At 48.0% G+C, this 71,115-nt stretch overlaps 1 protein-coding gene and 1 pseudogene across 1 annotated transcript; one reads left to right on the top strand and one right to left on the bottom strand.

Moving 5' to 3' along the window:
- Positions 1-62,425: 62,425 nt before the first annotated feature.
- Positions 62,426-63,571, bottom strand: LOC144602922 (uncharacterized). The gene is made up of 2 exons (XM_078416044.1): positions 63,543-63,571; positions 62,426-63,065 (listed from the first exon to the last, which is right to left on the bottom strand). Exons 1-2 carry the CDS (start codon positions 63,569-63,571, stop codon positions 62,426-62,428), a joined length of 669 nt encoding a protein of 222 aa, XP_078272170.1.
- Positions 63,572-64,032: 461 nt separating this feature from the next.
- LOC144602921 (uncharacterized) lies at positions 64,033-68,610 on the top strand (annotated as a pseudogene).
- The last annotated feature ends 2,505 nt before the right edge of the window (positions 68,611-71,115 follow it).

Here is a 71,115-nt window from a genome sequence, read left to right as displayed (position 1 = left end):
TGCAAGGATAAAACAACCCAGATGGGAGTTATTTACAGGCCCCCGAACAGTAGCCAGGATATAATGTACAAAGTACATCAGGGGATACAATTGGCATGTAAGGAAGGCAATGTTGCAGTGATCATGGGGGATTTCAATATGCAAGTAGACTGGGAAAATCAGGTTGGTACCGGACCCCAAGAGAGGAAGTTTGTGGAATGCCTCCAAGGTGGTTTCTTAAAGCAGCTTGTAGTTGAGCCTACCAAGGAAAAGGCAATTCTGGATCTGGTGTTCTGTAATGAACCGGACAATTCTATAAATTAATAACCCCAATACTATTGCAAAACACCCTTAACCCCATTGTGCAACGTACACAGTGATTTTGTGGTGTTCAACAGCTTGATGGTTGTTGGGAAGAAGTTCTTCCTGAACCTGGAGGTCATGGTTTACAGACTTCTTCCTGATGGTAGGAGTGAAATGAGTGCATGACCAGGGTGGTGTGGAACTTTGACCTTGGTAGTGTGGATCTTTGATGATGCTGGCTGCCTCTTTGAGACAGTGCCTCTTATAGATCCCTTCGATCGTGGAGTGGTCAATACCCTTGATGGAATGGCAGGGTCCATCATTTCTTGTAATCATTTTCTTTCCTGGGCATTTGAGCTGCCGAATCAGGCTGTGATGCAACCAATCAATATGCTCTTGAATCTGTAGAAGTTCAAGAAAGTATTTGTTAACATACCAAATCTCCTTAATCTTCTAAGGAAGCAGAGGCTTGATGGGATTAGTTTACCATTACATCAATGGGCTGTGCCCATGACATATCTCCAGAGATATGCATTCTCTCTCCATGACCGATCTAGTGATGAAGACAGGTTCCTGCATCCCCCGCTTCCCTTTTCTAAGCTCCTAGGTCTTACTGATGTTGAGACCAGGTTTGAAGAAACAAGGAACTGCAGATGCTGGTTTACAGAGAAAGACACAAAATGCTGGAGTAACTCAGTGGTTCATGCACCATCTCTTGAGAACATCGAGAGATGGCGATACATCTCTCTCTTATACTCCACCTCATCAATAACCACAATTCATCGAACAAGATGGCATTGGAACTTTGTCAGGCCGCACAGTCATGGGTACAGACTGAGCAGAGAGGGGACTGAGCACACAGCCCTTAGATGCAAAACTGTGGATGGTGTGGCGTCAGGGACGGATGCCGCAGGTCGGCAGTAATCTCACACACTTGCAATGGGGTGAACTCTTATGGTTTATGCTATTTCCACCGCGTGGCGCCTTGGAAGGCAGCCTCACCAACAGTCTGTCTCCTCCTCTTCTTCCTTTGCTGTTTTTTGTATGTTGTTAAATGTATGTTTTAGTGTATCTTTAGCTTTGTATTATGTGGAGGGTGGGGGGTGGTTGGGGGAAACTTTTCTTACCTCTTTTCCTCGATTGAGATGCAATTTTTTTCCGTATCATATCTCCATCCGCACTGCGGCCTGAGCTGGCAGACACAAAATGCTGGAGTAACTCAGTGTCTCGGGAGAGAAGGAATGGGTGATGTTTCCGGTTGAGACCCTTCTTCAGACTGATGACAAGGGGGGGGACAAAGATAGAATGTAGTCAGAGACAGGGAGACTAGTGGGAGAACTGGGAAGGGGGAGGAGATAGAGAGGGAAAGCAGGGACTATCAAGTTTTTCCTATGCATCGAGGAGCTGGCGGTCCCTTTGCTGGGGATCGACCTCGGGAGCTCCAATCATGGGAACCTGCGGACTTAACATCGTGGAGCCCACGGGCCCTTGGTTAGGGACTGACTTCAGGAGCTCCAAGCCGCTGGAGCTTCGATCTCCCAACGTGGGAGCTTCGATCACCGGCTGTGGATGGTTCGATCACCGGCTGTGGATGGTTCGATCACCCTGACTGCGGGTGGTTCGGCTGCCCCGTCTGCGGGAGAATAAGGAGGAAAGAAGATTAGACTTTATTGCCTTACATCACAATGAGGAATGTGGAGGAGCCACTGTGGTGGATGTTTATGTTAACTTTTATGCAGTTGTGTGGCTTGTTGGGGTTTTTTGGTATGACGGTAGGGCAAATCAAATTCCTTGTATGTCTTTACATACGTGGCTAATAAATGAATGACAAATTAATTACAATTGACAGTGGTGATAAAGTCCAGGACGTCCCCTGACGGACATCTCGCTGAGCTGGTAACGCTCCACCACCTCCTCCCTCCCGGCGCCGTCAACGACCGACTGACTGACTGACTGACTGAGCGCGGGCGGCGCGCGCTGCTCCGGCGTAACGGGCGGGGCTCGGGAGGGCGGGAGGGGAGAGGCTGTGATTGGTGGAGCGCGGAGTGCGAGCGGCAGGATGCGGGGGGGGCGGGGCTGCAGCTGCACCGCCGGCCAATCAGCGGCGGCCGGGAGGAGGAGCACGTGAGCGGTTTGAAACAGGCGGCGGGAGAGGGCGAGGCTCTGATTGGAGGAGAGCGGTGGCGCGGGGAGCCGGGCGCTCCAAGCCCAACTGTGGCGGCGCGAGCGGCTGCGGGCGGAGAGAGAGGGGGAGGGGAGAGAGGGGGAGGGGGGGGGAGAGGGGGGGAGGGGCGGGGAGAGAGGGGGAGGGGGGGGAGAGAGGGGGGGAGGGGCGGGGAGAGAGGGGGAGGGGGGGGGAGAGAGAGGGGGGGGAGAGAGGGGAGAGAGGGGGGGAGAGAGGGGGGGAGAGAGGGGGGGAGGAGAGGGAGAGGGGGGGGGAGAGGGGGGGGGAGAGGGAGAGGGGGGGAGGGGGAGAGGGGGAGGGGGGGAGAGAGGGGGGGAGGAGAGGGAGAGGGGGGGGGAGAGGGAGAGGGGGGGGGAGAGGGAGAGGGGGGGAGGGGGAGAGGGGGAGGGGGGGAGAGGGAGAGGGGGGAGAGGGAGGGGGGGTGAGAGAGGGGGGGAGGGGGGGGGTGAGAGAGGGGGGAGAGAGGGGGGGGGAGAGGGAGAGGGGGAGAGGGAGAGGGGGGGGAGAGGGGGAGAGGGGGGGAGAGGGGGAGGGGGGGAGAGGGAGAGGGGGTGAGAGAGGGGGGGAGGGGGGGGGGAGGGAGGGGGGGAGAGAGAGAGAGGAGGGAGAGGGGGGGGAGAGGGGAGAGGGGTGGGAGAGAGAGAGGGGGAGAGAGAGTGGGGGGGAGAGAGGGGGTGGGAGAGAGGGGGAGAGAGAGTAGGTGGGAGAGGGGGGGAGAGAGAGAGAGAGAGGGAGAGAGAGCGGGGGAAGAGAGGAGAGAGAGAGTTTTAATTAAGTTTTAATTAAGTTTAATATCAATATTGGATGTCACATATGGAGTAAACATACAATAATGGAACATGTCCGTTGTTGCCGATTGTCCACAATAACTGCAGAAGGTATTGTCGTCGTATGTAATTGAAACCAGGAACAGCAAAGGTTGGTTAGTGCATAAACGAGACACAAAATGAATGAATGAATGAATAAGTTTATTGGCCAAGTATGCATATACAAGGAATGTGCCTTGGTGCTCCGCTCACAAGTGACAACACAAACATACAGTTAACAATTAAGAATAAAGCATAAACACATCAAAACAATAAGGATACAACATTACGGTCTAAACGTGTGGGTGAAAATAAACCAGAGCAAAAAAGAGACTACAGACTTTGGTTATTGAGCTGAACTATCACACGTGGAAAAAAACTTTTTATGTCTGGCTGTGGCTGCTTTGACAGTCCGGAGTTGCCTCCCAGAGGGAAGTGCTTCAAAGAGTTTGTGGCCAGGGTGAGAGGGGTGAGAGATGATCTTGGCCACTCGCTTCCTGGCCCTTGCAGTGTACAGTTCGTCAATGGGGGGAAGGTTGCAGCCAACAACCTTCTCAGCTGTGCAAACGATCCGTTGCAGCCTCCAGATGTCGTGCCTGGTGGCTGATCCAAACCAGAGTGCTGGAGTAAATCAGCGGGTCATGCAGCATTGCTGGAGAAAATGGATAGGTGATAAATGTAAATGACACCAAGATGGCTGTTGTTGAGGACAGTGAGAAAGGCTGTCAAAATATACCGTTGGATATAGATAAACTATCAGAAATGGGCAGAGAACTGTTAGGTAGAATTTAATCCAAGTATGTGTGAGGTTGAATTTAAGGGGAAGATCTATGCTGAATAGCAAGACCTTTAACAGCATTGTGCAAAGCAGTCTTGGGGTTCAGGTCCATAGCTCCATGAAAGTAACAGCACAGGTAAATAGAGTGGTAAAGAGAGTGTATGGTTTGCCTTCATTTGTTGGGGCATTGAATATAAGAGTCAGGAAGTTATGATGCAGTTCTATAATACTGGTTAGGCCACATTTGGAATATTGAATATAGTTCCAGTCATTCCCATTGCAGGATGTGAAGGCTTTTGAGAGGGCCCAATGTCAGTTTACTCGAATGCTGCGTAAATTAGGTAGTATTAGCTGCAAGGGGGGATTGGACAGACTTGGATTGTTTCTCTGGAGCATCAGAAGCTCAAGTATAGAGGTGTACACAATTATGAGAGGCAAAGATGGGGAACAAGGTTAGGACCCTATTCACAGGGTACAAATACCAAAGACTTGAGGGCACGGCTTTAAGTTAAGAGAAGCAAAGTTTAAAGATGATATGTGGGACCATTTTTTTTCACGGAAGGTGATGGGTGATGGTGGAGGCAGATACGTTAGTGACATTTAAGAGGCTTTTAGAGAGGTACTTAGATCTGTTCAGAATGGAGCATATGAATCGTATGCAACCAGATGAGACTAGTTTGTCGCTCATGAACCAGTGTTCCCTAATTGTGCCAGCTTTGCCCTCATGCTGCCCCTGAAGACTCCCTATCTCACTTTTAAAAAACGCCCTCTTGCCCCATTTTCCATTACAAGCAAACACCCTTTGTATTCCTATCCTAAGTCATAATAGAACAGTAAAGCAGAGGAATAAGCCTTTTAGCCCACAATGTCTGTGCTGATCTTGATGAAAAGTTAATTTCCTCTGCATGAAGTGATCCCTCACCTTCCATTTCCTGCATATCTATGTGCCCATCTCAAAGCCTCTTAGATGTTCCAGGGACCACCACTCTGTTTTTAAAATCAAAATCTGCCCCGCAGATCTCCTTTAAGATCAGAGGGGAAAGTCTAGCGTTCTGCCCTCGTCTTTGACATTGTAACCTTTGGAAAAAGGTTCTGACTACGCTTTCTATGCCTCAATGTTATATACAATGTCAGGTCTCCCCTCTACCTCCCAAAACAATCTGTTTGTCCAACCTTTTCTAGCTAAGATCCTATAATCTGGACACCATTCCAGTAAACCAGGGGGTATGGGGAGAAGGCAGGAACGGGGTACTGATTGAGAATGATCAGCCATGATCACATTGAATGGCGGTGCTGGCTCGAAGGGCCGAATGGTCTCCTCCTGCACATATTGTCTATATTGTCTAAACCTCTTCTGAGCTTTCTCCCAAGCTCTCCAGTAATGGGGCAACAACAATATGCACAGTTCTCCAAATGCAACCTAACCAATGTTGTATGAAGCTGCAAAATGACTTCCTGACTTTGTTAAATCAAATTCTTTACCTTCAGTCTGAATAATCACACGTGATACTGGATTAGCACATCAGATTTATTCCACCATGGGGTTCTTCCCTAGAAGATCTCCAGACACAACACTAGTGTCTGATGAGACCTCAACTCAGGGGAGGGGAAGAACAACTTCCCCACGATTGTTTACTTTTTATACAGAAAAAGAGAGGTGTGACAAAAAAAAGAAATCATGGACCAATTACACATCTAATACAATTCCCATGGTTACAGAGAAGACAAAATCATTGATACAGGTCACATGCTCAGAAACCAAACCATTAATATAAGTCACATGTTTTTAGAGAAACACATCAATTTACCTAGAGTGGATTCAAAACTTTTCCTACTTTCACACGCACCCAAATAAGGAGTTGTTACTAAGAAAGAAACTTTCTTATCTCTATAGACGAGCAATCTCGCAGCTACATGACCTTACTTTACTGTTTCAATACACAGCACTCGCAGTCAGACAGAGTTCAGGGAGTGGACAATAGCCCATCTCTTCTGTACACTATCATTCGTAAAGGGACAAACACATTCTGTTCCCAAGGATAACATTTCTGCCACAAGCATCCATCCATCTTACAGCTTTCCACTAAAATAAGCATTCATTTTATATTAGCTAAAACAACAAAAGAAACCATCTCTACTACAACAAAATATAATATCTCTAATTGACTATATCAGCTAATAGCATAGATTCTCACCTTAACCGACGAAGATAAGCTAACCATATGCCTTCAATGGTGTTCCCTCAAAATTGGTCTAGCCCCAACTTAGGACTTTAACTGTGGACCAGTTCAATCTTTTCCCATAGCTATTTAAAAAGTAATAGAATTGTGGTCACTGGTCCCAAACCAACCCCTCACTGCCACTTCAGTCACCCACCCAGCTTCAGTTCCCAATAGGAGATCCTGTGTTGCCCCCCCCCCCCCCCCTTTGTTGAGCCACGGACACATTGTTAGAGAATATTCTACCACACAGTTAATAAATTCTGCTTCATTCAGACTCTTGGGACTATGGCAGTCCCAGTCAAATATACCAAAGTTAAAATCACTTACTATTATGCATTATTCTTGTGGTTATCTGCAATCTCCGTTTATATTTGCTCACCAAATTCCTGCTGGCTTCAGTGCAATCCCATCAAAGTGATCTCTCTTTGTTATTTCCCAGTTCCACCCCTATAGCATTACTTGATCTTCTCCCAGAAATATTCTCTGTAAATACTGCTGAGATATTCTCCCCCCTCAAAAATGAAACGCCTTCCTCTGTTACTCCAAACTATCCCTCCTGTAGCATCTATACCCTGGAACATTGAGCTCCCAGTTCTGTCCATCCCTCAACTGTGCTTTCTGTAATAGCTATAATATCCCAGTCACATGTACGTATCCATGATCATTTGCCCTACTCGTCAGATTTCTAGCAAAGATGAGGTGGTTAGTGCCAGGGAATTGGAAGTTGTCAAATTGAACTGGGGGTATGGAATCCATCTTGCTTTCTGAAGTCAATAGTCAATAACTGGGTCCTATCTTGCTGGCATAAATGGAGAGGTTGGTGTCTTGACAACATGTTATCAAGGTATGGCTCTTCCTGTACTCCATCTAATCTTTATGATCCTGCCCACTCTACAGGTGGCATCTGCAAACTTGGAAACAGAGTTGAATTTGGAACTGAATTTGGCTACACTGACGTCAGTGTACGGTGAGTATTGTAAGGATCTGAGAATGCATTCTTGTGGGGCACCAGTGTTGAAAACTTTTGTAGAGGATGTTTTGTCTCCAGTTCTTGCTGATTGTGGTCTATGGGTTAAGAAGACAAGGAACCTGTGGCAGAGAGAGGTGCTGAGTCCTAGTCCAGGAATTTGGAGATGATTTTGCATTACAATGTTTTTTAATTGTTTCTTGTACTAATGTCTATATTTGCAATCTAAATGCAGCTGTGACATTCTTCCTAAGCATTCGTGCAATTCCTCTATACGTCCATCTTGTATTTGGAAAGATTAGACTGGAGACCTGTGGAGAAGACTGAAGAAGTCACTTGTATCAACACATTCTTGTTAGCCCAACTCGGAGTGTATGTGGTACAAGTCTGAAATCGCAGGTTAGCAAGACTGGGAAGCAGATGAGTGGAACAGTATCGTTGTTGCAATAATTGGTGGCTCTCATGGTTATTTCTCACTGTTCTGTTGCATTATTGTTACATTTTATCATTATGTTAAAACTGAGGTGAGAAGAAACTTTTTCACCCAGAGTTGTGAATTTGTGGAATTTTCTGCCACAGAAGGCAGTGGAGGCCAATTCACTGGATGAATTTAAAGGGGAGTTGGATAGAGATCTAGGGGGTAGTGGAATCAAGCGACATGGAGAGAAGGCAGGCACAAGTTACTGATTGTGGATGATCAGCCATGATCACAATGAATGCTCGAAGGGCCAAATGGCATCCTCCTGCACCTATTTTCTATGTTTCTATTAAAATGTATATTAAATTAGTGGCTTTCTCCTTGAGCATTGTTATACTGTCGATCATAAACCTGATAATTTCTTCTGTTTCCTAATGCATTTATGTTCCTGCAATTCTGAAAACTAAATCAGGTAAAGGTACTTCTTAGTAAGTGTAAAGAAAATTTGCATTTAAAGATGTACACAGTTAACATCGGGTCAAGGAAGAGCAGTCGCTAATGAATAAACCAATGAACAAGGGACAGAGATAACTGTAGAAGTTGGAATCCGGAGCGAAAGCAAACCACTGGAGGGACTGAAATCGGAAGAAAGGTCCTGACCCAAAACGTTACCAATCTGTTTCTCCAGAGATGCTGCCTAACCTTCTGAGTTACGCCAGCACTTTGTGTATTTTCTTACTGGAGGAACTCGGTGGATTGAGCAGCATCTCTTATGCCGACGATTACTTTCACTTCAAAGATGTTGCTTGACCAGGGAGTTCCTCCAGCAGTTTTTTTTCTCAAGTGAAGAAGAGAGGTTTGAAGATATGTTGAGCTTGGAGGGGAGATGGAATGGATCGCAGAGATGCAATTTCAACCACGGTCATTCACTAAAATCCTAGCTGATCATTTACTTTGATGTCAGTTTCCTGCATTGATCCTTATCTCTTGATCGCCTAAAAATCTATGGATCTACGAATATAATCGGTGACTGAAACAACATAGCCGTTTGGAGAATTCCAAAGATTCACCACCCTCATCCATCTAGAATGTCTGAACTCTTATTTGAGAATATTTTCCCCCATCAGTTTGACTTCAAGCATCGTCAGCAATGTCATCATCATCGTCATCATCATCGTCATCATCGCCAACGGTCTGTCTGTCTTTTCGCCTTTTTTGTTATTTTTTAGTGTGTTTTAAAAGTTTGTGTTAATGTTCTCTGGTTTGTTTTATGTGGGGGGGGGGTCGGGGATCTCTTACCTTGCCGGAGATGCGATTGTTTTACGGATCATATCTCCAGTCGCTCTGCGGCCTAACGTCGTGGAGCTGGCGGCCTTGCTCAAGACTGATTTTGATCCCAACCGTGGGGCCGTGACCTACCATCGGAGCGTGTGATCTCTTGCCTGTGATCGTTGCTCCAAACGTGGCCTGCAGATTTCAACATCGAGGAGCTCGCATTCTCGGTTAGAGACGGATATCAGGAAGCTTCAAAGTTGCAGAAGGTTCGACTAGCACCTACCCCAGGTCAGATTGCCCGGCGCGGGGGAGCTGAGATTCCCCCCCCGATGCAGGAGCTTGATCGCCCTGACATGAAGGCCCCGACCGCTGGCTACGGGAGCCAAGATCGTCCCATCAATGGAAGGCTCGAGGCCCCCAACCGCAGGAGAATAAAGAAGGGAAGAAGCTTGAACTTTGTTTTTTGCCTTTCATTACAGTGAGGAATGTGGAGGAGGCACGGTGGTGGATGTTTATGTTAAAATGTATTTTGTGTGTTCTGTTGTTTTTTATTGGTATGCCTGGCAAAACAAATTCCTTATATGTTGCAAAGCATACTTGGCTAATAATGTATGATTATGATAAGAACGTTTTATGTTTCAAAGCAATCCCCTATCATTGCTGACAATTTCAGACGGTATCCATGATCCAGTCAAAAGTCCACAGCTTCAAATTCTTGAGAGTGCATATCTCTGAGGATCTGTCTTGGGTCTAGCAATGTGATGCAAACGGGGCAGAATTTGAAATGTATATCCAAGAGGCTTCCTGAAACAGTATGTGGATAGTCCCACTCGACGAGTGACCACACTGGACCTTGAACTGTGAAATTTGCCTGGCCTGGTGACTGGTGTATCAGTGGAAGGGTATTTTGGCATCAGTGAATACAACACAAGTTTTAAGATAGTTATGAATAAGAACGTCTGGACCTGGTACTAAATTGAGGTATGGCAGATTTATCAGAAGCTGGGGAGAGTAAGTTGGAAACATTTGTTATTGGGTATAACCACATCTGACATGGGAGTTGTTTGAAAGCCAACTGTTCAGTTCAGGACCAGTATGTTCCAGAAAGGAGGAAAGAAGGATGGCAAGGGAACCTTGGATGCCCAAAGAAGTTCTAATTTTTTTCAAAAAGAAAAAGGTGTAAGTAAGATTTTAAAAGATGAAAAGATAAGGTGTTTGAGGAATAGAACTCAAGCAGGAAATTAGGCAGCTTAAAAGGGACAATGAGTTGACATCACAATAAATCAGATTAATAAAAATATTCCAATAAAATGGAAAATGTGCCCTTTGGATCGCACCCATGCGCACCCATTTCCGACAATAAAACAAGAGGATAACCAGGGAGAAAGACCAACCGTTTTAGTGAAAAGGAGGGAATATATGCTTGAATGTAGGTGTGATACTAAATGAGAACTTTGCATGTATATTCACCACAGAGAAGGTTGTGGAGTACAGCAAGATCAGTATGGAGAATCCTAATATGCTGAGGTGTTTGAAAAATCAAGAAGGGGGTAGTATGGCGGCTCATGGAGAGCATTAAGGTGGATGAAGCCCCATGGCCTGATGAGATCTATCTCAGGTTAATAGAGGTAAGAACTGCAGGACCTTGATGAAAATCTTTATTCTCTCCAGCCACAGGCAAGGTCTAGAAGACTGGAGAGGAACTAATGTTGTTCCTTTGTTTAAGAGAACTAGAGATAATCCTGGAAATTATAGGCTGGTTAGCCCTATGTGGGTGGCGGTGACGTTATTGGAGGTTTCTTAGGAATAGGGTTTACTTTCATTTGGAAGAGAATTGGCTCATTAGAGAAAGTCAGCTAGGCTTTGTCCATGGCAAATCATAACTTACAAACTTAGTTGAGTTTTTTTGAGGAAATAATGAAGGTGATCAATGGTGATCGTTTACATAAGACATTTGCTAAAGTTTCTCATGGTAGCTGATCTAGAAGATTAAGTTGCATGCGATCCTTCGCGACATGATTGTTTGCATTCGGAACTGGCTTTATCATTCAAGTTATGGGATTGTGGCGGAAGGATATTATTCTGCTTGAGGTCTGTGATCATTGTTGATCTGCTGGGATCTATTCTGGGCTGGGTGCGCACGGGTGCGATCCAAAGGGCACATTTTCCATTTTGCCTTAACACTTTCACCCTCTAACTTTAGCGCTCTGTCCTTTACATGATATTTTCATACTCTGAAAAAGGTTTTCATACTCTGAAAACCTATTATGCCTCTCATTACTTTATACATTTCTATCAGGTCTTCTCTCAACCTCTGACACTCCAAAGAAAACAACAACTTTGTCCAACTTCCCTTGTACACCTTAATGCCATGCCCTCTTGTTTTTCACATTTACCACCCCGGAAAAAGGTTCTACCTGTCTATCCTATCTATGCCTCTCATTATTTGGTGTCCTTCTATTAGGTCTCGATCCTCCAGAGAAAACAATCCAACTCATTATAACCAATACCCTTTAATTCAGGCAGCATTCTGGTAAATCGCTTCCGTACCCTCTGCAAAGCCTCCAGATTCCTTACTGTAATGGGGCAAGCAGAACTGCGCACAATATTGAACAATCCCTGTTCCAGACGTACACTGGCCCCATCCCCGAACTCTACCTCCGCTACATCGACGACTGCATTGGTGCTACCTCTTGCACCCATGCAGAACTCACTGACTTCATACACTTCACCTCCAATTTCCATCCTGCCCTTAAATATACCTGGACTATCTCTGACATCTCCCTCCCGTTTCTCGACCTCACCATCTCCATCACAGGAGACAGACTAGTGACGGACATTTACTACAAGCCCACCGACTCTCACAGCTATCTGGACTACACTTCTTCCCACCCGGTCCCCTGCAAAAAGTCTATCCCCTACTCCCAATTCCTCCGTCTACGCCGCATCTGCGCCCGGGATGAGGTGTTTCAGACTAGGGCTTCCGAGATGTCCTTGTTCTTCAGAAAACGGGGCTTCCCCTCCTCCATTATAGATGAGGCTCTCATTAGGGTCTCTTCTACATCCCGCAGCTCCGCTCTTGCTCCCCCTCCCCCCACTCGCAACAAGGACAGGATCCCCCTCGTTCTCACCTTCCACCCCACCAGCCAGCGGATCCAACATATCATCCACCAACATTTACGTCACCTACAACGGGACCCCACCACTGGCCATATCTTCCCATCCCCTCCCCTCTCTGCGTTCCGCAGAGACCGTTCCCTCCGTAACTCCCTGGTCCACTCGTCCCTTCCTACCCAAACCACCCCAACCCCGGGCACTTTCCCTTGCAACTGCACGAGATGCAACACCTGTCCCTTTACCTCCCCCCTCAACTCCATCAAAGGACCCAAACAGTCTTTCCAGGTGAGACAGAGGTTCACCTGCACCTCCTCCAACCTCATCTATTGCATCCGCTGCTCTAGATGTCAACTTATTTATATCGGCGAAACCAAGCGCAGGCTCGGCGATCGCTTCGCTGAACACCTGCGCTCGGTCCGCATTAACGCAACTGATCTCCCGGTGGCCCAGCACTTTAACTCCCCCTCCCATTCACAGTCTGACCTCTCTGTCATGGGCCTCCTCCAGTGCCATAGTGAGGCCCGCCGGAAATTGGAGGAGCAGCACCTCATATTTCGCCTGGGCAGCTTGCAGCCCGGTGGTATGAACGTCGACTTCTCCAACTTCAGATAGCTCCTCTGTCCCTCCCTTCCCATCCTCCTTCCCAGATCTCCCTCTATCTTCCTGTCTCCACCTATATCCTTCCTTTGTCCCACCCCCGACATCAGTCTGAAGAAGGGTCTCGACCCGAAACGTCACCCATTCCTTCTCTCCCGAGATGCTGCCTGACCTGCTGAGTTACTCCAGCATTTTGTGAATAAATCGATTTGTACCAGCATCTGCAGTTATTTTCTTAGACTACAAGATGTCAATGGACTGCTGAATGTCAAGAATGTTTTATTGTCATGTCCCAAAACGGAACAGTAACATTATTTCAGCAGCACAACAGATATTTAAACATAGTACTCTGTAAACACCATAATAAGCAACAAATAATGTTCAGTATATAAAAAACAGACAATAATGGAGCACACATTGCATGGTTAGTGTGAGTATTAGGGTTGGATTTGCACAGGTTGCGGGAGTGGTCAAAGAAATGGTAGATGGAATACAGCAGTCATGCACTTTGGTAGTAGAAATAAAGGCATAGACAATTTTCAAAATGGGAAGATTCAGAAATCGGCGGTGCAAAGGGATTTGGGAGTGCTGGTGTAGGATTTCCAAAAGGTTCATCTGCAGGTTGAATCAGTAGTAAGGAAGGCAAATGTAATGTTAGCATTCATTTTGAGGGGATTAGAATATCAACAGGCATGTGAAGTTTCGGCGGTTTTCCGCATTTTTTAAATCAATTTTCCGTGCTTTTTGCATGGTTTCCGCGTTTTTCACTTTGCCAAATAAACGGAGAAATCAAATCGAAATTAAGAAAGAAAAAAAACCCGACCTATAGACTTGTAATGAACACTAGGTTCCGCTAGGGGTTGCTAGGGGTTCCGCGAGAAATCTCCCCCACGTGCCCTGGAAGTCTTCCCGGAATTGTGGCACCTTGGCTGGGCAAGGCAGTCAATCTCGACCTCATCGGGACTTCCAGGGGCAATTTGTCAATTTGGTCGCTAGAGGTTCCACGAGAAATCCCCCACGCCGTGGAAGTGTCCCCGAAAATGTGGCACCTAGGCTGGGCAAGGCAGCCAATCTATACCTCATCGGGACTTCCATGGCCGATCGGTGGGTTGAATTTGCAACCTGCGGCTGGGGCTCTGGAACTCCAGCCCAGCTGGAGCCAGCAAATCTATCCCCATAGCTGTTTTCCTTGGCTTGCTGGATAAACCACCAAAGCTCTGGAACCCAAGAGTGCCAGAAAATCAGTGGTGGAACAGTAATGAGTAAATATTAAATTTAAGTGCAAGATTATATAACTAAATTAATTAAGACTGGGTTAAAATTATATAACACAGCAAATACCACCTTTTCGGGCTGATTATCAATGAATGTGCAAATTTACTTCAAAATGTTGTTAGTATTCACATTATTTTCTAATGTCTGTTTTTACTTTGAAATGCACTAAAACAGGCTTGAAACTGGTAATTTTATGTGTAAATGTTTGACCCCCGTTACACAAGTGCACAAATCTTTTCCTCCTTTTCTTTTTACCTCCCTCACATGCCTGATCAAAGCAAGGATGCAATGCTGAGGGTTTATCGGGTGTTGGTAAGGCCACATTTGAGATGTAAAGTGAGCAGTTTTGGGCCCCATATCTGAGGAAGGATGATAGTCCAGAGGAGGTTTATGCCAATGTTCCAAGGGATAATTGGCTTTACATTTGAAGAGTATTTGGCAGCTCTGTTCCTGTACCCGCTGGAGTTTCGAAAGATGGGCGGAGGGATCTAGGAGTACAGGTGCATGGTTCCTTGAAGGTCGAATCGCAGGTAGATAAGTTGATCAAAAAGGCTGAGGGTTGATATAGAGATATACAAAGAAAAAAGAGAGGAATAGATCGGGTAGATGCACAGTCTTTTGCCTAGAGTAGGGGAATTGAGGACCAGAGGACATAGGTTCAAGGTGAAGGGGAAAAGATTTAATAGGAATCCGAGGGGTAACGTTTTCACACAAAGGGTGGTGGGTGCATGGAACAAGCTGCCAGAGGAGGTAGTTGAGGCTGGGACTATCCAACGTTCAAGAACCAGTTAGACGGTTACATGGATAGGACAGGATTGGAGGGATATGGACCAAGCACAGGCAAGTGGAACTAGTGTAGCTGGGACATTGTTGGCCAGTGTGGGGGAGGTGGGCCGAAGTGCTTGTTTCCACACTGTATCACTCTATGACTCAATGACTCTATGACAGGCTAGCTGCAGGAAAAATATTGCCGATGATAGGGGAGTCCAGAACCAGGAGTCACAGTTTAAGAATAAGGGTGTAGGACTGAGACGAGGAAAACCTTTATCTCCCAGAGAGTTGTGAATCTGTGGAATTCTCTGCCACAAGGCAGTGGAGGCCAATTCACTGGATGTTTTCAAGAGAGAGATTTAGCTCCTGGGGCTAATGGAATCAAGGGATATGGGGAAAAAGCGGGAAATCCTTGGAAAATTTTGGAAAATCAGCCATGGTCATATTGAATGGTGGTGCTATCTCTAAGGGCCGAAAGGCCTACCTACTCCTGCACCTATTTTCTATGTTCCTATTGTGGAGATGTGACTTAAAGAGGACTGGAGCTGGGAGCTGTATAACCAAGGTTACACATCCTATTGAAAAGACAGGCAGCTGGGCAGAACAGGTGGTGTGGCTCTGCTGGTGAGGAATAAAATGCATTCCTTAGCAAGGGATGAGAGGATCAGAAGATGTAGAAACCTTATGACTAGAGCTAAGAAACTGCAAGGGAACAAAGACCATGATGGGAGTTATTTACAAGCCCCTGAACAGTAGCCAGCATACTGTATAAGGTACAAATTACATCAGGGCATACATGCTGCAATCGGGTTGGAACTGGTCTGCCCGAACTTTGTTGACCTCCCAGCAAAGCAAGATGTCCATCAGGGAATGTTGCCGACTGGCCGGTTCCAGACTGCATTGTGGCTGAGAGCAAATCTACTACCTGTTATTTTGATGCGTTTCCTACAAAGTTTTTAAAGAATGTTTTTAACTGATTATCCTGTTTTGTTCTTACAATCATAAACATCTCCCTTGAGACTGGAACTTTCCCAGATACTTATAAAACCGCTGTCGTAAAGCCTCTTTTATAGAAAGCAAATTTAGACAGTGGGCTACTGAGAAATTATAGACCCATATCAAATCTAGCCTTTATCATCAAGGTACTGGAGAAAGTGGTATTGAACCAAATACAACACTTTCTGAATCAACATGACATTTTAGAGAAATTTCAATCTGGTTTCAGAGCAAATTACAGCACTGAGACTGCCCTGAAAATACTCAGTGACCTTAGAGTTAACACTGACGAGGACAAAGTCTCAGTGCTGATCCTGTTAGACCTCACAGCAGCTTTTGACACCATAGATCACAGTATTCTTATAGATCGCCTAGAAAACTGGGTCCGCCTGTCAGATCAGGTACTAAGTTGGTTCTAATCATATAAGTGGAAGGAAGTACTTTGTTAGCCTTGGGGGCTGTGTGTCACAGCTATACCCTTTGGTGTAGCATAAGGTATCTGCCTTGGCCTGTTACTCTTTTCCTTGTATATGCTGTCGCTAGAAGGAGTTATCAGACAGCATCATGGAAAGTTTCTAAGTTATGCTGATGACACTCAGTTATACCTATAACCATATAACCATATAACAATTACAGCACGGAAACAGGCCCGTTCGGCCCTACCAGTCCACGTCGACCACTCTCTCTGACCTAGTCTCATCTACCTGCTCTCAGACCATAACCCTCTAATCCCCTCTTATCCATATACCTATCCAATTTACTCTTAAATAATAAAATCGAGCCTGCCTCCACCACTTCCACCGGAAGTCCATTCCATACAGCCACCACCCTCTGAGTAAAGAAGTTACCCCTCATGTTACCCCTAAACTTTTGTCCCTCAATTCTGAAGCTATGTCCCCTTGTTGGAATCTTCCCCACTCTCAAAGGGAAAAGCCTACCCACGTCAACTCTGTCCGTTCCTCTTTAAATTTTAAAAACCTCTATCAAGTCCCCCCTCAACCTTCTACGCTCCAAAGAATAAAGACCCAACCTATTCAACCTCTCTCTGTAGCTTAAATGCTGAAACCCAGGCAACATTCTAGTAAATCTCCTCTGTACCCTCTCCATTTTGTCGACATCCTTCCTATAATTTGGCGACCAGAACTGCACACCATACTCCAGATTCGGCCTCACCAACGCCCTGTACAATTTTAACATTACATCCCAACTTCTATATTCGATGCTCTGATTTATAAAGGCAAGCATACCAAACGCCTTCTTCACCACCCTATCCACATGAGATTCCACCTTCAGGGAACAATGCACAGTTATTCCCAGATCCCTCTGTTCCACTGCATTCCTCAATTCCCTACCATTTACCCTGTACGTCCTATTTTGATTTGTCCTACCAAAATGCAGCACCTCACACTTATCAGCATTAAACTCCATCTGCCATCTTTCAGCCCACCCTTCCAAAAGGCCCAAGTCTCTCTGTAGACTTTGAAACTCTACTTCATTATTAACTACACCACCTATCTTAGTATCATCTGCATATTTACTAATCCAATTTGCCACACCATCATCCAGATCATTAATGTAAATGACAAACAACAGTGGACCCAACACAGATCCTTAGGGTACTCCACTAGACACTGGCCTCCAACCTGACATACAATTGTCAACCATTACCCTCTGGTATCTCCCATTCAGCCATTGTTGAATCCATCTTGCAACCTCACTATTAATACCCAATGATTTAACCTTCTTAATCAACCTTCCATGTGGAACCTTGTCAAATGCCTTACTGAAGTCCATATAGACAACATCCACAGCCTTGCCCTTATCAATTTCCCTGGTAACCTCTTCAAAAAATTCAAGAAGATTAGTCAAACATGACCTTCCAGGCACAAATCCATGTTGACTGTTTCTAATCAGGCCTTGTTTATGCAAATAATTACATATATTGTCCCTAAGTATCTTTTCCATTAATTTTCCCACCACAGACGTCAAACTAACAGGTCTATAATTGCTAGGTTTACTTTTAGAACCTTTTTTAAACAAAGGCACAACATGCGCAATGCGCCAATCTTCCGGCACCATCCCCGTTTCTAATGACGTTTGAAATATTTCCGTCATAGCCCCTGCTATTTCTGCACTAACTTCCCTCAATGTCCTAGGGAATATCCTGACCTGGAGACTTATCCACTTTTATATTTTTCAAAAGTGTCCGTACCTCCTCTTCTTTAATCCTCATAATTTCCACCACTACTCTACTTGTTTCGCTTACCTCACATAATTCAATTTCCTTCTCCTCGGTGAATACCGAAGAAAAGAAATTGTTCAATATCTCCCCCATTTCTTCCGGCTCAGCACATAGCTGTCCACTCTGACTCTCTAATGGACCAATTTTATCCCTCGCTATCCTTTTGCTATTGACATATCTGTAGAACCCCTTGGGGTTTACTTTTACATTACTTGCCAAAGCAGCCTCATATCTTTTTTTCGCTTTTCTAATTTCCTTCTTAAGATTCCTTTTACATTCTTTATATTCCTCAAGAACCTCATTTACTCCCTGCCGCTTACATTTATTGTATATCTCCCTCTTTTTCCGAACCAAGTGTCCAATTTCCCTGGAAAACCACGGCTCTTTCAAATTATTATTCTTTCCTTTCCACCGAACAGGGACATAAAGACTCTGTACTCTCAAAATTTCACCTTTAAATATCCTCCATTTCTCTATTATATCCTTTTCATAAAACAAAAAGTTCCATTTCACTCCTTTTAAATCCTTTCTCATCTCCTCAAAATTAGCCTTTCTCCAATCCAAAATCTCAACCCTTGGTCCAGATTTGATCTTCTCCATAATTATATTGAAACTAATGGCATTGTGATCACTAGACCCAAAGTGCTCCTCAACACATACCTCCGTCACCTGACCCGTCTCATTTCCTAACAGGAGGTCCAACACTGCCCCTTCTCCAAACCATCCAGTCCTTTAACAGAATGTGATTCCCAGTCTATGTACGGAAAATTGAAATCACCCACAATCACTACTCTGTGCTTACTACTAATATCTGCTATCTCCTTACATATTTGCTCTTCCAATTCTCGTTCCCTATTTGGCGGTCTATAATACACCCCTATAAGTGTTGCTAAACCTTTCTCATTTCTGAGTTCCACCCAAACAGCCTCCCTAATCGAGCCTTCTAGTCTGTCCTGCCAAAGCACTGCTGTGATATCCTCCCTGACAAGCAATGCAACACCCCCACCTCTTGCCCCTCCGATTCTATCACATCTGAAACAATGAAATCCTGGAATATTTAATTGCCAATCGCAACCCTCCTGCAACCATGTTTCACTGATCACCACAACATCATACTTCCAGATGTCAATCCAGGCTCTAAGCTCATCCACCTTTCTTACAATGCTCCTAGCATTAAAATATACACATTTAAGGGACCCATCATTTCTTATTCTCAGTTTATTTCTTTTCACTTCTTTCTCTCCTACATATTGGGTCTGAGTGTTTCCCTTTTCTGCCTCCTGCCTCACACACTGCCTATTAGCTATCTGTGTTTGAGACCCTCCCCCCAACCGTACTAGTTTAAAGTCTCCGCAATTACCTTAGCAAATCTCCCCGCCACGATATTGGTTCCTCTCAGGTTCAGATGCAACCCGTCCTTTTTGTACAGGTCATACTTCCCCCAGAAGAGGTCCCAATGATCCAGAAACTTGAATCCCTGCTCCCTGCACCAGTTCCTCAGCCACGTATTTACCCTCCACCTCACTCCATTCCTATTCTCACTATCGCGTGGCACAGGCAGTAAGCCTGAGATTATTGCTTTGGAAGTCCTTTTTTTTAACTCTCTTCCTAGCCCCCTAAATTCTCCTTTCAGGACCTCTTCCCTTATCCTACCTATATTGTTGGTACCTATATGTACCACGACCTCTGGCTCCTCTCCCTCCCCTTTCAGGATATCCTGGACACGCTCAGACACATCCCGGACACCGGCACCAGGGAGGCAAACCACCATCCGGGTCTCCCGACTGCGTCCACAGAAACGCCTATCTGACCCCCTCACTATAGAATCCCCTATTACTATCGCTCTCCTCTTCCTTTCCCTACCCTTCTGAGCAACAGGGCCGGACTCCTTGCCAGAGGCCCGGGCACCGTCACTGCCCCCAGGTAGGCTGTTCCCCCCAACAGTACTTAAACAGGAGTACTTATTTCCAAGGGGTACAGCCACCGGGGTACTCTCTAGTCCCTGCCTCTGCTCCTTGTCCCACCTAACCGTGACCCACTTGTCTACCACCCGTGGTCTTGGAGTGACCACCTCTCTGTAACTCCTCTCTATAACCTTCTCACTCTCCCTGACCAGACGGAGGTCATCAATCTGCCGCTCCAGGTTCCTAATACGGTCCCTTAGGAGCCCCATCTCGTCGCACCTGGCGCAGATGTGGATGTCTGGAAGACTATCAGACTCCCAGATTCCCCACATCCGACACCCAGAACAATAAACTGCCCTGGCACTCATACTCCCCAAACAAAGCCCCGTGCTCGGTTTCTAAACCTACCGCCTGGCCGCTGCTCCAACCGCTCCAACCGCCCACCCAAAAGAACTGAGTGATCTCCTGGGAGAGGCGAAAAACCGGATAAAAAACCTAGGCCAATTTGGGGAAAAAAATCCGGGAAATTCCTCTCCGACCCCAAGCTAGGCGATCAAAACTTGTCCGGGAGATCACACAGGTCTTACACCTTACTATCTCCACACAATACTTCCCAAGCAACACAGCTTGGTGATGCTGATGCTGATTGCTGCTGGCTGCTGATGCTGATTGCTGCTGGCTGATACTGATTGCTGCTGGCTGCTGCTGATTGCCTCTGCTGCTGCTGCTGATTGCTGCTGCGATTGCTGCTGCTGCTGCTGATTGCTGCTGCTGATTGCTGCTGCTGATTGCTGCTGCTGATTGCTGCTGCTGCTGCTGATTGCTGCTGCTGCTGCTGCTGATTGCTGCTGCTGATTGCTGCTGCTGCTGCTGATTGCTGCTGCTGCTGCTGCTGATTGCTGCTGCTGCTGCTGATTGCTGCTGCTGCTGATTGCTGCTGCTGCTGCTGCTGCTGATTGCTGCTGCTGCTGCTGATTGCTGCTGCTGCTGCTGATTGCTGCTGCTGCTGCTGCTGATTGCTGCTGCTGCTGCTGATTGCTGCTGCTGCTGCTGATTGCTGTTGCTGCTGCTGATTGCTGCTGCTGCTGCTGATTGCTGCTGCTGCTGCTGATTGCTGCTGCTGCTGCTGATTGCTGCTGCTGCTGCTGATTGCTGCTGCTGCTGCTGATTGCTGCTGCTGCTGCTGATTGCTGCTGCTGTTGCTGATTGCTTATAGTTATAAAGTGGAGGTTTAAAACAGACCAAGATCTGGAATGAGGATGTTGGGACATCATAACTACACACTAGATTATGGGAGGCCATTGAGTCGTCTCATAGCAAAGAAGAAGAAGCTGTTCTTGAATCTGGCTTTCAAGCTTTTGTGTCTTCTGCCCAGCAGGAGAAGGGATAAAGGGAATGACCAGGGTGAAAATAGTTCTGAATTAAATTGGCAACTCTCCAATGGCGAGTGAAACATCCCGGTGAACATCCAGGCAACATCCTGGTGAATCGCCTCTGCACCCTCTCCAGTGCAATAACATCCTTCCGATAGTGTGGTGACTACAGCTGTGACCAAAACAATGTTGGAGAAATTTGTAGCATAGCTTCCCTTCTCCTGTGTGCTGTGTCCACATGATAAACACAAGTACCTCATGTCTAAATTACTACCATATCTACCCGTGCTTCCACCTTCAGGGATCCTTGCACTTGCCCACCAAACATCGTGTTCCACTCCTCATTCAGGTCTGACCATTCAGTGTATCGTACTCCCAAAGTACACCTCACTATAATGAAGATTAAATTCTATGTCACATTGGCTGAGACCATCCTTCTCACAGTCAACATACCAATTTTCCTGCATTCTGCAAACTTAGTAACCACACCTCCTTCACTGGTTAGACAACATTTGGTGTATTGTGTGCAATTCTAGTTGCCCATTGCAAAAAGGACAAGGAAGCTTTGGAGAGGGTGTGGAAGAGTTTTACCAGAATGCTGCTGGATTAGAGACAAACATGGTTTCAAGTACACCCTCCCCAATATGTTGCTAGCAAATGTACAGCTATTGAGAATAATTAGGATGAACTTGAAGCTAGACTTACCAACCTTAGAGAACTGAGGGACTCCTGTGTGCTCTGTTTTACAGAGACATGGCTTACCCCTTCCTCATCAGACCTGAGAGCCTCTTGCTACACTGAATGCACATCATCCTCAGGCAAAGTAAAGGGTAGAGGGGCTGCTTTCTAATTAACTCCACATGGTTCTTGAACGTGACAGTCCCCATAACTGGAATATCTTACGGTGAAGTGTCGACCCTACTATTGGTTGAATACTGATTTGCTGACACCCTCGGTGTAGGAGGGAATTTTGTGCTATTTTGTGCTGTACCCATACCCTATATGTGACTTTACTCAGATAGGCACAGACACAAAATAAAACAGCTCACAGATCAGTGGTAAGTCTATCGAACAAGTCGGTTTACTGAAGGCCTTATCAGTGCACAGCCAATGACCAAGGGGGGCCTAAACTAAAAACTGAACTATCAGTGCACACCGGGAACACTCTGAGGAAACCCAAAGTAAACCGCATCCGCACTGTCTATCCTGCTATTTACTTCCTCAAAGAGTTCCAACAGGTTCATCAGGCGAGAACTCCCTTTCACAAAACCTATGAGCTCTAAGTCATGAGCTTTAAGTACTCAGAAACTGCATCCTTTATAATGGACTCTAAAACGTACCTGCCACTGAAGTCAGATTAACCGGCCAATAGTTTACACTATTCTGCTTTGTTCCCTTCTTGAATGACAGAGTAATATTTGCAATTTTCCAATCATCTGGAACCCCTGACTCTGATGATTCTTGAAAGATTATTACTGATGCCGCCACAATCTCTGAAGCCACCTCTTTCAGAACCCTGGGGTGCAGTCCATCCTGTCCAGGTGACGTATCCACCTTCAGACCTTTCAGCCTCCCAAGCACCTTCGCCTTGGTAATAGCCACTCCACTAACTTCCACCCTCTGACCCTCTCAAATTTCAGGCACATTGCTGGTGTCTTCCACTGCGAAGTCTGATTCAAATAAGTTATTCAATTCCTCTCTCATTTCTTTTTTCCCCATTATCACTTCTCCAGCATCATTTTCCAGCAGTCCAATGTCCACTCTTTCCTCTTTCTTATTCTTTATGTATCTCCAAAAACTCTTGCCATCCTTTTTTCTATTATTGGCTAGCTTACTTTCATGTTTCATCTCTTCTCCCCGTATTGCCTTAGTTACCTTCTTGTTGTTTTTTAAAAGCTCCCCAATTCTCTGGATTCCCACTATCTTTGCCTTTCCTTTTAGTTTTATGCTGTCTTTGACTTTCCATGTCAGCCAAGGTCGCCTCATTCTCCCGTTAGATTCTTTTTTCCTCTTTGGAATGAAAAGATCCTGCGTCTTCCGAATTATTCCCAGAAATTTCTGCCATTCCTATTCCTCCGTCATTCCTGGGTCACTTTCCAATCGACATTAGCCAGCTCCTCCCTCATGCCTCTGTAGTCACCTTTGCTCAGCTGTAACACCGACACATCCGATGTCATATTCTCCCTCTCAAATTGTAAATTGAATTCTATCATATTGATCAGCCATGATCACATTGAATGGTGGTGCTGGCACGAAGGGCCGAATGGCCTACTCCTGCACCTATTGTCTATATTATGGTCACTACTTCCTCGTGGTTCACTTACCTTATGCTCCCTAATCAAATCTAGTTGATTACACAATGTTAAATCCACAGATGCCTTTTCTCTAGTCGGCTCCACTACAAGCTGCTCTATGAAACCATCTCTAAGCATAAGCTGCTCAAAGACACCATCTCATAGGCACAAGCTGCTCTAAGATACCATCTTGTAGCAAGGCCCAACCCACCCGCCATGGGCAGACAATGGAGGAGGACTTGCCCCACAGGGTGCGTGGTCGAAGTGAGGTGAACTTCGTGGTCGAACCTTGGTATCCCGAGGTCGAGTCGGAACCCCGAGGTGGAGTTGGGCCAAGGATGAGGTTGGTTCGAGGAGGAGGTTGGGTTGGTTCGGGGATGGGGTTGGGTTGGTTCGGGGATAAGGTTGGGTTGGTTCGGGGATGAGGTTGGGTTGTTTTGGGGATGAGGTTGGGTTGTTTTGGGGATGAGGTTGGGTTGTTTTGGGGATGGGGTTGGGTTGGTTCGGGGATGGGGTTGGGTTGGGTCCAGGATGAGGTTGGGTTTTTTTGGGGATGGGGTTGGGTTGGTTCGGGGATGGGGTTGGGTTGGTTCGGGGATGGGGTTGGGTTGGTTCAGGGATGGGGTTGGGTTGGGTCCAGGATGAGGTTGGGTTGGTTCCAGGATGAGGTTGGGTTGGTTCCAGGATGAGGTTGGGTTGGTTTGGGAATGAGGTTGGGTTGTTTTGGGGATGGGGTTGGGTTGAGTTGGGGATGAAGTTGGGTTGGGGATGAGGTTGGGTTGGTTTGGGGATGGGGTTGGGTCCAGGATGAGGTTGGGTTGGTTTGGGAATGAGGTTGGGTTGTTTTGGGGAAGGGGTTGGGTTGTTTTGGGGATGGGGTTGGGTTGAGTTGGGGATGAAGTTGGGTTGGGGATGAGGTTGGGTTAGTTGCAGGATGAGGTTGGGTTGGTTCCAGGATGAGGTTGGGTTGGTTCGGGGATGAGGTTGGGTTGGTTCGGGGAGGTGGTTGGTTTGGGTCCAGAATGAGGTTGGGTTGGTTCGGGGATGAGGTTGGGTTGGGTTGGTTCGGGAAGGTGGTTGGGTTGGTTTGGGGATGAGGTTGGGTTGGTTTGGAGATGGGATTGGGTTGGTTCGGGGATGAGGTTGGGTTGGTTTGGAGATGGGATTGGGTTGGTTTGGGGATGAGGTTGGGTTGGTTTGGGGATGAGGTTGGGTTGGTTTGGAGATGGGATTGGGTTGGTTCGGGGATGAGGTTGGGTTGGTTTGGAGATGGGATTCGGTTGGTTCGGGGATGAGATTGGGTTGGTTCCAGGATGAGGTTGGGTTGGGGATGAGGTTGGGTTGGGTCCAGGATGAGGTTGGGTTGGTTCGGGGATGAGGTTGGGTTGGCTTTTAAAATTCCTTTTACTCCCTGCCCCTGTCAGACAGAATTTACAGAAGCTTGAAAGTGACAACCAGACTCAGGATGAGCTTCTTCCCCTCTGTAGGAAAAAAAACCTGCAGATGCTGGATTAAATCGAAGGTAGGTGAAAAATGCTAGAGTAATTCAGCGGTTCAGGCAGCATCTATGGAGAGAAGGAATTGGTGACGTATCGGGTCTGAAGAATGGTATTTACCCTAAACGTCACCTATTCCTTCTCTCCATTGATGCTGCCTGACCCGCTGAGTTACTCCAGCATTTTGTATCTACCTTCTTCCCCCCCGTTATCAGGCTACTGAATGGTCCCTTGCAGAAGCTCGGTACTGTCTTTTTCACCTCTACTCATTGCAGACATTGGAAGTTGTGTATGAAAATGATGCACAACAGTGCTGAGAACTATATTCTGCTCTCTGTATGTACTTTTTACTCTACCTATTAAACTTATGGTTGACTTGAAAGTATTCATGTACGGTATTATCTGATCTGATGGGATAGCATGCAAAGATTCTCATTGTATTTCAGTACACATGACAAATAAACCAGTCTGAAGAAGAGTCTTGACCCGAAATGTCACCCATTCCTTTTTCCCCGAGATGCTGCCTGACCCGCTGAGTTACTCCAGTCTGAAGTAGGGTCTCGACCCAAAACATCACCCATTCTTTCTCTCCCGAGATGCTGCCTGACCCGCTGAGTTACTCCAGCACTTTGGGTCTACCTTCGATTTTAACCGGCATCTGCAGTTTTTTTCCTACTCATTTTGCCGCTCCACTGCGAATTCCCCTCAAGGTATGTCAACTTTGAAGAAGTTCTCCTCTTCTCTCCGATGAGAGTTTAGCACCATCCTCTCTCACTGCTTCCCCTTTGTGATTCCTCCTGCCTTCCGACTCTACGACCCTCAGTCTGAAGAAGGGTCTTGACCCGAAACGTCACCCATTCCTTCTCTCCCGAGATGCTGCCTGACCCGCTCAGTTACTCCAGCATTTTGTGTCTACCTTTAAACCTAAATGGTATTAGCAATAAGGAGAAGTTGGACAAATTTGGTTTTCTCTGGAATGTCAGAAGTTAAGGCCAGACATATGTATAGATTACACAGTCAGAAGTTTTTTTTTGCAGGGTGGTAATGTCGAAGACTAAAGGGCTTAACTTTAAGGTGAGAGGGCCAAACTGCACAGGAGATGTGCTGGCCAAGTATTTTATACAGAGGGTGATGGATGCCTGGAACATCCTGACACGGTGGAAGGTGGAGGCAGATATGATAGTGGCCTTTAAGAGTCTTTTCGATAGGCACGTTGATATGCAGAGAATGGAGGGACATGGATTACCTGCAGGCAGAGAGATTGGTTTAAATTTGCATTATGTTCAACACAGGCATTGTGGACACTGTTCTGCTATTCTGTGCTATGTTAGTCAGATCAAAATCGTTAATGTTAATTAGTAAGTGCCCAGCTCCGCACATTATCATATCATATCATATCATATATATACAGCCGGAAACAGGCCTTTTCGGCCCTCCAAGTCCGTGCCGCCCAGTGATCCCCGTACATTAACACTATCCTACACCCACTAGGGACAATTTTTACATTTACCAAGCCAATTAACCTACATACCTGTACGTCTTTGGAATGTGGGAGGAAACCGAAGATCTCGGAGAAAACCCACGCAGGTCACGGGGAGAACGTACAAACTTCTTACAGTGCAGCACCCGTAGTCAGGATCGAACCTGAGTCTCCGGCGCTGCATTCGCTGTAAAGCAGCAACTCTACCGCTGCGCTACCGTGCCGCCCTAGTTACAGACATCCAATCACAAAATAACCAAGACCCTCTGTCTCTGATTATTTGCCGAATTTATATCTAATTAGCTCACTTGCCCTGTTCCACAGGCTCTAACCTATTGGACCAGTGTCGCATGTGCAACCTTGTCAAAGGCTCATAACTATATCTACTGCACTGCTTCATTGTCAGACAGGATCTGCCACCAACAAGGCCAAGCTGACTCTGTGATTAATCAAAGGTATTTATTTCACAAAATGTTGGAGTAACTCAGCAGGTCAGGCAGCATCTCAGGAGAGAAGGAATGGATGACGTGTCGGGTCGAGACCCTTCTTCAGACTGATGTCAGGTGGGCGGGACAAAGGGATATAGATGGAGACAGGAAGATAGAGGGAGAACTGGGAAGGGGGAGAGGAAGAGAGGGACAGAGGAACAATCTAAAGTTGGAGAAGTCAATGTTCATACGGTCAATGTTCATACCGCTGGGCTGCAAGCTGCCTAAGCGAAATATGAGGTGCTGTTCCTCCAATTTCCGGTGAGCCTCACTAGGGCACTGGAGGAGGCCCATGACAGAAAGGTCAGACTGGGAGTGGGAGGGGGAGTTGAAGTGCTCAGCCACCGGGAGATCAGGTTGATTGAGGCGGACTGAGCGAAGGTGTTGAGCAAAACGATCGCCGAGCCTGCGTAAATAAGTTCGCCGATGTAAATAAGTTGACATCTTGAGCAGCGGATACAATAGATGATGTTGGAGGAGGTGCAGGTGAACCTCTGTCTCACCTGGAAAGACTGTTTGGATCCTTGGATGGAGTTGAGGGGGGAGGTAAAGGGACAGGTGTTGCATCTCCTGCGGTTGCAGGGGAAAGTGCCCGGGGATGGGGTGGTTTGGGTAAGAAGTGACGAGTGGACCAGGGAGTTACAGAGGGAACGGTCTCTGCGGAATGCAGAAAGGGGAGGGGATGGGAAGATGTGGCCAGTAGTGGGGTCCCGTTGGAGGTGACGGAAATGTTGGCGGATGATATGTTGGATACGCTGGCTGATGGGGTGGAAGGTGAGAACGAGGGGGGTTCTGGCCTTGTTGCGAGTGGGGGGAGGGGGAGCAAGAGTGGAGCTGCGGGATGTAGAAGAGGCCCTAGTGAGAGCCTCATCTATAATAGGAGAGGGGAAGCCCCGTTTTCTGAAAAATGAGGACATCTCTGATGCCCTAGTGTGAAACACCTCATCCCGGGCGCAGATACGGCGTAGACGGAGGAATTGGGAGTAGGGGATAGAGTTTTTGCAGGAGACAGGGTGGGAAGAAGTGTAGTCCAGATAGCTGTGCGGGCCAGTGGGTTTATAGTAGATGTCAGTCACTAGTCTGTCTCTTGTGATGGAGATGGTGAGGTCCAGAAACGGTAGGGAGATGTCGGAGATAGTCCAAGTATATTTAAGAGCAGGATGGAAATTGGTAGTGAAGTGTATGAAGTCAGTGAGTTCTGCATGGTTACAAGAGGTAGCACCAATGCAGTCGTCGATGTAGCGGAGGTAGAGTTCGGGGATGGGGCCGGTGTACGTCCGGAACAGGGATTGTTCGACGTACCCGACAAAGAGGCAGGCATAGCTAGGGCCCATGCGAGTGCCCATAGCTACGCCCCTGGTTTGGAGGAAGTGGGAGGAGTCAAAGGAGAAGTTGTTAAGGGTAAGAACCAGCTCTGCTAGGCGGAGGAGAGTGTTAGTAGATGAGGATTGGCTGGTTCTACGGTCGAGGAAGAAACGGAGGGCTTCGAGACCATCCTTGTGGGGGATGGAAGTGTAGAGTGACTGGACATCCATGGTGAAGATGAGGGAGTGGGGGCCTGGAAACTGGAAGTTATCGAGGAGACGGAGAGCATGTGAGGTGTCTTGGACGTAGGTGAGGAGGGATTTGACCAGGGGGGGTAGGATGGAGTCGAGGTAGGTGGAAATAAGTTCGGTGGGATATGAACAGGCAGAAACAATGGGTCTGCCGGGACAGTTCTGTTTATGGATTTTAGGTAGAAGGTAAAATATGTAAAATATAAAAAACGTACTTTAGCAATATTTCTGAGGTGATAGAAAGCACACTTTGTTACCTTATTTGTGTGAGATTTAAAATTAAGATCATTGTCAATTTGTACTCCCAGGCTTGTGACTTATTGTTTGACATAGGCAGTCAAATTTCCCAGTTTACCAAGTAACATCGCTCTCTTGGGTTTTGATCCATGTAATAAAATTTCTGTCTTGTCATCGTTGAGTTTAAGAAAGTTAGCATTCATCAATTTTTTTTATTAGAAAATAGGAAGGAGGTCAACTAACTCAAGGCATTTGCATCAGTGGGTTTGATAGAGAGGTATAACTGAGTGTCATCGGCATAACTTAGAAACTTTCCATGATGCTGTCTGATAACTCCTTCTAGCGACAGCATATACAAGGAAAAGAGTAACAGGCCAAGGCAGATACCTTATGCTACACCAAAGGGTATAGCTGTGACACACAGTCCCCAAGGATAACAAAGTACTTCATTCCACTTATATGATTAGAACCTGATCTGACAGGCGGACCCAGTTTTCTAGGCGATCTATAAGAATACTGTGATCTATGGTGTCAAAAGCTGCTGTGAGGTCTAACAGGATCAGCACTGAGACTTTGTCCTCGTCAGTGTTAACTCTAAGGTCACTGAGTATTTTCAGGGCAGTCTCAGTGCTGTAATTTGTTCTGAAACCAGATTGAAATTTCTCTAAAATGTCATGTTGATTCAGAAAGTGTTGTATTTGGTTCAATACCACTTTCTCCAGTACCTTGATGATAAAGGCTAGATTTGATATGGATCTATAATTTCTCAGTAGCCCACTGTCTAAATTTGCTTTCTATAAAAGAGGCTTTATGGTTTTATAAGTATCTGGGAAAGTTCCAGTCTCAAGGGAGATGTTTATGATTGTAAGAACAAAACAGGATAATCAGTTAAAAACATTCTTTAAAAACGTTGTAGGAAACGCATCAAAATAACAGGTAGTAGATTTGCTCTCAGCCACAATGCCGTCTGGAACCGGCCAGTCGGCAACATTCCCTGATGGACATCTTGCTTTGCTGGGAGGTCAACAAAGTTTGGGCAGACCAGTTCCAACCCGATTGCAGCATGTATGCCCTGATGTAATTTGTACCTTATACAGTATGCTGGCTACTGTTCAGGGGCCTGTAAATAACTCCCATCATGGTCTTTGTTCCCTTGCAGTTTCTTAGCTCTAGTCATAAGGTTTCTACATCTTCTGATCCTCTCATCCCTTGCTAAGGAATGCATTTTATCCCTCACCAGCAGAGCCACACCACCTGTTCTGCCCAGCTGCCTGTCTTTTCAATAGGACGTGTAACCTTGGTTATACAGCTCCCAGCTCGTCCTCTTTCAGTCACTTCTCCAAAATAGAAACATAGAAAATAGGTGCAGGAGTAGGTAGGCCTTTCGGCCCTTAGAGACAGCACCGCCATTCAATATGACCATGGCTGATTTTCCAAAATTTTCCAAGAATTTCCCGCTTTTTCCCCATATCCCTTGATTCCGTTAGCCCCAAGAGCTAAATCTAACTCTCTCTTGAAAACATCCGGTGAATTGGCCTCCACTGCCTTGTGACAGAGAATTTCACAGATTCACAACTCTCTGGGAGATAAAGGTTTTCCTCTTCTCAGTCCTACACCCTTATTCTTAAACTGTGACTCCTGGTTCTGGACTCCCCTATCATCGGCAATATTTTTCCTGCAGCTAGCCTGTCATAGAGTCATTGAGTCATAGAGTGATACCGTGTGGAAACAAGCACTTCGGCCCACCTCCCCCACACCGGCCAACAATGTCCCAGCTACACTAGTTCCAGTTGCCTGTGCTTGGTCCATATCCCTCGAATCCTGTCCTAACAGTAACTAACAGTAACGGTCTAACTGGTTCTTGAACGTTGGATAGTCCCAGCCTCAACTACCTCCTCTGCCAGCTTGTTCCATACACCCACCACCCTTTGTGTGAAAAAGTTACCCCTCGGATTCCTATTAAATCTTTTCCCCTTCACCTTGAACCTATGTCCTCTGGTCCTCAATTCCCCTACTCTAGGCAAAAGACTCTGTGCATCTACCCGATATATTTTGTATATCTCTATAAGATCAACCCTCAGCCTTTTTGATCAACTTTTTGACCAACTGGGACTCGACCTTCAAGGAACCATGCAACTCTACTCCTAGATCCCTTCCCCCATCCTTCGAAACTCCGGCAGGTACAGGAACAGAGCTGCCAAATACTCTTCAAATGTAAAGCCAATTATCCCTTGGATCATTGGCATAAACCTCCTCTGGACTATCATCCTTCCTTAGATACGGGGCCCAAAACTGCTCACTTTACATCTCAAATGTGGCCTCACCAGCACCCGATAAACCCTCAGCATTGCATCCTTGCTTTGATCAGGCATGTGAGCGAGGTAAAAAGAAAAGGAGGAAAAGATTTGTACACTTGCGTAACGGGGGTCAAAAATGTACACACAAAATTACCAGTTTCAAGCCTGTTTTAGTGCATTTCAAAGTAAAAACAGACATTACAAAATAATGTGAATACTAACAACATTTTGAAGTAAATTTGCACATTCATTGATAATCAGCCCAAAAAGGTGATATTTGCTGTGTTTTACATTTTAACCCAGTCTTAATTAATTTAGTTATATAATCTTGCACTTAAATTTAATATTTAGGACCACTGATTTTCTGGCACTCTTGGGTTCCAGAGCTTTGGTGGTTTATCCAGCAAGCCAAGGAAGACAGCTATGGGGATAGATTTGCTGGCTCCAGCTGGGCTGGAGTTCCAGAGCCCCAGCCGCAGGTTGCAAATTCAACCCACCGATCGGCCATGGAAGTCCCGATGAGGTAGAGATTGGCTGCCTTGCCCAGCCTAGGTGCCACATTTTCGGGGACACTTCCACGGCGTGGGGGATTTCTCGTGGAACCTCTAGCGACCAAATTGACAAATTGCCCCTGGAAGTCCCGATGAGGTCGAGATTGACTGCCTTGCCCAGCCAAGGTGCCACAATTCCGGGAAGACTTCTAGGGCACGTGGGGGAGATTTCTCGCGGAACCCCTAGCAACCCCTAGCGGAACCTAGTGTTCATTACAAGTCTATACGTCGGGTTTTTTTTCTTTCTTATTTTCGATTTGATTTCTCCGTTTATTTGGCAAAGTGAAAAACGCGGAAACCATGCAAAAAGCACGGAAAATTGAATTAAAAAATGCGGAAAACCGCAGAAACTTCACATGCCTGTTGATATTCTAGTCCCCTCAAAATGAATGCTAACATTACATTTGCCTTCCTTACTACTGATTCAACCTGCAAATTAACCTTTTGGAAATCCTACACCAGCACTCCCAAATCCCTTTGCACCGCCGATTTCTGAATCTTCCCATTTTGAAAATTGTCTATGCCTTTATTTCTACTACCAAAGTGCATGACTGCTGTATTCCATCTACCATTTCTTTGACTACTCCCGCAACCTGTGCAAATCCAACCCTAATACTCACACTAACCATGCAATGTGTGCTCCATTATTGTTTGTTTTTTATATACTGAACATTATTTGTTGCTTATTATGGTGTTTACAGAGTACTATGTTTAAATATCTGTTGTGCTGCTAAAATAATGTTATTGTTCCGTTTTGGGACATGACAATAAAACATTCTTGACATTCAGCAGTCCATTGACATCCACCAACATTTCCGTCACCTACAACGGGACCCCACCACTGGCCATATCTTCCCATCCCCTCCCCTCTCTGCGTTCCGCAGAGACCGTTCCCTCCGTAACTCCCTGGTCCACTCGTCCCTTCCTACCCAAACCACCCCAACCCCGGGCACTTTCCCTTGCAACCGCACGAGATGCAACACCTGTCCCTTTACCTCCCCCCTCAACTCCATCAAAGGACCCAAACAGTCTTTCCAGGTGAGACAGAGGTTCACCTGCACCTCCTCCAACCTCATCTATTGCATCCGCTGCTCTAGATGTCAACTTATTTATATCGGCGAAACCAAGCGCAGGCTTGGCGATCGCTTCGCTGAACACCTGCGCTCGGTCCGCATTAACGCAACTGATCTCCCGGTGGCCCAGCACTTTAATTCCCCCTCCCATTCCCAGTCTGACCTCTCTGTCATGGGCCTCCTCCAGTACCATAGTGAGGCCCACCGGAAATTAGAGGAGCAGCACCTCATATTTCGCCTGGGCAGTTTGCAGCCCGGTGGTATGAACGTCGACTTCTCCAACTTCAGATAGCTCCTCTGTCCGTCCCTTCCCCTCCTCCTTCCCAGATCTCCCTCTATCTTCCTGTCTCCACCTATATCCTTCCTTTGTCCCACCCCCAACATCAGTCTGAAGAAGGGTCTCGACCCGAAACGTCACCCATTCCTTCTCTCCCGAGATGCTGCCTGACCTGCTGAGTTACTCCAGCATTTTGTGAATAAATCGACATCTTGTAGTCTATAGTTATCCTCCTGACAATTTAGCACATCTCCCAAGTTTTCTGTCAAGTAGAGCTTTGGAATTTATATCTTACTCATACAGAGGGTAGTGGTGGAAGGGTATTATTCTTGCTGGAGGCCTGTGATCAGTGGTGTTCTGTAGATATTGTGCTGGGACCTCTGTTGTTTGTGATATATATAAAAGACAAAAATGTAGATGAGTGGTAAGTAAGCAGACGACATAGAAATTGGAGTCGTTCTGACAGTGAGGAAGGTTCTCAAAGTATACGGCAGGATGTGGATCAGCTGCAGAAATGGGTGAGGATATGGCAGATGGCGTTTAATCCGTGCACTTTGGGTGGTCAAATGTAAAGGGAATATATACAATTTGTAGCAAGACCCTTAACAGCATTGATGTACAAAGGGGGATCTTCAGATCCAAGTCCATTGCTCCCTCACGTGACAATTAGAGTAGATAGAGTGGTGAAGACGACTATGGCAATGAGTATAAGAGTCATGAAGTCATATTGAAGCTTTGTAAATTAGGTTTAATTTTAATATTGTGCGCAGTTCTGCTTGCCCCATTACAGTAAGGAATCTGGAGGCTTTGCAGAGGGTACGGAAGCGATTTACCAGAATGCTACCTGAATTAAAGGATATTGGTTATAATGGGAAGTTGGACAAAGTTGGATTGTTTTCTCTGGAGGATCGAGACCTAATAGAAGGACACCAAATAATGAGAGACATAGCTAGGATAGACAGGTAGAACCTTTTTCCGGGGTGGAATGGTGTCCAGATTAGCTAGAAAAAGTTGGACAAACAGATTGTTTTGGGAGGTTGAGGGGAGACCTGACAGAAGTATATAACATTGAGGCATAGAAAGGGTACAGTCAGAACCTTTTTCCAAAGGTTACAATGTCAAAGACGAGGGCAGAACGCTAGTCTTTCCCCTCTGATCTTAAGGAGATCTGCGGGGCAGATTTTGATTTTAAAAACAGAGTGGTGGTCCCTGGAACATCTAAGAGGCTTTGAGATGGGTACATGGATATGCAGGAAATGGAAGGTGAGGAATCACTTCATGCAGAGGAAATTAACTTTTCATCAAGATCAGCACAGACATTGTGGGCTAAAAGGCTTATTCCTCTGCTTTACTGTTCTATTATGGCTTAGGATAGGAATACAAAGGCTGTTTGCTTGTAATGGAAAATGGGGCAAGAGGGCGTTTTTTAAAAGTGAGATAGGGAGTCTTCAGGGGCAGCTTGAGGGCAAGGCTGGCACGATTATGGACTGGTTCATGAGCGACAAACTAGTCTCATCTGGCTGCATACGATTCATATGCTCCTTTCTGAACAGATCTATGTACCTCTCCAAAATCCTCTTAAATGTCACTAACGTATCTGCCTCCACCATCACCCCGGCAGCACCCATCACCTTCCGTGAAAAAAAAATGGTCCCACATATCATCTTTAAACTTTGTTTCTCTTAACTTAAAGCCGTGCCCTCAAGTCTTGGGTATTTGTACCCTGGGAATAGGGTCCTAACCGTATTCCCATCTTTGCCTCTCATAATTGTGTATACCTCTATACTTGAGCTTCTAATGCTCCAGAGAAACAATCCAAGTCTGTCCAATCCCCCCTTGCAGCTAATACTACCTAATTTACGTAGCATTCGAGTAAACTGACATTGGGCCCTCTCAAAAGCCTTCACATCCTGCAATGGGAATGACTGGAACTATATGCAATATTCCAAATGTGGCCAGTGTTATTCCAGTGTTATAGAACTGCATCATAAACTGACTCTTATATTCATTGCCCCAACAAATGAAGGCAAACCATACACTCTCTTTACCACTCTATTTACCTGTGCTGTTACTTTCATGGAGCTATGGACCTCGACCCCAAGACTGCTTTGCACAATGCTGTTAAAGGTCTTGCTATTCAGCATAGATCTTCCCCTTAAATTCAACCTCACACATACTTGGATCAAATTCTACCTAACAGTTCTCTGCCCATTTCTGATAATTTATCTATGTCCAATGGTATATTTTGACAGCCTTTCTCACACTCCTCAACAACAGCCATCTTGGTGTCATTTACATTTATCACCTATCCATTTTCTCCAGCAATGCTGCATGACCCGCTGATTTACTCCAACACTCTGGTTTGGATCAGCCACCAGGCACGACATCCGGAGGCTGCAACGGATCGTTCGCACAGCTGAGAAGGTTGTTGGCTGCAACCTTCCCCCCATTGACGAACTGTACACTGCAAGGGCCAGGAAGCGAGCGGGCAAGATCATCTCTCACCCCTCTCACCCTGGCCACAAACTCTTTGAAGCACTTCCCTCTGGAAGGCGACTCCAGACTGTCAAAGCAGCCACAGCGTGACATAAAAACAGCTTCTTTCCACGAGTGATAGTTCTGCTCAATAACCAAAGTCTGTGGTCTCTTTTTTGCTCTGGTTTATTTTCACCCACATGTTTAGACCGTAATGTTGTATCCTTATTGTTTTGATGTGTTTATGCTTTATTCTTAATTGTTAACTGTATGTTTGTGTTGTCATTTGTGAGCGGAGCACCAAGGCACATTCCTTGTATATGCATACTTGGCCAATAAACTTATTCATTCATTCACTTTGTGTCTCGTTTATGCACTAACCAACCTTTGCTGTTCCTGGTTTCAATTACATACGACGACAAGACCTTATGCAGTTATTGGGGACAATCGTCAACAACGGACAACACCCCCCCCCCCCACCCGAATGATCCGTTATTGTATGTTTACTCCATATGTGGCAGCCAGTATTGATATTAAACTTAATTAAAACTAACTCAATATCTCAACTTGCATGGACAAGGTGGACAAACAGTTTTTTTCATGCTGTAGAGAGTTCTATGACCCCAAAACGAACCTCCCGCTCTTTATAACCACCCACTCTGGTGCCGGGTTGATGTCGCCAATTCCCGAACCAGCCACCCCTTGCCCACATCCTGCACCCACCCGGGCTTCACACTGCCCGGCGAGCCTCGCCTCTCTCTCTGCTCTCTGTCCCCCCTTTCTCTCTCCCCACTCTCCCTCTCTATCTCCGCTCTCTCTCTCTCCGCTCTCTCTCTCCCGCACTCTCTCTCTCCCCCTCTCCCTGCTCTCTCTCCCCTCTCTCTCTCCCTCCCCCCTCTCTCTCTCTCTCTCCTCTCGCTCTCTCCCTCTCCACCTCTCTCCTCCCCTCTCTTTCCCCCTCTCCGTCCTCTCTCTCTCCCCACTCTCTCTCCGCCTCTCTCCTCTCCCTCTCCCCCCCTCCCTCTCCTCTCTCACTCCTCTTTCTCCCTCTCCTCTCTTCCCCTTCCCTCCGTCTCCCCCCCTCTCCCTCCCCCTTCCCCCCTCCCTCCCTCTCCCTCCCCCCTCTTCCCCCCTCCCTCTCCCTCCCCCCTCTCTCTCCCTCCCCCCCAGCCCCCCCTCTCCATCCCCCCATCTCCCCCCTCTCCCCCCTTCTCTCTCCCCCCTTCTCTCTCCCCCCCCCTCTCCCCCCCCTCTCCCTCTCCCCCCCCCTCCCTCTCTCCCCCCCCCCCTCCCTCTCTCCCCCCCCCCTCCCTCTCTCCCCCCCCCCTCCCTCTCTCCCCCCCCCCTCCCTCTCTCCCCCCCCCCTCCCTCTCTCCCCCCCCCCCTCCCTCTCTCCCCCCCCTCCCTCTCTCCCCCCCCCCTCCCTCTCTCCCCCCCCCTCCCTCTCTCCCCCCCCCCTCCCTCTCTCCCCCCCCCCTCCCTCTCTCCCCCCCCCCTCCCTCTCCCCCCCCCCCCCTCCTCTCCCCCCCCCCCCCCCCTCCCCCTCTCTCCCGCCCGCAGCCGCTCGCGCCGCCACAGTTGGGCTTGGAGCGCCCGGCTCCCCGCGCCACCGTTCTCCTCCAATCAGAGCCTCGCCCTCTCCCGCCGCCTGTTTCAAACCGCTCACGTGCTCCTCCACCCGGCCGCCGCTGATTGGCCGGCGGTGCCGCTGCAGCCCCGCCCCCCCCGCATCCTGCCGCTCGGGCTCCGCGCTCCACCAATCACAGCCTCTCCCCTCCCGCCCTCCCGCGCCCCGCCCGTTACGCCGGAGCAGCGCGCGCCGCCCGCCCGCCCGCGCTCAGTCAGTCAGTCAGTCAGTCAGTCAGTCAGTCAGTCAGTCAGTCAGTCAGTCAGTCAGTCAGTCAGTCAGTCAGTCAGTCAGTCAGTCAGTCAGTCAGTCAGTCAGTCAGTCAGTCAGTCAGTCAGTCAGTCAGTCAGTCAGTCAGTCAGTCAGTCAGTCAGTCAGTCAGTCAGTCAGTCAGTCAGTCAGTCAGTCAGTCAGTCAGTCAGTCAGTCAGTCAGTCAGTCAGTCAGTCAGTCAGTCAGTCAGTCAGTCAGTCAGTCAGTCAGTCAGTCAGTCAGTCAGTCAGTCAGTCAGTCAGTCAGTCAGTCAGTCAGTCAGTCAGTCAGTCAGTCAGTCAGTCAGTCAGTCAGTCAGTCAGTCAGTCAGTCAGTCAGTCAGTCAGTCAGTCAGTCAGTCAGTCAGTCAGTCAGTCAGTCAGTCAGTCAGTCAGTCAGTCAGTCAGTCAGTCAGTCAGTCAGTCAGTCAGTCAGTCAGTCAGTCAGTCAGTCAGTCAGTCAGTCAGTCAGTCAGTCAGTCAGTCAGTCAGTCAGTCAGTCAGTCAGTCAGTCAGTCAGTCAGTCAGTCAGTCAGTCAGTCAGTCAGTCAGTCAGTCAGTCAGTCAGTCAGTCAGTCAGTCAGTCAGTCAGTCAGTCAGTCAGTCAGTCAGTCAGTCAGTCAGTCAGTCAGTCAGTCAGTCAGTCAGTCAGTCAGTCAGTCAGTCAGTCAGTCAGTCAGTCAGTCAGTCAGTCAGTCAGTCAGTCAGTCAGTCAGTCAGTCAGTCAGTCAGTCAGTCAGTCAGTCAGTCAGTCAGTCAGTCAGTCAGTCAGTCAGTCAGTCAGTCAGTCAGTCAGTCAGTCAGTCAGTCAGTCAGTCAGTCAGTCAGTCAGTCAGTCAGTCAGTCAGTCAGTCAGTCAGTCAGTCAGTCAGTCAGTCAGTCAGTCAGTCAGTCAGTCAGTCAGTCAGTCAGTCAGTCAGTCAGTCAGTCAGTCAGTCAGTCAGTCAGTCAGTCAGTCAGTCAGTCAGTCAGTCAGTCAGTCAGTCAGTCAGTCAGTCAGTCAGTCAGTCAGTCAGTCAGTCAGTCAGTCAGTCAGTCAGTCAGTCAGTCAGTCAGTCAGTCAGTCAGTCAGTCAGTCAGTCAGTCAGTCAGTCAGTCAGTCAGTCAGTCAGTCAGTCAGTCAGTCAGTCAGTCAGTCAGTCAGTCAGTCAGTCAGTCAGTCAGTCAGTCAGTCAGTCAGTCAGTCAGTCAGTCAGTCAGTCAGTCAGTCAGTCAGTCAGTCAGTCAGTCAGTCAGTCAGTCAGTCAGTCAGTCAGTCAGTCAGTCAGTCAGTCAGTCAGTCAGTCAGTCAGTCAGTCAGTCAGTCAGTCAGTCAGTCAGTCAGTCAGTCAGTCAGTCAGTCAGTCAGTCAGTCAGTCAGTCAGTCAGTCAGTCAGTCAGTCAGTCAGTCAGTCAGTCAGTCAGTCAGTCAGTCAGTCAGTCAGTCAGTCAGTCAGTCAGTCAGTCAGTCAGTCAGTCAGTCAGTCAGTCAGTCAGTCAGTCAGTCAGTCAGTCAGTCAGTCAGTCAGTCAGTCAGTCAGTCAGTCAGTCAGTCAGTCAGTCAGTCAGTCAGTCAGTCAGTCAGTCAGTCAGTCAGTCAGTCAGTCAGTCAGTCAGTCAGTCAGTCAGTCAGTCAGTCAGTCAGTCAGTCAGTCAGTCAGTCAGTCAGTCAGTCAGTCAGTCAGTCAGTCAGTCAGTCAGTCAGTCAGTCAGTCAGTCAGTCAGTCAGTCAGTCAGTCAGTCAGTCAGTCAGTCAGTCAGTCAGTCAGTCAGTCAGTCAGTCAGTCAGTCAGTCAGTCAGTCAGTCAGTCAGTCAGTCAGTCAGTCAGTCAGTCAGTCAGTCAGTCAGTCAGTCAGTCAGTCAGTCAGTCAGTCAGTCAGTCAGTCAGTCAGTCAGTCAGTCAGTCAGTCAGTCAGTCAGTCAGTCAGTCAGTCAGTCAGTCAGTCAGTCAGTCAGTCAGTCAGTCAGTCAGTCAGTCAGTCAGTCAGTCAGTCAGTCAGTCAGTCAGTCAGTCAGTCAGTCAGTCAGTCAGTCAGTCAGTCAGTCAGTCAGTCAGTCAGTCAGTCAGTCAGTCAGTCAGTCAGTCAGTCAGTCAGTCAGTCAGTCAGTCAGTCAGTCAGTCAGTCAGTCAGTCAGTCAGTCAGTCAGTCAGTCAGTCAGTCAGTCAGTCAGTCAGTCAGTCAGTCAGTCAGTCAGTCAGTCAGTCAGTCAGTCAGTCAGTCAGTCAGTCAGTCAGTCAGTCAGTCAGTCAGTCAGTCAGTCAGTCAGTCAGTCAGTCAGTCAGTCAGTCAGTCAGTCAGTCAGTCAGTCAGTCAGTCAGTCAGTCAGTCAGTCAGTCAGTCAGTCAGTCAGTCAGTCAGTCAGTCAGTCAGTCAGTCAGTCAGTCAGTCAGTCAGTCAGTCAGTCAGTCAGTCAGTCAGTCAGTCAGTCAGTCAGTCAGTCAGTCAGTCAGTCAGTCAGTCAGTCAGTCAGTCAGTCAGTCAGTCAGTCAGTCAGTCAGTCAGTCAGTCAGTCAGTCAGTCAGTCAGTCAGTCAGTCAGTCAGTCAGTCAGTCAGTCAGTCAGTCAGTCAGTCAGTCAGTCAGTCAGTCAGTCAGTCAGTCAGTCAGTCAGTCAGTCAGTCAGTCAGTCAGTCAGTCAGTCAGTCAGTCAGTCAGTCAGTCAGTCAGTCAGTCAGTCAGTCAGTCAGTCAGTCAGTCAGTCAGTCAGTCAGTCAGTCAGTCAGTCAGTCAGTCAGTCAGTCAGTCAGTCAGTCAGTCAGTCAGTCAGTCAGTCAGTCAGTCAGTCAGTCAGTCAGTCAGTCAGTCAGTCAGTCAGTCAGTCAGTCAGTCAGTCAGTCAGTCAGTCAGTCAGTCAGTCAGTCAGTCAGTCAGTCAGTCAGTCAGTCAGTCAGTCAGTCAGTCAGTCAGTCAGTCAGTCAGTCAGTCAGTCAGTCAGTCAGTCAGTCAGTCAGTCAGTCAGTCAGTCAGTCAGTCAGTCAGTCAGTCAGTCAGTCAGTCAGTCAGTCAGTCAGTCAGTCAGTCAGTCAGTCAGTCAGTCAGTCAGTCAGTCAGTCAGTCAGTCAGTCAGTCAGTCAGTCAGTCAGTCAGTCAGTCAGTCAGTCAGTCAGTCAGTCAGTCAGTCAGTCAGTCAGTCAGTCAGTCAGTCAGTCAGTCAGTCAGTCAGTCAGTCAGTCAGTCAGTCAGTCAGTCAGTCAGTCAGTCAGTCAGTCAGTCAGTCAGTCAGTCAGTCAGTCAGTCAGTCAGTCAGTCAGTCAGTCAGTCAGTCAGTCAGTCAGTCAGTCAGTCAGTCAGTCAGTCAGTCAGTCAGTCAGTCAGTCAGTCAGTCAGTCAGTCAGTCAGTCAGTCAGTCAGTCAGTCAGTCAGTCAGTCAGTCAGTCAGTCAGTCAGTCAGTCAGTCAGTCAGTCAGTCAGTCAGTCAGTCAGTCAGTCAGTCAGTCAGTCAGTCAGTCAGTCAGTCAGTCAGTCAGTCAGTCAGTCAGTCAGTCAGTCAGTCAGTCAGTCAGTCAGTCAGTCAGTCAGTCAGTCAGTCAGTCAGTCAGTCAGTCAGTCAGTCAGTCAGTCAGTCAGTCAGTCAGTCAGTCAGTCAGTCAGTCAGTCAGTCAGTCAGTCAGTCAGTCAGTCAGTCAGTCAGTCAGTCAGTCAGTCAGTCAGTCAGTCAGTCAGTCAGTCAGTCAGTCAGTCAGTCAGTCAGTCAGTCAGTCAGTCAGTCAGTCAGTCAGTCAGTCAGTCAGTCAGTCAGTCAGTCAGTCAGTCAGTCAGTCAGTCAGTCAGTCAGTCAGTCAGTCAGTCAGTCAGTCAGTCAGTCAGTCAGTCAGTCAGTCAGTCAGTCAGTCAGTCAGTCAGTCAGTCAGTCAGTCAGTCAGTCAGTCAGTCAGTCAGTCAGTCAGTCAGTCAGTCAGTCAGTCAGTCAGTCAGTCAGTCAGTCAGTCAGTCAGTCAGTCAGTCAGTCAGTCAGTCAGTCAGTCAGTCAGTCAGTCAGTCAGTCAGTCAGTCAGTCAGTCAGTCAGTCAGTCAGTCAGTCAGTCAGTCAGTCAGTCAGTCAGTCAGTCAGTCAGTCAGTCAGTCAGTCAGTCAGTCAGTCAGTCAGTCAGTCAGTCAGTCAGTCAGTCAGTCAGTCAGTCAGTCAGTCAGTCAGTCAGTCAGTCAGTCAGTCAGTCAGTCAGTCAGTCAGTCAGTCAGTCAGTCAGTCAGTCAGTCAGTCAGTCAGTCAGTCAGTCAGTCAGTCAGTCAGTCAGTCAGTCAGTCAGTCAGTCAGTCAGTCAGTCAGTCAGTCAGTCAGTCAGTCAGTCAGTCAGTCAGTCAGTCAGTCAGTCAGTCAGTCAGTCAGTCAGTCAGTCAGTCAGTCAGTCAGTCAGTCAGTCAGTCAGTCAGTCAGTCAGTCAGTCAGTCAGTCAGTCAGTCAGTCAGTCAGTCAGTCAGTCAGTCAGTCAGTCAGTCAGTCAGTCAGTCAGTCAGTCAGTCAGTCAGTCAGTCAGTCAGTCAGTCAGTCAGTCAGTCAGTCAGTCAGTCAGTCAGTCAGTCAGTCAGTCAGTCAGTCAGTCAGTCAGTCAGTCAGTCAGTCAGTCAGTCAGTCAGTCAGTCAGTCAGTCAGTCAGTCAGTCAGTCAGTCAGTCAGTCAGTCAGTCAGTCAGTCAGTCAGTCAGTCAGTCAGTCAGTCAGTCAGTCAGTCAGTCAGTCAGTCAGTCAGTCAGTCAGTCAGTCAGTCAGTCAGTCAGTCAGTCAGTCAGTCAGTCAGTCAGTCAGTCAGTCAGTCAGTCAGTCAGTCAGTCAGTCAGTCAGTCAGTCAGTCAGTCAGTCAGTCAGTCAGTCAGTCAGTCAGTCAGTCAGTCAGTCAGTCAGTCAGTCAGTCAGTCAGTCAGTCAGTCAGTCAGTCAGTCAGTCAGTCAGTCAGTCAGTCAGTCAGTCAGTCAGTCAGTCAGTCAGTCAGTCAGTCAGTCAGTCAGTCAGTCAGTCAGTCAGTCAGTCAGTCAGTCAGTCAGTCAGTCAGTCAGTCAGTCAGTCAGTCAGTCAGTCAGTCAGTCAGTCAGTCAGTCAGTCAGTCAGTCAGTCAGTCAGTCAGTCAGTCAGTCAGTCAGTCAGTCAGTCAGTCAGTCAGTCAGTCAGTCAGTCAGTCAGTCAGTCAGTCAGTCAGTCAGTCAGTCAGTCAGTCAGTCAGTCAGTCAGTCAGTCAGTCAGTCAGTCAGTCAGTCAGTCAGTCAGTCAGTCAGTCAGTCAGTCAGTCAGTCAGTCAGTCAGTCAGTCAGTCAGTCAGTCAGTCAGTCAGTCAGTCAGTCAGTCAGTCAGTCAGTCAGTCAGTCAGTCAGTCAGTCAGTCAGTCAGTCAGTCAGTCAGTCAGTCAGTCAGTCAGTCAGTCAGTCAGTCAGTCAGTCAGTCAGTCAGTCAGTCAGTCAGTCAGTCAGTCAGTCAGTCAGTCAGTCAGTCAGTCAGTCAGTCAGTCAGTCAGTCAGTCAGTCAGTCAGTCAGTCAGTCAGTCAGTCAGTCAGTCAGTCAGTCAGTCAGTCAGTCAGTCAGTCAGTCAGTCAGTCAGTCAGTCAGTCAGTCAGTCAGTCAGTCAGTCAGTCAGTCAGTCAGTCAGTCAGTCAGTCAGTCAGTCAGTCAGTCAGTCAGTCAGTCAGTCAGTCAGTCAGTCAGTCAGTCAGTCAGTCAGTCAGTCAGTCAGTCAGTCAGTCAGTCAGTCAGTCAGTCAGTCAGTCAGTCAGTCAGTCAGTCAGTCAGTCAGTCAGTCAGTCAGTCAGTCAGTCAGTCAGTCAGTCAGTCAGTCAGTCAGTCAGTCAGTCAGTCAGTCAGTCAGTCAGTCAGTCAGTCAGTCAGTCAGTCAGTCAGTCAGTCAGTCAGTCAGTCAGTCAGTCAGTCAGTCAGTCAGTCAGTCAGTCAGTCAGTCAGTCAGTCAGTCAGTCAGTCAGTCAGTCAGTCAGTCAGTCAGTCAGTCAGTCAGTCAGTCAGTCAGTCAGTCAGTCAGTCAGTCAGTCAGTCAGTCAGTCAGTCAGTCAGTCAGTCAGTCAGTCAGTCAGTCAGTCAGTCAGTCAGTCAGTCAGTCAGTCAGTCAGTCAGTCAGTCAGTCAGTCAGTCAGTCAGTCAGTCAGTCAGTCAGTCAGTCAGTCAGTCAGTCAGTCAGTCAGTCAGTCAGTCAGTCAGTCAGTCAGTCAGTCAGTCAGTCAGTCAGTCAGTCAGTCAGTCAGTCAGTCAGTCAGTCAGTCAGTCAGTCAGTCAGTCAGTCAGTCAGTCAGTCAGTCAGTCAGTCAGTCAGTCAGTCAGTCAGTCAGTCAGTCAGTCAGTCAGTCAGTCAGTCAGTCAGTCAGTCAGTCAGTCAGTCAGTCAGTCAGTCAGTCAGTCAGTCAGTCAGTCAGTCAGTCAGTCAGTCAGTCAGTCAGTCAGTCAGTCAGTCAGTCAGTCAGTCAGTCAGTCAGTCAGTCAGTCAGTCAGTCAGTCAGTCAGTCAGTCAGTCAGTCAGTCAGTCAGTCAGTCAGTCAGTCAGTCAGTCAGTCAGTCAGTCAGTCAGTCAGTCAGTCAGTCAGTCAGTCAGTCAGTCAGTCAGTCAGTCAGTCAGTCAGTCAGTCAGTCAGTCAGTCAGTCAGTCAGTCAGTCAGTCAGTCAGTCAGTCAGTCAGTCAGTCAGTCAGTCAGTCAGTCAGTCAGTCAGTCAGTCAGTCAGTCAGTCAGTCAGTCAGTCAGTCAGTCAGTCAGTCAGTCAGTCAGTCAGTCAGTCAGTCAGTCAGTCAGTCAGTCAGTCAGTCAGTCAGTCAGTCAGTCAGTCAGTCAGTCAGTCAGTCAGTCAGTCAGTCAGTCAGTCAGTCAGTCAGTCAGTCAGTCAGTCAGTCAGTCAGTCAGTCAGTCAGTCAGTCAGTCAGTCAGTCAGTCAGTCAGTCAGTCAGTCAGTCAGTCAGTCAGTCAGTCAGTCAGTCAGTCAGTCAGTCAGTCAGTCAGTCAGTCAGTCAGTCAGTCAGTCAGTCAGTCAGTCAGTCAGTCAGTCAGTCAGTCAGTCAGTCAGTCAGTCAGTCAGTCAGTCAGTCAGTCAGTCAGTCAGTCAGTCAGTCAGTCAGTCAGTCAGTCAGTCAGTCAGTCAGTCAGTCAGTCAGTCAGTCAGTCAGTCAGTCAGTCAGTCAGTCAGTCAGTCAGTCAGTCAGTCAGTCAGTCAGTCAGTCAGTCAGTCAGTCAGTCAGTCAGTCAGTCAGTCAGTCAGTCAGTCAGTCAGTCAGTCAGTCAGTCAGTCAGTCAGTCAGTCAGTCAGTCAGTCAGTCAGTCAGTCAGTCAGTCAGTCAGTCAGTCAGTCAGTCAGTCAGTCAGTCAGTCAGTCAGTCAGTCAGTCAGTCAGTCAGTCAGTCAGTCAGTCAGTCAGTCAGTCAGTCAGTCAGTCAGTCAGTCAGTCAGTCAGTCAGTCAGTCAGTCAGTCAGTCAGTCAGTCAGTCAGTCAGTCAGTCAGTCAGTCAGTCAGTCAGTCAGTCAGTCAGTCAGTCAGTCAGTCAGTCAGTCAGTCAGTCAGTCAGTCAGTCAGTCAGTCAGTCAGTCAGTCAGTCAGTCAGTCAGTCAGTCAGTCAGTCAGTCAGTCAGTCAGTCAGTCAGTCAGTCAGTCAGTCAGTCAGTCAGTCAGTCAGTCAGTCAGTCAGTCAGTCAGTCAGTCAGTCAGTCAGTCAGTCAGTCAGTCAGTCAGTCAGTCAGTCAGTCAGTCAGTCAGTCAGTCAGTCAGTCAGTCAGTCAGTCAGTCAGTCAGTCAGTCAGTCAGTCAGTCAGTCAGTCAGTCAGTCAGTCAGTCAGTCAGTCAGTCAGTCAGTCAGTCAGTCAGTCAGTCAGTCAGTCAGTCAGTCAGTCAGTCAGTCAGTCAGTCAGTCAGTCAGTCAGTCAGTCAGTCAGTCAGTCAGTCAGTCAGTCAGTCAGTCAGTCAGTCAGTCAGTCAGTCAGTCAGTCAGTCAGTCAGTCAGTCAGTCAGTCAGTCAGTCAGTCAGTCAGTCAGTCAGTCAGTCAGTCAGTCAGTCAGTCAGTCAGTCAGTCAGTCAGTCAGTCAGTCAGTCAGTCAGTCAGTCAGTCAGTCAGTCAGTCAGTCAGTCAGTCAGTCAGTCAGTCAGTCAGTCAGTCAGTCAGTCAGTCAGTCAGTCAGTCAGTCAGTCAGTCAGTCAGTCAGTCAGTCAGTCAGTCAGTCAGTCAGTCAGTCAGTCAGTCAGTCAGTCAGTCAGTCAGTCAGTCAGTCAGTCAGTCAGTCAGTCAGTCAGTCAGTCAGTCAGTCAGTCAGTCAGTCAGTCAGTCAGTCAGTCAGTCAGTCAGTCAGTCAGTCAGTCAGTCAGTCAGTCAGTCAGTCAGTCAGTCAGTCAGTCAGTCAGTCAGTCAGTCAGTCAGTCAGTCAGTCAGTCAGTCAGTCAGTCAGTCAGTCAGTCAGTCAGTCAGTCAGTCAGTCAGTCAGTCAGTCAGTCAGTCAGTCAGTCAGTCAGTCAGTCAGTCAGTCAGTCAGTCAGTCAGTCAGTCAGTCAGTCAGTCAGTCAGTCAGTCAGTCAGTCAGTCAGTCAGTCAGTCAGTCAGTCAGTCAGTCAGTCAGTCAGTCAGTCAGTCAGTCAGTCAGTCAGTCAGTCAGTCAGTCAGTCAGTCAGTCAGTCAGTCAGTCAGTCAGTCAGTCAGTCAGTCAGTCAGTCAGTCAGTCAGTCAGTCAGTCAGTCAGTCAGTCAGTCAGTCAGTCAGTCAGTCAGTCAGTCAGTCAGTCAGTCAGTCAGTCAGTCAGTCAGTCAGTCAGTCAGTCAGTCAGTCAGTCAGTCAGTCAGTCAGTCAGTCAGTCAGTCAGTCAGTCAGTCAGTCAGTCAGTCAGTCAGTCAGTCAGTCAGTCAGTCAGTCAGTCAGTCAGTCAGTCAGTCAGTCAGTCAGTCAGTCAGTCAGTCAGTCAGTCAGTCAGTCAGTCAGTCAGTCAGTCAGTCAGTCAGTCAGTCAGTCAGTCAGTCAGTCAGTCAGTCAGTCAGTCAGTCAGTCAGTCAGTCAGTCAGTCAGTCAGTCAGTCAGTCAGTCAGTCAGTCAGTCAGTCAGTCAGTCAGTCAGTCAGTCAGTCAGTCAGTCAGTCAGTCAGTCAGTCAGTCAGTCAGTCAGTCAGTCAGTCAGTCAGTCAGTCAGTCAGTCAGTCAGTCAGTCAGTCAGTCAGTCAGTCAGTCAGTCAGTCAGTCAGTCAGTCAGTCAGTCAGTCAGTCAGTCAGTCAGTCAGTCAGTCAGTCAGTCAGTCAGTCAGTCAGTCAGTCAGTCAGTCAGTCAGTCAGTCAGTCAGTCAGTCAGTCAGTCAGTCAGTCAGTCAGTCAGTCAGTCAGTCAGTCAGTCAGTCAGTCAGTCAGTCAGTCAGTCAGTCAGTCAGTCAGTCAGTCAGTCAGTCAGTCAGTCAGTCAGTCAGTCAGTCAGTCAGTCAGTCAGTCAGTCAGTCAGTCAGTCAGTCAGTCAGTCAGTCAGTCAGTCAGTCAGTCAGTCAGTCAGTCAGTCAGTCAGTCAGTCAGTCAGTCAGTCAGTCAGTCAGTCAGTCAGTCAGTCAGTCAGTCAGTCAGTCAGTCAGTCAGTCAGTCAGTCAGTCAGTCAGTCAGTCAGTCAGTCAGTCAGTCAGTCAGTCAGTCAGTCAGTCAGTCAGTCAGTCAGTCAGTCAGTCAGTCAGTCAGTCAGTCAGTCAGTCAGTCAGTCAGTCAGTCAGTCAGTCAGTCAGTCAGTCAGTCAGTCAGTCAGTCAGTCAGTCAGTCAGTCAGTCAGTCAGTCAGTCAGTCAGTCAGTCAGTCAGTCAGTCAGTCAGTCAGTCAGTCAGTCAGTCAGTCAGTCAGTCAGTCAGTCAGTCAGTCAGTCAGTCAGTCAGTCAGTCAGTCAGTCAGTCAGTCAGTCAGTCAGTCAGTCAGTCAGTCAGTCAGTCAGTCAGTCAGTCAGTCAGTCAGTCAGTCAGTCAGTCAGTCAGTCAGTCAGTCAGTCAGTCAGTCAGTCAGTCAGTCAGTCAGTCAGTCAGTCAGTCAGTCAGTCAGTCAGTCAGTCAGTCAGTCAGTCAGTCAGTCAGTCAGTCAGTCAGTCAGTCAGTCAGTCAGTCAGTCAGTCAGTCAGTCAGTCAGTCAGTCAGTCAGTCAGTCAGTCAGTCAGTCAGTCAGTCAGTCAGTCAGTCAGTCAGTCAGTCAGTCAGTCAGTCAGTCAGTCAGTCAGTCAGTCAGTCAGTCAGTCAGTCAGTCAGTCAGTCAGTCAGTCAGTCAGTCAGTCAGTCAGTCAGTCAGTCAGTCAGTCAGTGACGGCGCCGGGAGGGAGGAGGTGGTGGAGCGTCACCAGCTCAGCGAGATGTCCGTCAGGGGACGTCCTGGACTTTATCACCACTGTCAATTGTAATTAATTTGTCATTCATTTATTAGCCACGTATGTAAAGAGTGGTGAATCTGTGGAATTCTCTGCCACAGAAGGTAGTTGGGGCCAGTTCATTGGCTATATTTAAGAGGGAGTTAGATGTGGCCCTTGTGGCTAAAGGGATCAGGGGGTATGGAGAGAAGGCAGGTACAGGATACTGAGCTGGATGATCAGCCATGATCACATTGAATGGCGGTGCGTACAGGCTCGAAGGGCCGAATGGCCTACTCCTGCACCTATTTTCTATGTTTCTATGACATACAAGGAATTTGATTTGCCCTACAGTCATACCAAAAAACCCAACAAGCCACACAACTGCATAAAAGTTAACATAAACATCCACCACAGTGGCTCCTCCACATTCCTCGTTGTGATGTAAGGCAATAAAGTCTAATCTTCTTTCCTCCTTATTCTCCCACAGACGGGGCAGTCGAACCATCCACAGTCAGGGCGATTGAAGCTCCCACGTTGGGAGATCGAAGCTCCAGCGGCTTGGAGCTCCTGAAGTCAGTCCCTAACCAAGGGCCCGTGGGCTCCACGATGTTAAGTCCGCAGGTTCCCATGATTGGAGCTCCCGAGGTCGATCCCCAGCAAAGGGACCGCCAGCTCCTCGATGCATAGGAAAAACTTGATAGTCCCTGCTTTCCCTCTCTATCTCCTCCCCCTTCCCAGTTCTCCCACTAGTCTCCCTGTCTCTGACTACATTCTATCTTTGTTCCCCCCCCTCTTGACATCAGTCTGAAGAAGGGTCTCAACCAGAAACATCACCCATTCCTTCTCTCCCGGGACGCTGAGTTACTCCAGCATTTTGTGTCTGCCAGCTCAGGCCGCAGTGCGGACAGAGATATGATACGGAAAAAAATTGCATCTCAATCGAGGAAAAGAGGTAAGAAAAGTTTCCCCCAACCACCCCCCACCCTCCACATAATACAAAGCTAAAGATACACTAAAACATACATTTAACAACATACAAAAAACAAAGGAAGAAGGGGACGAGACAGACTGTTGGTGAGGCTGCCTTCAAAGGCGCCACGCGGTGGAAATAGCATAAACCATACGAGTTCACCCCATTGCAAGTGTTAGTGAGATTACTGCCGACCTGCGGCATCCGTCCCTGACGCCACACCATCCACAGTTTTGCATCTAAGGACTGTGTGCTCAGTCCCCTCTCTGCTCAGTCTGTACCCATGACTGCGGCCTGACAAAGTTCCAATGCCACCTTGTTCGATGAATTGTGGTTAATGATGAGGTGGAGTATAAGAGAGAGATGTATCGCCATCTCTCGATGTTCTCAAGAGATGTCTTTCTCTGTAAACCAGCATCTGCAGTTCCTTATTTCTTCAAACCTGGTCTCAACATCAGTAAGACCTAGGAGCTTAGAAAAAGGAAGCAGGGGGATGCACGAACCTGTCTTCATCACTAGATCGGTCATGGAGAGAGAATGCATATCTCTGAAGATATGTCATGGGCACAGTCCATTGATGTAATGATAAACGAATCCCATCAAGCCTCTGCTTCCTTAGAAGATTGAGGAGATTTGGTATGTTAACAAATACTTTCTTGAACATCTACTGGTGTAAGAGCATACTGATTGGTTGCATCACAGCCTGATTTGGCAGCTCAAATACCCAGGAAAGAAAATGATTACAAGAAATGATGGACCCTGCCATTCCATCAAGGGTATTGACCACTCCACGATCGAAGGGATCTATAAGAGGCACTGTCTCAAAGAGGCAGCCAACATCATCAAAGATCCACACTACCCAGGTCAAAGATCCACACCACCCTAGTCATGCACTCTTTTCACTCCTACCATCAGGAAGAAGGTATAGGAGTCTGTAAACCATGACCTCCAGGTTCAGGAAGAACTTCTTCCCAACAACCATCAAAATCACTAACTAAACTATGCACTGTGTACGTTGCACAATGGGGTTAAGGGTGTTTTGCAATAGTATTGGAGTTATTAATTTATAGAATTTTCTGGTTCATTACAGAACACCAGATCCAGAATTGCCCTTTCCTTGGTAGGCTCAACTACAAGCTGCTTTAAGAAACCACCTCGGAAACTTCCTCTCTTGGGGTCCAGTACCAACCTGATTTTCCCAGTCTACTTGCATATTGAAATCCCCCATGATCACTGCAACATTGCCTTGCTTACATGCCAATTGTATCCCCTGATGTACTTTGTACATTATATCCTGGCTACTGTTCGGGGGCCTGTAAATAACTCCCATCTGGGTCGTTTTATCCTTGCAATTTCGTAGTTCTAGTCACAAGGATTCTCTATCTGCTGATCCTATGTCACCCCTTGCTAAGGACCCATTTTCATTCCTTGCCAGCAGAGCTACCCTACCTTTCTGCCCACCTGTCTGTCATTTTGATAGGATCTGTAACCTTGGAAAATCAGCTCCCTGCTGTAATCCCACTCAGCCACATCTCTGTAATGCCCACAACATTATACCTATCAATTTCTAACTGTGCTGCAAACTCATCAACTTTGCTCCTTATAGTGCATTCAAATATAACACTTTTAATTCCCACTTTTAATTTTATTCACCACTCCTCTCAAATTGGTCCTGATTTTACCGGACCTTACTCTCTTATCCCTCCTTAACCTGTCTGTCCTATTACTTCTGGAGACTTCTCTAACCTCTCCTGCACTCTCCTTCCATTTAGTTTCATTCATTCATTACCAATTTGTTGACCCCCCCCCCCCCCCCCCCCCTCCCACACACACACACAATTGTGTTTAAAGCCTTATCTATGGCACTGGTTAAGCAGTTTGCAAGGAACCCGGTACCAACCCGGTGCCAGCCGAGTTCAAGTGGAGTCCATCCCAGTGGAACAGCTCCCTCGTTCCCCAATGCTGGTGCCCATGTCCCACAAATTCAAACCCACTTCCTCCACACCAATCTTTGAGCCACGCGTTCAATTCGGCACGGTGGCGCAACGGTAGAGTTGCTGCTTTACAGCGAATGCAGCGCCGGAGACTCAGGTTCGATCCTGACTACGGGTGCTGTACAGGAGTTTGTACATTCTCCCCGTGACCTGCGTGGGTTTTCTCCGAGATCTTCAGTTTCCTCCCACACTCCAAAGACGTACAGGTATGTAGGTTAATTGACTGGGTAAATGTAAAAATTGTCCCTAGTGTGTGTAGGATAGTGTTAATGTGCGGGGATCGCTGGGCGGCGCGGACTTGGTGGGCCGAAAAGGCCTGTTTCCGCGCTGTATCTGAAATATGAAAATAAATAAATATAAATAATTAAATCATCTCAATCCTGTGCAAATTTGCACATGGCTCGGGTAACAATCCAGAGAATATTACCTTTTGGGGTCTGCTTTACTATTTAATGCTTATTTAGTAGCATAAACTCTTTCAATGTTCTACCTATGTCATTGGTACCCACATGAACAACAACGACTGGATCTTTCCCCACCCACTCGAAGTTCCTCTGCAGGTTAGGCAAGATGTCCCGAGCACAGGCACGAGGCTGGCAACACAGCCGGTGGGACTCACGATCCTCATGACAGAGAATAGTATCTATTCCCCTGATTATACCATCCCCAATGACAACTACTCTTTTCTTCTCTCTCTACACTTGAATGGCCCCCTGACCATGGTCCCCTGGTCAGGTTGCTCATCCTTCCTACAGTCGCCACACTCGTCTGCACAGGGAGCATAGATCTCAGACCTGCCTGACTAGCTCCTCAAACACTGTCCTTACCTCCATTCCCCTGCCTGCCTCACTTGCAGTCACACCCTCCTCGTGACCACGGACCACTTTGGAAGCAGTCACTCTAATGGGTTGACTACTTCCAGAAACACAGTGTCCAGGTAATTCTCCCCGTCCCTGATGTGCTGCAGCTTTTGAAGCTCAGGCTCCATGTCATCTACTTGGAGTCTGAGTTTTTCAATCAAGCCGTATTTGCTGCATTTGTGAAGAAAGCCAATGGAATGTTGGCCTTCATAACAAGAGGAGTTCAGTATAGGAGCAAAGAGGTCCTTCTGCAGTTGTACAGGGCCCTAGTAACACTGCACCTGGAGTACTGTGTGCAGTTTTGGTCTCCAAATTTGAGGAAGGATATTCTTGCTATTGAGGGCATGCAGCGTAGGTTTACTAGGTTAATTCCCAGAATGGCGGGACTGTCATATGTTGAAAGACTGGAGTGACTAGGCTTGTATACACTGGAATTTAGAAGGATGAGAGTGGATCTTATCGAAACATATAAGATTATTAAGGGGTTGAACACGTTAGAGGCAGGATACATGTTCCCAATGTTGGGGGAGTCCAGAACCAGGGGCCACAGTTTAACAATAATGGGTAGGCCATTTAGAACGGAGATGAGGAAAAACGTTTTCAGTCAGAGAGTTGTAAATCTGTGGAATTCTCTGCAGTGGAAGGCAGTGGAGGCCAATTCTCTGAATGCATTCAAGAGAGAGCTAGATGGAGCTCTTAAGGATAGCGGAGTCAGGGGGTATGGGGAGAAGGCAAGGACGGGGTACTGATTGAGAATGATCAGCAATGATCACATTGAATGGTGGTGCTGGCTCGAAGGGCCGAATGGCCTACTCCTGCACCTATTGTCTACTGTCTCTAATAACCACCAAGGGGTCACGAGTTCCCACATCATGCAGCTGTATCACATCTCGTGATTCTAACAGCCTTGACAGATGGTGTACGAAAGACGTCTCTAATCATGTTTATATGCACATGTCTAGTGAGGTATTGGTATAATGGAAAGCATTGTAGGCACAGATTCTCAGAGATCCTCGATATATTAAGAACAAAAGGGTTGTTATGGGGAGAATAGGCCCCTGTCAGCAGTGAGATCATCTACCTGTGTCGCCAGAGGAAATGAACAAGGACCTCAATAAATATCAGTCCACTGTATTTACCGTGAAGAAGGTCATGGAAGTTAGAGAATGTGGGAAAGAGATCCACATATGAAACATATCCACATTACAAACCCACCATGTGTATCTTAGAATGTTGTGGGAAGTTAGAGAAGAAACTGCTGGGACCCAGGGATAAATATTTGTAGCTTATTGGTCTGTGGTGAGGATGCTGAAGACTGATCTTGTGCTTTTATTTGAGAGGCTGCAAATAGAAAGTCAGGGAATTACTGGTTGGTCAACCTAATGTCAGTGGAGGGAAATTTATTGGACAAGAAAATATCTGTATTGAAGGGAAGACTGTTTTGGGATAGTCGGTATGGGTTTCTGTATGGAAAGTCATGTCTCAGAAATTTAATTGAGCCTTTGGAAGAGGAAGGGGTAGTAAATGTCAATAAGGACTTTAGCAAAGCTTTTGACAAAGTGCTGCATGACGGACCACAAATCTACTCCGACATTCAATCATGGCTGATTTATCTCTCCCTCCAAACCCCATTCTCCTGCCTTCTCCCCATAACCTCTGACACCTGTACTAATCAATAATCTATCTCTGCCTTAAAAATAGCCAGTGACTTGGCCTCCACAGCCTTCTGTGGCAAAGAGTTCCACAGGTTCACCAAACTCTGACTAAAGAAATATCTCCTCATCTCCTTCCTAAAAGAACGTCCTTTAATTCTGAGGCTCTGACCTCTAGTCCTAGAATCTCCCACTAGTAGAAACATCCTCTCCACATCCACTCTATCCAAGCCTTTCAGTATTCTGTATGTTCCAATGAGGTCCCCCTCATTCTTCTAAACTGCAGCTAGTTCACGCCCGGTGCTGACAAACACTCATCAGAGGTTAACCTACTCATTCTTGGTATAATTCTTGTAAACCTCCTCTGGACACTCTCCAGAGCCAGCACATCCTTCCTCAGATATAGTGCCCAAAATTGCTCACAATTTTCCAAATGCGGCCTCACCAGCGCCTAAAAAAGCCTCAACATTACATCCCTGTTTTGTATACAAGCCCTCTTGAAACAAATGTTTCAAGTTTGCCTTCTTTACTACTGATTCGACTTGGATATTAACTTTCTGGGAATCCTGTACCAGCAGTCCCAAGTCGCTTTGCATCTCCGATTTCTGGATTCTCTTCCCATTTAGAAAATCCTCTACGCCTTTATTCCTACTACCAAAATGCATGACTCCACACTTTGCCACATTATATTCCATCTGCCACTTCTCTGCATCCACTCTCCCAACTTGTCCAAATCCTTCTGCAGAGTCCCTGCTTTCTCTACACGACCTGCCCTTCCACCTATTTTCGTACCATCCGTGAACTTTGCCACAAAGCCTTCAATCCTTGTCTAAATCATTAATATACAATGTGAAGAGTAGCGGCCCCAGCACCGATCCTTGCGGAACTCCACTTGTCACTGGCAGCCTAATAAAAAAAGACCTCTTTATTGCCACTCTTAGTCTTCAGCCATCCAGCCAACCTGCTATCCATGCTGGTGTCTGCCCTTTGATACCATGGGCTGTCATCTTCCCAAGCAGCCTAACATGTGGTACTGTACCAAAGACTTACTGAAAATCTAAATGAACAACATCCACTGACTCTCCTTTGTCTGTTCTGCTATTTACTGCTTCCAAGAATTCCAGCAAATTTGTCAAGCAAGACCTCCTCTTCACAAAGCCATGCTGACTACGGCCTATTTTATTGTGAACTTCTAAGTAAAATTCATCCTTTATAATGGACTCTTAAGATGTAACCAACCACCAAAGTCAGACTAACTGACCTATAGTTCCCACTATTCTGCCTTGCTCCCTTTTTGGGCAGTGGGGTAATATTGGCAATTTTCCAATCATCTGGGACCACTCCTGACTTCAGTGATTCCGGAAATATCACTATCAATTACTCCACAATATCTAAATCCACCTCTTTCAGAACCCTAGGGTGCAGTCCATCTGGCCCAGGTGACTTATCCACCTTCAGCCCTTTCAGCTTACCAAGCACCTTCTCTCTAGTAATAGCCACTCCATCACTTCCACCTCCTGACTCTCTTGAATTTCAGGCACGTTGCTGGCGTCTTCCACTGTGAAAACTGATGCAAAAAGTTATTCAACTCCTCTGATATTTCTTTATTCCCCATTCTCACTTCTGCATCATTTCCCAGCTGTCCAACTTCCACTCTTGCCTCTTTCGTGCTCTTTATATAACTGAAGAAACTCTGTTATATTATTGGCTAGCTTACGTTCGTTTTTCATCTTTTCTCCCCATATTGTCTTATTAATTACTCTCTGCTGTTCTTTAAAAGCTTCCCAATCCTCTGGCTTCCCACTAATTTTTTCTATGTTATACACCTTCTCTTTTAGTTTTATACTGTCTTTGACTTCCCTTGTCAGCCACGGTCGCCTCTTTTTCCCCCTAGAATCCTTTTTCCTTGTTGGAATGGAAAGATCCTGCATCTTCCGATTATTCCCAGAAATTCCTGCCATTGCGGTTCCACCGTCATCCCTGCTAGGGTCTCTTCCCAGTCAACATTGGCCAGGTCCTCCCTCATGCCTCTATAGTCCCCTTTGCCCAGCTGCAATTCTGACACATCCGCTATCACCTTTCCCCTATCAAAATGCAGATTAAAACTTATCATATTGTGGTCGCTATTTCTTAACGGTTCCTTTACCTTGATAGAGTTCCCTTATCAAATCTGGTTCATTACATAGCACTGAATCCAAAATTGCCTTTTCACTGGTAGGCTCCACTACAAGCTGCTCTAAGGATCCATCTTGGAGGCACTCTACAAATTCCCTTTCTTCGGGTTCAGTACCAACCTGATTTTCCCAGTCTATCTGCATATTGAAATCTCCCATGACCACCGTAACATTGCCTTTTTACATGTAGGTTGGTGGACCAGTAAGTGGTAAAAATTGTCCCAAGTGTGTGTAGGTTAGTGTATGCAGTTCTTTATTCAAAAAGTGCTGGAGTAACTCAGCAGGTCAGGCAGCATCTCAGGAGAGAAGGAATGGGCGACGTTTCGGGTCGAGACCCTTCCTCACTCAGACTGATGTCAGGGGGGTGGGACAAAGGAAGGACATAGGTGGAGACAGGAAGATAGAGGGAGATCTGGGAAGGGGGAGGGGAAGAGAGGAACTATCTAAAGTTTGAGAAGTCGATGTTCATACCACTGGGCTGCAAGCTGCCCAGGCGAAATATGAGGTGCTGTTCCTCCAATTTCCGGTGGGCCTCACTTTGGCACTGCCCATGACAGAAAGGTCAGACTGGGAATGGGAGGGAGAGGGGTATGCAGTGATCGCTGGTCGGCGCAGACTCGGTGCGCTGTATCTCTCAAGTCAAGCCTCATCAATGACATTTCCAATTTGGCCCTTCTTGAATTCTTTCCTATTCGCTTCATATTCCATCTTCGTAAACCTGACATACACTTCCTTTTCCTTCCTGACCAAGTTTACAACCTCCCTGTTCATCCATGGTTTCCGTTCCTTATCCTTATCCCTCTTCCTCGGTAAAACGTGATCATTCTATACTTTTATCAACTAGCCTTTAAGTTACTTCCACTGTCATCTGTGGATTTACCCAGTAACAACTGCTCCCAAACTCCTTATCTCCTGCGAAATGACATTGTAATCTGCCTTGCGTCAACTAATTACCTTCCCCCAACATCCAGACCTGTCCCTATTTAAAACAATCTTAAAACTTATGGAGTTCTGATCACTATCTCCAAATTCTTCTTCCACTGCAACACCAGTCAGGAGCTCATTTCCCAATACAAAGCCCAGTATGCTCCCTCCTCGAGTCAGACTATCCACATACTATTTTGGAAAAAATACTTGAATACACCTAACAAATTCTGCTTCCTCTAATCCTCTTCCCCTGAGTAAATCCCAGTCAATATTGGAGAAGATAACATCAACCACTACAACAACCCTGTGGTTCTTACATCCTTCTGTAATCTGTGTACATATGTGATCCTCTATCTCCTGCTGGCTATTGGGTGGCCTATAATGTAATCCCATTTGAGTAATTGCCCTTTTCTTCTTTTTAAGGTCAACTCATGAAGCCTCGGTCGTCGACCCTCCAATATGTCCTCTCTGAGTACTGACATGACATTCACCCTGATTAGCAAAGCACCACTTTTACCCCCCTCTCCATCTCATCCGAATCATTGAAACCCAGGCTTGCTGAGCTGCCAGTTGTGTCCATCTCGCAACCACGTTTCTGTACTTTCCTTTAGTTTTATTTTATTTAAAGATACAGCATGGCCCTCGGCCCACCAAGCCTGCGCTGACCAGCGGTCACCTCATACACAGGCATTATCCTACACACGAGAGACAATTTACAGAAGTCAATTAACCTACAAACCCGAATGTCTGGAGTGTGGGAGGAAACCGGAGCATCCGGAGAAAACCCATGGGAGAACGTACAAACTCCGTTCAGACAGCACCCGTACTCAAGATCGAACCCGGGTCTCTGGCGGTATAAGGCAGCAACTTTGCCACCCAACATTATTTCTGGTTTGGCCACAGCATCATAATTCCAAGCACTAATCCAGGTTCTATGTTCATCAGCTTCACCAATGATACTCCATTATTGACCTACTGAGTTACTCCAGCATTTTGTGAATAAATACCTCCATTATTGAAGTAAACACACTTCAGCCCTTCATTATCCCCGTATTCATGAACATCTCCCTGGCTATCCTTCCTTTAAGATTTACTTATCATAACCTCCACTTTCTCATTAGTCCTTCCCTCTGCTGACCTGCTGCCGAGGTTCCCCCCTTCACCCTTGCCATTCTGGTTTAAACCCTCCCTAGTAAACCTCCCTGCACCTCCAGTTAAGGTGCAACTTGTCCCTCTTGTACAGGTAATCTCTGCTGCAGAAGTGATCCCAATGGTCTAAGAATTTGAATCCCTGTCCATTGCCCCAAATTCTCAGCTACATATTCATCCATTGTATGCTTGTATTGCTACCCTCACTAACATGTGGCACTGGTTGTAATCCAGAGATCACCGTCTTCGAGGTCCTGCATTTTAACCTTTTGCCGAACACCCTATATTCACCCCGTAGGACCTCATTCCCTCTTCTAGTACAACCAATAGTGCTCATGGTTTATAGTTTAATTGGTGTTTGTAATGTTCAAGAGCCTGATGATTCAAGAAGCTGTTCTTGAAACTGGAAATCATGGTTTTCAGACTCCTCTACGTTCTTCCTGGAGGCAGGAAGAAATTCAAGAGTCAGGAATGTTTTATTGTCATATGTCCCAGATGGAACAATTAAATTCTTACTTGCAGCAGCACAACAAAATATGTAAACATCTATGATTCTCTGATGCTACACGGTAAACAATATAATAAACAAGAAAAAAAAGTTCAGTGTGTGTGTATATATACACATACTCACAAACACACATATATACAGTTCATATATATATATATATAATGTAAATATTTACACACACATGTACACACAAAAAACAAACCATAACAGTGCAATAATAACATTAATAGTCTATGTAGTTTAGAACTTATTTGAGGTTGTAGTGTTTAATTTGTAGGGAATTTGCTGTTCCTAAACCGAGGCGTTACAGTTTTCAGGCTCCTGTTCCTTCTTCCCGATGGCAGGGATGGTGTGGGTCTCTGTTGATGCTGGCTGCCTTTTTGAGGCAGAGACTCCTGTAAATCCCATTGATGGTGGAGAGGTCAGCATCCGTGATGGACTGGGCAGTGTTCATAACATTTTTTCTTAGCTCCTGGGCATTCAAATTGCCGAACCAGGCCGTGATGCAACCAGTCAACATGCTCTCCACTGTACACCTGTAGATAAACAGCAGCCAGCCATAGGTGTTCAGTTTAGTTTTTGTTCAATCCACCGTAACAGGTAACAGTGAAAAGCTTGTTTATTGTGTGCAATCCTGACAGTGGAAAGACTGTACATGATTACAATCAAGCCGTCCACTGTGTATTGTTCCGGGATAAAGGGAATAATGTTTAGTACAAGATAAAGCCCAATAAAGTCCGATTAAGATAGTTCAAGGGTCTCCAATGAGTTGATGGTAGAAGTGTTCTTACAGTCCAATGCATGGTGGAGTGCCAGCCAAATCGCAACCTCTGTTGACATATTGTGGTGCATGGCAAATTGTAGGGGCCCAGGTTCTTGCTAAGGTTGGAGGTGATATGAACCATGACCCACCTCTCAAAGCACTTCATTGCCACAGACGTTGGTATCACCAACATGTTTGAGACACGTCACCATACTCTTCTTGGGCACCGTACTGATGCCATTTTAAAGCAGGCGGGGACCTCAGATCTCAGTAATGAGAGGTTGAAGATTTCCACAGAATTATTTCCGTTTGGGGTTTTGTTCTCACTGATATCTGAATATTAAGTGCAGCTGTGGTTGGGATGTGCTCCCATTGGAAATATAAAATACTGCAAATATTACCTGTCATACTCTAAATATTTGAAGCAGATAGTTATGACCACTGAAACTATAGTTGATCGTTTATTGTTACATTTGTGTATAAAGATATAAAACTGCCCTGTACTGCATTGACAATTGTCTTGATGTGTGTCCCTGGGAACAATCCATAGATAAGAGAGTCCTCTGTTGCACAGCTGCTGTGTATCTTGACAAGGACCCGTGCATCCTGCATTGACAGTGTGAGATGCCGTACAGGAATGATCTGACGGTGAGAGCCACTCTCACCACCAGCCACAGTTTGGTGCTTTTGAGTTCTACACTGACTTTGACAGTGCACTGTTGTATTGCGGTGGCCCCACTGTGAAGTTGATGGCCAGAGGGGGAGAACATATCCAACTGGCGAAAGGAAGATATAATGTGGCAGTAACATTGAGGCTGTAATATTGAATTGTGAATTCACAATTAGAATAGAGAATAAAAGAATGTATATAACAAGAAACAAATTAGAGCACGAGTGAAACAGGTAAGGGTGGAATATATGAGAATTGCAAGCAACTAAATGTCAGGAATACATTGGATAGATCTGTTGTGATATTGAGAGTCAGGGATTGAGCACAAATTCTGTCCCCCACTATCACAGATTGCACAGTCATGTATTCTGCATTTGAGAACAACGCAATCATCAGCATAGGAAGTGCAATGCCTTGCCAAGTCCTGGGAATGCAATTTTTTAATTTCAAAAATAAACTTCATTTGTGATTTTTTTTAAATACACCAAAATTTACTTATTATGTTTTCATTGTCTATGCTTTCAATGTTAGCACATCACTTTCTCTTCACACATTGCCTCGTTGCCATTCATGTGTCTCTCTAGAGTGATGTCCTTTCCTTTACTTGAGGGGAGTTTCCACTGGACTCAGCCTCTCAATGTCCAGCAGCAGAAGACACTTAGACTGTGGTCCTCCCCTATCAAGCCGTGATGGCTGTATCTAACTTCACAGAGTCCTCAGCACATTATTCTACAGTCTGCAAAGGGTTAGTCATCAACATTCTCTTGCAGACATCTTGCTGTGCTAGGACATCCACAAATTTCAGGCAGACCAAGGAGTGTCTTACTGAAGTGATGGTCTTCCAGCAGCACTGGATGTCCATCTCCAAATGCATTCACGGGAACAGCCAGCAATTCAGAGTCCTATGTTACGAGACTGCTCAGGATGAAACCTGACAAGGACCCTTGCATTTTTCTCTGTAAAGAGGTGGGCAACCATCACAGCATGGCAACTATCTCAATACAGCTATCCCAATACAGGAATAAGACTCAACAGGAAGGATGTGACTGGGAGGACCCCTCTCAATGCCTGCCAAGCAAAGTCTTGATGCCTGGATGTTTCACACTGTCCATTGACCAATGCACTTGTGGTCAAAGGTGTTGGTCGAGAAGGTGTTGGTCCACAAAGGACAAGGTGGTGTGGCAATGTGCGGCTGACTGTGGCATTGCTCAGCAATGACGCCGGGTCCATCCTTTGCAACACTGCGGACAGGTAACACTTGGTGCCCACGTGCGTTGGATCCATGCACAGCCTGGATGAGAGAGATGTTGGGTGTGGTTTTCTCCCAATGTCTGTGGATTTGTGCATTGTGATCCTTTGGATCTGCTCCTTTTTTGGTCGCCAGACGAACTGGAAGACAGCCCAGGTGATTGCCAGGACAGAGGTGCGGAGGACAGGCCACACCTGCGGCAAATATCGCCACCTTGAGAGTACCTCACACCTGATGACAAAGTTTTGACCAGTTATCGAGTGGGAACATTGCTACTGCGCTGCCGGTTTGGCGCTGCTGGTGCTTATCGGCTGCATCCAAATGTAGTTGTTTGTTTTGGCCCTTTCAAACCAGATCCCTTCAGGTAATCAGACCTGATGGTGAAAGGGACAGGCAGTTGCCGAAGAGCATCGTCTCGCTCTTCCTGCGGTTGACTCTGGCTGCCGATGCTAAGACTGGTCGTAGGTGCTAATCAATCTGCGACCAACTATGGATCCCAGCAGAAGACGAGACACGTCCATGGCTTTGATCTGAGCCCCCACTGTCTGGCAATGTCATCTCTCTTAAGGGTACTGATTGTGGATGATCAGCCATGATCACAGTGAATGGCGGTACTGGCTTGAAGGGCCGAATGGCCTGCTCCTGCACTAATTGTCTTGTCTCATTCTTGCCGATGGACCAGGCAGGTGTCCACCATTCTATCCTGTACATTGGCAATACTATCCATGAGCAGTGGAAACCAGCTGCTCCTCGACTGTGGGGCAAGTGGCGCGATTTGATCGGTCCGGGCAGTGGGTTGTCCCACAGACCGGGTGAGTGAGTGAGGGCGGTCGCGGTTCTCTGCAGTTCTGCCGCCGGCCTCTGGGGGTCAGCCCGCACCCACTGGGACAAATCAGCAGCACCAACAGCGCAGTTCACCCAGCAACTGATGACGCACATGGGAATCAGCCTGTGATTGGACAATACTGGGAGGAAAGTGGAAAACATGACATGGCTTCTGTGGATTGACACCAGGAACTGCAGATGATTGGATCTGGAGCAAAATCAAAGCTCTGGAGGATCGCTGGCACCGGATCAGGCAGCTTCAGGGGAGGGAATGGTCGTTGACGTTTCTTGTCAGGACCCTTCAGACTGAAACATCACCTGTCCATTCCCTCCCCAGCTGCTGTCTGACCCACTGAGTTGCTCCAGCACTTTGTGGTTTCTGTTGGTTCCTGGTTTCACTTCTGGGGACTTTCCAGCCCAGATCCAGTTCCCATTGTGTGAAACCAGAGTGACTGGTTGGACAGGGACAAGCTGCAGTCAGGGGAGTGAGGGAATGGGAGACAAGTTCACCCCATTTATAGAGAGATTAAAACACCAGAAGACAGCTTGTCCTTACAAAAGGATCTGGATGCTCTCTGTGAGTGGGGGAAAACCTGGCAGATATCATTCAATACAACCAAATGTCATACCATGCATGTCTCACACCAGACTAAACCACTTTTGTTGGAATACAACATGGGTAGCCATACATTACTTGCTGTCGACCATCACCCGTATCTAGGAGTCGAATTAAGCAAAGATTTAAGTTGGGCGACACATATTGGTCAAGTGTCTAACAAAGCAAACAGAACGCTCGGCCTTCTTAAAATAAATTTCCACGCATGCAGTACAAAGAGAACGCCTACAAGTCCCTGGTCAGGCCCAAATTGGAGTATTGTGGAGCTGTATGGGATCCTTTCAACAACAACAACAAGATCACCCTGGAGAAAGTACAACGCCAAGCAGCTCACTTTGTATGTAATCACTACAAGCGTAAATCAAGCGTGAATGATATAATAATAATAATAATAATACATTACATTTATGTAGCGCTTTTCAAACACTCAAAGACGCTTTACAGGGATTTCTAGAACATAGAGAAGTGAATAAATAGATAAATAAGTAAACGAACAGAGAAAGGAGACAGAAGGTGAGGTGACCTTCAGTGGTTGAAGGCAGTGCTGAACAGGTGAGACTTCAGTGATGTTTTGAATGTGGTGAGTGAGGAGGAGTCTCTGACGGTTTGGGGTAGTGAGTTCCAGAGGGTGGGAGCAGCGATGGAGAAAGCGCTGTCCCCCCAGGATCTGAGTTTGGTCCGGATGGGGGGGGACAGGAGATTGGCAGCAGCAGAGCGGAGGGTGCAGGTGGGAGTGTGCCTGTGGAGGAGGTCAGTCAGGTAGGATGGGGCCAGGTTATGGAGGGCTTTGTAGGTCATGAGGAGGATTTTGTACTGGATTCTCTGGGGGATGGGGAGCCAGTGGAGTTTGTAAAGGACGGGGGTGATATGGTCACGGATCGGGGAGTGGGTGAGTAGACGGGCAGCGGAGTTTTGAATGTATTGAAGTTTACTGATGATTTTTGAGGGTGAGCCATAGAGGAGGCTGTTGCAGTAGTCCAGACGGGAGGTGATGAAGGCGTGGATGAGGGTTTCTGCAGCTGTGGAGGAGAGGGATGGACGGAGACGGGCAATGTTTTTGAGGTGGAAGAAGGCTGTCTTTGTGATGTGTTTGATGTGTTTGTCAAAGGAGAGGGTTATGCTGACTTCTCTCCGATGGGATATCCTAGAGCTCCGCACAATCAGGCTAAGAATTATTGCAAGTTACAAAGAGAGTCACAAAATCACGCTATCAAATCTCCCGTCATCCCAGAGCACCAACTGCCATGAAACAAGACAAAATACCGGTCCAAACATCATCAACTCGCTGAATTTCAATAAACGTTGCTACTAATATTCCCTTTACCCAAGGACGATAAGGGAATGGAATATGTTACCACCCAACACACTCGATATTCAGTCATTTAAAAAGGGGATTGAGCAACTAGATCTCCTCAACTTGGTCAAAGAGGCCCACTTCAAAATTTAATCACGACTCTACTCACTCCGACCTGCGCGAGATAACCACTTATGAGGTGTTTGTGCAGTAACCAACCAGAACCAGAACCAGAAACATTTACTGGGGTCACATGGATGCAATCAACTCCACAGCATCCCCTGATATCTATTAATGCTGGAACCACCTTGATTCTTGAACCCCATTAACCTTTAACTCTTGTTTAACCGTTCAAACTGGAGATCCACCAGCTCCATCAGACGTAGCTAGTGTTGCCAACTTTCTCACTTCCAAATAAGGGACCAAAGGTGACGTCAATGCTCCACGCCCCACGTGACCTCACCCAGCCAGCGGCCACATGCTCCTGCTCCAACAATGGTGGCCGCCCGGGTCAGGAGGCGGGTTGCTACGCACCTGTGGCGCCCGGGCCTACACTGTCTGGGCCGACAGCGGCCCCCGGGCCTAATATGGGACAAGGGCGGTCCTGTACGGGACAAACTAATTTAGCCCAATGTACGGGATGTCCCGGCTAATACGGGACAGTTAGCAACCCTAGACGTAGCTCCCTGGTGCCACGCAGATAATGGGCAGCACTCCTTGCTGTCTGGGACCCCACCCTTCACATTACTGGATACACTGGTGCCATAAAGCAGAGGTGCTTTGGGATGTGGTGGGGATTATCCCAGTGATGGAGTGAGGGGTGACCTGTCATGTGGGGATGGGCACTGGGGCTCTCACATGCCACTGCATCCATGTTGGATATGGGTGGCAGCTGAGCAATGAAGGGGGGATGTCAGTGGAGATGGGGCTGACAGAAGCTCCATCTGAAGGTGAAGTCACTCGCTTCTGCCAGCTTCACGTACCGCTTCCCACACTGTGTCCACCCGCCCAGAGCAACATTCCAGCATCAAGCTCCCCTCCACATCTGCTGGACCCGTGCCCTGCTGAGACCCCGGGTGTGGAGAAAGGGAGTGTTTGAACAGCGGTTACCGTGTCCTGGGTGATGTCAGGCTTCTGGAGAGTTGTTGCCGCTGCTCCTGATGTGTCATGGGCTCCCCCTATACCCCCACCCTCTATGTGGATCAGTACCCCAGACCCCTGGAGCCAGCAGGAACTCCTGCCCACCCAACCCATCCCTTTCCATCAGGAAACATATTTCAGCCTCGCCCTCTCAGTATCTCCCTTCAAACACCCAGCATCCCCTCTCGGGAAACACCCATCTGCATTTTAGCCTGCGCCTCCCAGTACCTCCTCTCATCATCCCTTCCTCACCCCATCCCCCCGTATCCCACCTCAGGGAATACCCACCCCTATCTCAGCCAGTCTCATCCCTCATCCAGTGTCTCCTCAGTAAACACCCACCCCCATCTCATTCCTCCCCCCCCTTGGGAAACATCCTCATCCCATCTCATTCCTCCCCCCCCCCCCCGTTGGGAAACATCCTTACTCCATCTCAGTCCTCTCCTCGCCCCCCCCCCCCCCCCCCCCCCCTTGGCTTTCACTGAGTTCTCCTTCAGGGAACAAATCCCCTCCACCTGTCTGACCCCATCCCCATGGTACTTCGCTCAGGAAAGCCCCTCCAGACTAACCCCTCCCCTCACTTTGCCTGCCATCTCCATTCCTCCTTTGATGACACTGTAGCGACCATAGAGAATGGTCCGGGTCGTCAAACCCTCAGATTGGCCAGCAAGGTCACGTGTGAGCGCGACCGTAGGGATTGGTCCAGAGAGCGACATCGCTGATTGGACAGCGTGGTCATGTGCGCTTTTGGCGCCCGAAAAGGTTCAGTTCAGAGAAGTCTTCGAAGAAGACAGTGAGTTTTTGATGGTTGTCCTTTACCTTGTTGTTTAACCTTTGTATTCGAATATTGCTGTCGCAATAAACTTCTTCTACAACCAACAAGTTTCCGGACTCGCCATATTGGTGACCCCGGCTATGCAGGAACACGACGCCCCGTTGTTGGATGCCGCGCCTGGCACACCGGAGTTAAGCGCAGTAAGCGTTTACCTTCCGTCGTTTTGGACACATCAACCGCAATCTTGGTTTGTCCACACCGAAGCCCAATTTCATTTCAGGTACTTCCTTGAGGGCCGCCCATTTGTGGCCTTTACGGACCACAAACCATTAACATTTGCATTTTTCAAATTGTCTGACCCATGGTCGGCCCGCCAGCAGCGGCACCTGACTGCCATCTCCGAATGTACCACCGATGTCCGTCATGTCGCGGGTAAGCTTAATGCCGTTGCTGACGCCCTGTCTAGACCTGCTTTTTCCCCTATTTCGGCGGTGGACTGCGAGGTGGATCCCCAGGAGCTTGCGGAGGCACAGCTTCTAGCGGATACCGCCTCGGCATACCAGTCCACCACTTCGGGATTGAAGTTGGCTCATGTAGCCTGCGGGTCGGAAGGCACAAAAGTCTGGTGTGATGTTTCCCTTCCCCGTCCCAGGCCGGTAGTACCGCCCTCCCTTCAGCGCCGGGTTTTTGATGCCATTCACGGGCTGGCGCACCCGTCCATCCGCTCCACCTCTGCTTTAGTAGCAACTCGGTTTGTCTGGCATGGCCTACGGAAACAGGTAGCGGGTTGGGCACGTTCCTGCGTTCCCTGTCAGACCGCTAAAGTCCAGCGCCATGTCCAGCCCCCCGTACAGGAGTTCGAGGTCCCAGCAGTTCGTTTTTTCCACATCCACGTGGATTTAGTCGGGCCTTTGCCTTCCTCCCGGGGCTACACCCACCTCCTCACGGTGGTGGATCGGTTCACCCGGTGGCCAGAGGCTTTCCCATTGTCTGATATCTCGGCAGCCTCTTGTGCCAGGACTTTGGCCCTCCATTGGGTAGCACGTTTCGGGGTCCCGGCAGTTATTACCACTGACAGGGGGCCGCAGTTCACTTCGTCCCTCTGGGCCGCGCTCGCAGAACTGTACGGTTCCAAGTTACAACCCACTACTGCATACCACCCCCAGGCAAATGGACTTGTAGAAAGGTTCCACCGTCAACTCAAGGCGTCCCTCAGTGCAAGGCTTGAAGGCCCGGACTGGGTAGACCAACTCCCCTGGGTCCTTCTGGGCATCCGGACTGCTCCTAAGCAAGATCTCGGTGCGTCGTCCGCGGAGCTAGTGTATGGCTCGCCACTTCGAGTACCCGGGGATTTGTTTCCGGACCCCTCAGACCAGCTGCCTCCAGTCCCATCAGTCTTAGCATCGCTCCGGGCACGGGTGGGTTCCCTGGCTCCAGTTCCGACTTCACGTCATGGATGTCTCATGGTACATGAACCGCCTTCCCTGAAGGACTGTGAGTATGTGTTTTTGCAAAAAGATTCCCATCGTGCCCCGTTGCAGAGGGTCTATCAAGGGCCGTTCCGGGTTTTGCGTAAGGGGACGGCTACCTTCACCTTAGACGTGTGCGGCAGGAGTGAGCTCGTCTCGGTGTCCCGGCTTAAACCTGCACACTTGGATCCGGATCAACCAGTCCTGGTCGGCCAAATCCCTAGGAGAGGCCGGCCTCCGTCAGTTCCGCTCAGTCCAGGACCCCCCGTTCCGGCAGTTCCTCCAAGTCCGGAATCCCCTGCTCCTGTGGTTCAGGCTGCCCCTCTCCTTACTTGTTATGGTCGCGAAATCCGGCTCCCTGCTAGGTTCCGTACCTCGGGTTCTGGGGGGGGTCATGTAGCGACCATAGAGAATGGTCTGGGTCGTCGAACCCTCAGATTGGCCAGCAAGGTCACGTGTGAGCGCGACCGTAGGGATTGGTCCAGAGAGCGACATCGCTGATTGGACAGCGTGGTCATGTGCGCTTTTGGCGCCCGAAAAGGTTCAGTTCAGAGAAGTCTTCGAAGAAGACAGTGAGTTTTTGATGGTTGTCCTTTACCTTGTTGTTTAACCTTTGTATTCGAATATTGCTGTCGCAATAAACTTCTTCTACAACCAACAAGTTTCCGGACTCGCCATAACACCATTCCCTCCACAACTTCGGTTCAACCACTCGCCTTCCCACAGGAATCCCCCCACACACAAGGAACAACACCGGCCCTTCACATCAGAGAGGCATCGAGTTATACAGCCTGGAATCAGGCCCTTCGGCCTTCAAGTAGGTTTAGGGCTCTTATTGTGCAGGAAAGAACTGCAGATCCTGATTTAAATTGAAGACATAAAATGCTGGAGTAACTCAGCGGGACAGGCAGCATCTCTGGAGAGAAGGAATAGGTGATATTTCGGGTCGAGACCCTTCCTCAGACTGATCCATGTCCACTCTATCTCGGCCTTTCATGATCTGATAGATTTCAGTGAGATCCCCACTCATCCGTATAAACTCCAGCCAGTACAGATCACGAGCCTTCAAACGCTCCTCATACATTAACCCATTCATCCACAGAATAATTTTCATAAACCTCCTCTGGACCCTCTCCAAAGCCATCCTCAGGTATGGGCCCAAAACTACTCACCAGATTCACTGGATGTTTTCAAGAGAGAGTTAGCTCTGAGGGCTAAAGGAATCAAGGGATATGGGGAGAAAGCAGGAATGGGGTACTCATTTTAGATGATCAGCCATGGTAGTGCTGGCTTGAGGGGTCGAATAGCCTACTCCTGCACCTATTTTTCAATGTTTCTCCAAATCAATCAGTTCCCTGATTCAATTTGATCATTGCTGATCATCTAAAATCAGTACCCCATTCCTGCTTTTCCCCCATATTGACAGTGTGGTAGTTAAGGGGATTAAACTGCCATTGCAGCCTTCTTCCACCTCAAAAACATTGCCCGTCTCCGTCCATCCCTCTCCTCCACAGCTGCAGAAACCCTCATCCACGCCTTCATCACCTCCCGTCTGGACTACTGCAACAGCCTCCTATGGCGCACCTTCAAAAATCATCAGTAAACTTCAATACATTCAAAACTCCGCTGCCCGTCTACTCACCCACACCCCGATCCGTGACCATATCACCCCCGTCCTTTACAAACTCCACTGGCTCCCCATCCCCCAGAGAATCCAGTACAAAATCCTCCTCATGACCTACAAAGCCCTCCATAACCTGGCCCCATCCTACCTGACTGACCTCCTCCACAGGCACACTCCCACCTGCACCCTCCGCTCTGCTGCTGCCAATCTCCTATCCCCCCCCATCCGGACCAAACTCAGATCCTGGGGGGACAGGGCTTTCTCCATCGCTGCTCCCACCCTATGGAACTCACTACCCCAAACCGTCAGAGACTCCTCCTCACTCACCACATTCAAAACATCACTGAAGTCTCACCTGTTCAGTACTGCCTTCAACCACTGAAGGTCACCTCACCTTCTGTCTCCTTTCTCTGTTCGTTTACTTATTTATCTATTTATTCACTTCTCTATGTTCTAGAAATCCCTGTAAAGCGTCTTTGAGTGTTTGAAAAGCGCTATATAAATGTAATGCATTATTATTATTATTATTATTATTATTACAGAACAGCAGGCGGAGCAGTGTGGACAGCCTTAGCCACATATTTGGAGGAAACAGGTCCAACCAAAGAAACGGGCGCTTCGCTCACCGAGTCCATCGATCACCTGTTCACACTGGTTCTATGTTGTCCCACTTTCTCATCCACACCCTAAACTCTAGGCCAATTTACAGAGGCCAGTTAAGCATAAAACTGGGGAATGGGAAGAAACCTGATCACTGGAGGAAACCCACGCTATCACAGGGAGAACATGCAAACTCCATACAGACAGCACCCGAGGTCAGGATCGAACTTGTCTCAGCTGCTGTGAGGCAGCAGCTCTACCAATAGCGTCAGTGTATCACTAAGAACCACTCGTGGCTGTTGGTCTGAGGTTCTCTGGCAATGATGGGAATGAGGAGACTGAAGACAATTTCACCAAATGGAATGGTTCAGGAACATCGAATGATGACATGATCACAGGTCATTACCCTGAGCCACGTGTCTTAATCCACAGATACTGCAGAGTGTTTCTTGTTTATTTCCCCTTGGGTTGTCACAGCACACTGAGAGTGAGTGACGGGCTCACGGCACTGACAGGGTTACAGTGATTGTTTACCTGTGGATTGTAAGGGGGGTGGGGGGTGGGGGGGCTGAGCTGCCAGCGTCCCGGGACTGAGACCAAACCCGCAGTTACAACAGATGCGGACCAAACAACCGGTGTAAACATCTCCCGATGCCAACACACGGTGTCCCATCACAACCCAGCCTTGGGCAGCGTCTCCAGTCTCCGGGTGAACATGTTGGTCTGCTCATCTCTTTTCCCTGCACTGCTCGTGGCTGGGCTCCTTCTGGTAGCCCAGTGGCGAGTGGCTGCCCCCAGTGGAGAGTGGCTGCCCCCATGAGTGGGTATCTGCCCCCAGTGGTGAGTGTGTGCCCCCAGTGGCGAATGTCTGCCACCAGTGGCGAGTCTGCCCCCAGTGGAGAGTGGCTGCCCCCATGAGTGGGTGTCTGCCCCAGTGGTGAGTGTCCGCCCCCAGTGAGAGTGTCTGCCCCCAGTGGAGAGTGTCTGCCCCAGTGGAGTGTGTCTGCCCGCAGTGGAGAGTGGCTGCCCCCAGGAGTGAGTGTCTGCCCCCAGTGGTGAGTGTCTGCCCCAGTGGAGAGTGTCTGCCCCAGTGGAGAGTGTCTGCCCCAGTGGAGAGTGTCTGCCCCCAGTGGTGAGTGTCTGCCCCCAGTGGTGAGTTTCTGCCCCAGTGGAGAGTGTCTGCCTCCAGTGGTGAGTGTCTGCCCCCAGTGGAGAGTGTCTGCCCCCAGTGGTGAATGTCTGCCCCCAGTGGCGAGTGTCTACCCCAGTGGAGAATGTCTGCCCCCAGTGGTGAGTGTCTGCCCCCAGTGCGGAGTGTCTGCCCCCAGTGGAGAGTGTCTGCCCCCAGTGGTGAGTGTCTACCCTCAGTGGAGTGTCTACCCCAGTGGAGAGTGTCTGCACCCAGTGGCGATTGTCTACCTGCAGTGGTGTGTCTGCCCCCAGTGGAAAGTGTCTGCCCCCAGTGGAGAGTATCTGCCTCAGTGGAGAGTGTCTGCCCCCAGTGGCGAATGTCTGAACCCAGTGGCGAGTGTCTGCCCCCAGTGGTGAGTGGCTGCCCCAGTGGAGAGTGTCTGCCCCAGGAGTGCCTGCCCCCAGTGGCGAGTGTCTGTGCCCAGTGGCAAGTGGCTGCCCCCAGTGGCAAGTGGCTGCCCCCAGTGGTGTGTGTCTGCCCCCAGTGGTGAATGTCTGCCCCCAGTGGTGAGTGGCTGCCCCAGTGGAGAGTGTCTGCCCCAGTAGAAAGTGTCTGTACCCAGTGGCAAGTGGCTGCCCCCAGTGGCGAGCGTCTGTACCCAGTGGCGAGTGTCTGTACCCAGTGGCGAGTCACTGCCCCAATGGCAAGTGGCTGCCCCCAGTGGTAAGTGTCTGCCCCCAGTGGTGAATGACTGCCCCCAGTGGCGTGTCTGCCCCCAGAGGAGAGTAGATCCCCAGTGATGAGTGGCTGCCCACAGTGGCAAGTGTCTGCCTCCAGTGGAGAGTGTCTGCCCCCAGTGGTGCCTGCCTCCAGTGGCGAGTGTCTGCCTCCAGTGGCGAGTGTCTGCCCCCAGTGGCGAGTGGCTGCCCCCAGTGGCGAGTGGCTGCCCCCAGTGGCAAGTGTCTGCCCGCAGTGGTGAGTGCCTGCTTTCAGTCAACAGTGCGATAGGTGGGATAGGGTTGTGCTCTGGGATCAGGAGAGACGGGTGACACGGAACTGAGCCTGTGTGAGGATCACACAGGGAAGGAAGTGGAAACACTCCCGCCCCCATCTCAAGGACTGCGGGCACCTTCCCTCCGGGTGCCTGGACCCCTCTCTGCACCAATTGGTGGGCCACAGGC

Source organism: Rhinoraja longicauda, chromosome 19, assembly GCF_053455715.1.
Source record: "Rhinoraja longicauda isolate Sanriku21f chromosome 19, sRhiLon1.1, whole genome shotgun sequence".
NCBI lineage: Eukaryota > Metazoa > Chordata > Chondrichthyes > Rajiformes > Arhynchobatidae > Rhinoraja > Rhinoraja longicauda.
Note: the sequence above shows the minus strand (reverse complement) of the source record. Positions and strands in the feature narration are given on the sequence as shown.

Excerpts from the sequence above, each read along its gene's own strand:
- LOC144602922 (XM_078416044.1), bottom strand. The coding sequence starts at position 63,571 with ATGGAGCTGGTGGATCTCCAGTTTGAACG. Across the intron at positions 63,066-63,542 it reads GTGGATCTCCAGTTTGAACG|CCTGATTGTGCGGAGCTCTA; the intron begins GTTAAACAAGAG and ends AATAATTCTTAG.